At 44.0% G+C, this 72089-nt stretch overlaps 2 protein-coding genes across 2 annotated transcripts; one reads left to right on the top strand and one right to left on the bottom strand.

Annotated features, from left to right (window-relative positions):
* Positions 1–20037: 20037 nt before the first annotated feature.
* On the bottom strand, positions 20038–40925 carry EIF1AD (eukaryotic translation initiation factor 1A domain containing). The gene is made up of 6 exons (XM_088468311.1): positions 40750–40925; positions 38644–38804; positions 30090–30198; positions 29617–29725; positions 26688–26741; positions 20038–20574 (listed from the first exon to the last, which is right to left on the bottom strand). Exons 2-6 carry the CDS (start codon positions 38728–38730, stop codon positions 20397–20399), a joined length of 537 nt encoding a protein of 178 aa, XP_088324437.1. The 5' UTR covers positions 38731–38804; positions 40750–40925; the 3' UTR covers positions 20038–20396.
* An 80-nt stretch (positions 40926–41005) lies between these two features.
* On the top strand, positions 41006–65793 carry BANF1 (barrier to autointegration nuclear assembly factor 1). The gene is made up of 3 exons (XM_088468312.1): positions 41006–41119; positions 57519–57667; positions 64072–65793. The coding sequence occupies exons 2-3, from the start codon at positions 57542–57544 to the stop codon at positions 64216–64218; spliced, it is 273 nt and encodes a 90-aa protein (XP_088324438.1). The 5' UTR covers positions 41006–41119; positions 57519–57541; the 3' UTR covers positions 64219–65793.
* Positions 65794–72089: the final 6296 nt, after the last annotated feature.

Here is a 72089-nt window from a genome sequence, read left to right as displayed (position 1 = left end):
GCTATTCTGTTGTCCACCGACGCTGAGAAGGCATTCGATCGCGTTGACTGGGACTTTATGACGGGAGTTTTGAGGCAATTGGGATTGGGTCCTGTTTGTCTTCAACGTATCCTTGCCTTATATAGGTCTCCATCTGCGAGAATCAGAATTAACGGCTCACTTTCAAATTCTTTCCCCATAGCAATGGAACTAGACAGGGCTGCCCATTATCTCCTATGATTTTCGTCCTTTGTATGGAGGCCCTGGCACGATCCATACGCCTAAACTCTGATATATCGGGTTTCAGGGTGGGCAGGGAGGAATATAAATTAGCTTTATTTGCCGACGACTTATTGGCCACAATCACGAACTCTATAGTTTCACTTCCAAATTTATTAGAAGAGTTTAAGACCTTTGGGGACCTTTCTAACTTTAAAATTAACTACTCGAAATCTGTTGCTCTAAACATTACTGCCCCCTCCCAGATGGTAGCTGGTCTCATATTATCATTCCCCTTTGCTTGGCATACAACCCATTTAAAATATCTCGGGGTTACTTTAACTAGAAACCTTACACACTTATTTGAATCTAATTTTGTCCCCCTACTGGCCAAACTCTGCTCGGATTTGCAGTTATGAAAAACCAAATCTTTTTCGTGGTTTGTAAGACTGGGCGTGTTGAAGATGAACTTCTTACCTAGGATCCTATACCTCCTACAAACTCTCCCAATCAAATTATCACCTAAGTGGATACTAGATGTCCAAACTCTAATTAGAGACTTCATCTGGAAGGGAAATAGACCCCATTTGAGGTTGGATCTTATGTTCCGTCACAAAGATAGAAGCGGCATTTCTCTTCCAAATATTAAATGATACCATCAAGCATGCCTCCTACACAGCATTTTAGAATGGATTAGATCTGACTCCCCTTAAAAATGGATATGTATAGAACAACAAGCACTTGAGATCCCCCTGTCGATAGCTCTGTGGCTTCTTGTCCTCCCCAATCTCACGCACCCCACTATTGGTCCTACGCTCTCTTGCTGGAGGTCCATGAGGAGATCCCCATCGATATTCACTCCTAATTCCCCTCTAACACCGTTTCTTTATATTGATAGTTTCCCTCCAGGGATGGACCATATTACCTTCCATTCTTGGTTGAGGGCAGGCCTTTCATGGTTGGACAGTTGGTTAGCAATGGTAGCATATTATCTTTTGCAGAAGTATGTGAGATGGAAGCTGCAGGCTGATGAATATTGGGGCTATTTCCAGGTGCGTCATTTCTTACACTCCTTGGGAACACCCCAGACCTTAAGTAGGGTTTATACTCCTTTTGAGCAGCTGTGCGCAAGTCCCACTCCCCCCACCCATACTATTTCATTACTCTACATCTCTCTCTCCTCAGATGCAGGCGCCACCCTCCCAAGCTTCACTGAGCGTTGGAACCGTGACCTCGGTTCCAGTGTCGATGAAACTCAATGGAGAAAAATATTTGCACTAGCACACGCCTGCTCCAAGAGTACCACTGTTGTTGAGACTCAGAACAAGCTCATCTCGAGATGGTACAGATGCCCAGATACTCTTTCTAAAATGGGGATTGGGATGCCCAATATATGTTGGCGCTGCTCGAATGCTCCGGGTAATCCTTTTCAAATCTGGTGGCAATGCCCACTTCTCCGACCTTATTGGTCAGAAGTGATTCGCCTCTCCGTTATAATTCTTGGTGAACCAGTTCCCACAGACCCCCTGTTCTGGTTGTTCCATTTGTCGTCCGGGCCCCTCTAGAGGTAAAAAAGGTCTTTATTATGTTATTTGAATAAATATCCCAGAGAGATGGCGCTCCTCTTCTCCTCCCACGGTGACTGACTGGTTCACGAGAATAGATTTATATATGGAGATGGACGATTTGGTAACTTCCGCTGATGGCGACTACGAATTCTTTAGGGATACCTGGTCTCGCTGGATGGATTTTAAGGACTCTGTGTCTTATAAAACCATTCTCTCTAGCCGACCTACACCTGTGTAAGTTATATATATTTCCCTGCCTGGGCCCTATGTGACCTAGTGGAGCCGATATACATTATTATTAAACTTGGTGTGGCTTTGTTTTTGATCTATACTCCAATTATGCAGCAACTCTCTCTTTCCTCTCCCCCTTTTTTTTTTCTTTCCTAATTGTATTGTCTCTCCCCTAAATGTTATAGTATCTAATTAATGTTTTAATATGCAATAATTTTTTTTATTTTTGATTATAGAGGTTTTTTATATTCTGATCAGGAAATTCTATATTTTTAGGATCTGATTGAAACCTCATTTTGCAGGTTTATTTTGTACTACCAATTTTGAAATGGTTATTTTTTGTAATGATTTGCTATTATCTAATAAAAACAATTTGCTATAGATAGCTGTTTGCAACAGTTATTACACAATCCATTCTGGTTAACATTCTGGTCAGACAGGCCTGCAGAACAGGATTTACAAGATATAAGCACTGGAGGGCTCTCATCCTCACCTTTACCTTCAGACATGACAATGTATAAATGGCAGGGCCGGTTCTATGGTTATGCGTGGTACACGGCCGCGTAAGGCGCCACATAGTGAAGGGCGCCGCGGCCGCGACCATGCAGATTTATCAGAGGCTTACCGCGGTGCAGACTGTGTCTCTGTGACACAGCTACACCGCGCGTGTAGCGCTGATCGGACGGAGTTCGGTCAGCGCTACACAGTGCCAAACACACAGCCGCCGGTGCCGGCAGCTGTGTGTTTGTTTCAGCAGCTGATGAGAGTCTGTCAGACTCTCATCGGCTGCTGTTGCTCCCACTGCGGGAGCCATCTTCTGGCTCCCGCAGTGGGTAATGGGAGAGACTTCATGACGTCATGAAGTCTCTCCCATTATGCAAAGCGGCCCTGGAGAATGGTCGGGAGTAGCTGATAGCGGCGGCGGGAGCAGGAGCGGGGGGTCCAGGTGTTTATTTTTTTAATTACGTGTCTCTCTACTGGGGGGGGGGCTACAAGGGGGGGATTACTACTGGGGGCACTTGAAGGGGGAATTACTACTGGGGGCACTTGAAGGGGGGATTACTACTGGGGGTACTTGAAGGGGGGATTACTACTGGGGGCACTAGAAGGGAGGATTACTACTGGGGGCACTAGAAGGGGGGATTTCTACAGGGGGCACTAGAAGGGAGGATTACTACTGGGGCACTAGAAGGGGGGATTACTACTGGGGGCACTAGAAGGGAGGATTACTACTGGGGGCACTAGAAGGGGGGATTACTACAGGGGGCACTAGAAGGGGGGATTACTACAGGGGGCACTAGAAGGGAGGATTACTACTGGGGCACTTGAAGGGGGGATTACTAATGGGGGCACTAGAAGGGAGGATTACTACTGGGGGCACTTGAAGGGGGGATTACTACTGTTGGCACTAGAAGGGAGGATTACTACTGGGGGCACTAGAAGGGGGGACTACTACTGGGGGCACTTGAAGGGGGGATTATTATTGGGGGCACTAGAAGGGGGACTACTACTGGGGGCACTATATAAGCTTACTAATGGGGGCACAAGGGGCACTGCACAGAGCCATCTTCTGGCTCCCGCAGTGGGTAATGGGAGAGACTTCATGACGTCATGAAGTCTCTCCCATTATGCAAAGCGGCCCTGGAGAATGGTCGGGAGTAGCTGATAGCGGCGGCGGGAGCAGGAGCGGGGGGTCCAGGTGTTTTTTTTTTTAATTACGTGTCTCTCTACTGGGGGGGGGCTACAAGGGGCGGATTACTACTGGGGGCACTTGAAGGGGGAATTACTACTGGGGGCACTTGAAGGGGGGATTACTACTGGGGGTACTTGAAGGGGGGATTACTACTGGGGGCACTAGAAGGGAGGATTCTGAATGTCAACTACTTGACCGGATCCCAGAATCAGGCCCTATATGTGCTATTTACAGCTATTATATTAATTACTAACCTTTTCCTTTGTTTAACGTCTATTGGGCATAGCACCAAGCCATCTATTGTATGCATTAACATCTCATGCTGACAAATCCTTGCATGTTACATGGATTAAAGTATTCAACACTCTTCTGAGGCAATCATATGGATCTAAATGACACAGTCATTCAGCAATCAGAAATCCACAATTGTACAATTTGAATAATTTATTGCCCTATTTTAGGATTTCCCAATCTAGCAATCTGCAACCATACATTACAGATCATTTTCATCAAATACAGATTTACCAATCTTGAAAAGCCCATCCTTTTACTAATAACGATCTGCAAATCTGCTGATTGTTACCATACACTAGCAAACTACAGCCCCAATTCATCTGTGAAATCCAACATATTGGACAACCTGATTTATCAGATACAATCACTTTTTGGGTGAAAGCTGCGATCTGTGAGCCCCATACATTACAGATTTTTTTTTACAGAATCATCTGCAACATGCAGAGTTGCAACAATCGATTGCTGATGTATGGAGGCCTTTAGACTCTGCTGATAAGGCATGATTAACCCATTGAGTTACAAATGTGGAAAGAAATAAAGTACCAACCAATCAGCGTCTGACATTTTTTTTCAAACACAGCCTGTAAAGTGACAGGAACTGATTAGTTGCTACTTTTTTTTCCTCCCCCTCTCTCTCCAAGGCTTAGTACATAGACCCCTAAATGTGATTCTTATTTAGGAGTTTTTAATGTTTTGTTTTTGTATTGGCCGATTGTGTATTATACTGCATATATTAAAAACCAAATTGTGAGTCTGACTGACCATGCTCGTTTGTTTTTGTTGTTTTTAGAAAATTTTGCTCCATGAGACAGAAATGTAATGTGAGGGCACAGAAATTCATACTTATACATTATCCTACCTATGTCCAGCAAGGTGCACTATTATTTATTCTATCAATTGGAGAACACACTGTCAATTGAATTCATATAAACTACTTTATTATAATATCAACCACCGGCAAAGATGTGATTGTGAATATTTATTACACTCAAAATGTATCTAAATATGTGTTTCACATAGTGCTTTGTTTCTTGGGTTCCAACTTGGAATATATGAAGGGAGATCTTTGGCCCTAACCACACCAAAGTATTATATTAAGGATTCCAGGGGGGTGTCAACCACTTTTTAGAGTCTTATGACTTTCTAAAGGAGATTTCTTGAATACAGTAGCTCCTCTTTTACCTGACTGTCATTTAGATCCTCTACAACTATTATAGATGCTGAGAGTCCAAAATAAAAACTTATGAATTCAGATCAAATTTATTTGACAAGTCCTAAGTTAACTCAAATCAAACTCACTCAAAATCTACTTGATATGAATTGACTTGCGTCATCTCAGCACTACAAATATAAATTGGCTCTACTTAACTCAACTCTCTTTGATTTAACTCTAATTGAAGCAACTCGACTTACCTTTATTTGTAAATCAAATGAAAGAGAATGCAGGTACACACTAAGAACACTGATAATCAAAACAATTTAAAAAGTATAATACATTAACATGATGTATAAATAAAGTGTTTAGCACATGTTTGGCCAAAAATATATGCCCACCTACCATGTCAATGTGAACCTCATCAGGTGGGTCCCTAATATGGACACATGTACATATTAAGGGCAAGTGGGAGGGGTGCTAGTCCAGGCAGTTGTCTCACCTTCAAGTGTACATTATATACAGACATACAGAGGAGAAAAAAGGGGGAGAGGGATTGCAAACAGCATGGCAGCACGTCTTGCTAATAATTAGGTTGTGCACTCCACCCCAACAACTTTTTTTTCTCTTTGTATGTGTGTACTTCAATAAAGTCAACTCAACTAACTAAATCCATTCAACTCTACTTAAAACAATGACTTAGCTCAACTAAATTTCGATTAACCCAACTCTATTCAACTCAGCTAATATCAATAGACTCTACTTAACTGAATTTGACAACTAATCTCAACTAGCCTAAATTGACTACTTACATACACTTTAATCTTCTTATTTCAAATCAGCTGGATTGGACTCCATAAGACGTGGCACAACTCGGTGTACATAATTCAAATCATTTGGCTTAACTTTACCTGACTGAACTCAACTTGTGTTTATTCACAACAACACTTCACTCACTATACTCAAATTAAACTTGCCGCAACTCCATTTGACCTGACTAAACTTGATTTGCCAAGATCAACGTAACTCTTCTCAACTCATATTGACAGAATTCAACTCTACTTTCTCAAATCATATAAACCATCTTAAACTCAAACTGACATGAACATGACACAACTCAATTAACATATCAATTCAAATCAACTTGACTTAACACAAGACTCAAATCAACAACTTCCATGAACTCAACAAGGCTTATGTAACTCAACTTAATGAAATTTAATCAAATCAACAAAAACTTGACAAACTCAGACTTGACTCAAACTCAAATTAACTGAACTCAAATCAGCTTAATTTAATATGACGTCACTCTATTTTACTCAACTGAGCACAAATAATCTAAACTCAAATCAACTCAATTGAATTGATTCAGCACGATTCAACTAACTCAAAAGTACTCAATATTACGTCACAACACAGCTTGTCCTGGTTAACTTAAATCCACTTGGCTATATAGTTAATTCACTGAACTATTCAAAGCAACTTGAATAAAATCCACTTGATTGGACTCAACACAAGACGACTCAGATTGACTCACATGACTCAAATTAACTTGACTTCCCACAACACAACTAGACTTGACTAACAAACTGAATCAACTTGTCTAGGCTCTACCCAACTCAACTTGATGCAATTAACTTAAATTGACTGAACTGAATTCAAATCAACTTAGCAAAGCTCAACTTGACGATTACTCAACTGAACATGACTTGATTTGCCAAATTCAAATTGACTGCACACAGCTCAACTCAACTCAATTTAGAAAATATATTTTTTCCCATTGCTATAATATGCAAGTTTAGTAAAAAGGATAGTTTAGCCTGTGGTTGCCTGGTTTCTAAGGAGATATAGCTTACCAAAAATGGAGAAAATGTAGACTACACTTTTAAATAATTTTATATTTTAGATGGACTTTAAAATGGTCTCAAATGGGAGGAGTCCATAATACAGACTACAGAAATTCTGGTGCTCAGAATGTCAGCACCTGAATCCTGACATGTTAGAATCCTGGCGCCAGCATCCTGCATGAAAGTTGTAGGGTTAGGCACTAAGGGGGAAGATTAGGTTTAGGGAATGGGGAGTGGGGAGGTCAAGTTTAGGCACCGGGAAGGGAGGGGTTAGGATACCGTCCAACAGGTGTCGATATCCTAACCCCTGTCGGATTCCGGCGTCGGGATTCTGTCTGCCATCGTCCCGTACCCAACCTCTCTCAAATATTTAGTCTGTTTTTAAGTCCTTAAGTGTGACCACTACTGTAATAGGAAGAGTAGAAGCCTTTAAGATGCGCAAATACCAGTAAATAATTTGAAAAATAAAATGAAGGGTTGAAATAGGAGCTATATACACATGAACCTTTTAATTGGCCAGCTCCTGCATCCTCAACACAGCACCCATTGTAGCAGAGTCCACAGATTAGATGAAAGAGAAATAAAAATGAACAAAACTAATGTTTCCATGTAATAACTTTTATACAAAGCATCTGGTTTGGTATGATTACACTTGAAGCAGAGTCCTACAAAACGTATGTTCCTTAAGTGTTTCAATATAATGAGGACAACTTTAGAGTATACAAAAGAACACTCTCACAGTACATTTGCTGTGTTGTGAAGCCATGCTCCTATGTAATAAATACAATTGGACCGGTCACGATAAAAGCATCAGCAGGGTGTGCAATATTAAGCATCTTCTGTGGTGAGAAACATGGGGGAGTGTAGAGTCCTTCGCAAAGTGTGAACTGGGCGTATTTAGTGGTCTTGAATTTCATCTACATGCAAAAATGAGATCTGCATTTACCAGGTGTTTCTGGTTAGCTGGTAGCTGCGGAGTCTCTTGCTACCTACATTGTTTTCCTTTTTATATCTCAGAAAGTGATCAGAACTAGAAGATCACCTGTGTGCTCAGTGGGATTGGTCTTATACCATGCACATGCATTCTTGAACGAGCCTTGTTCCAGTTTAAACTTCCCCTCCTTCATCACAGCACTACCTGTAGTCTTCCAGCAGGATACCAGTCCCTTTCTGTTCATGTCTTGTATAGATAGAGAACATTTGTCAAAATATAAGGCACTATGGAGTTTGCAAAAACTTCTTCTAAATGTAACTTCCCAACGTCACATTCTCTGGTCTTAGCCTTTTCCAAACTGGAAGAATTATACTCAGGCCTCTCCTCCTGACACACAACCGTATGCACACAAAGCAATCTTTGCTCAGACAGAACCCCAAGCTCAGACAGAACCCCAAGCCTAATTGTAAGGTCTTATTATACATTTGTCACAGCTCAATAGTAGCACATGGATGAATGCAGATCAGCCTAAAAGAGCTGTATGTTATTTGTAAATGGACCTAGCATATGCTGGGCCACCTCAGCCTGACATATGTAAACCATAAAGTAAATAAGTATATACAGCCCTTTGTCAATAAATAAGTCTCTACTAGCTTTGTACATGGGGATCGAGCATGCTCAAGCTGGCTTAGGTTAGTTGCGAGTAGCAGCAATGACCAGTTAGAGGTCACAACACAGATTTTAAATGGGGTTAAAGTGGCAGAATCTGACCACTCAAGTACATACACTTTTTTTTTAATTATAAAACACCCCAGTGATGTTCCTGCAGTGTGCTCTGCGCCATCCTTCTGCTGAGATAAACCTGCGGGTCTGTGTCCAGAGATCATAAAACCCGTGTTGAAAGGTTTTATAGTATCTATTGTGCTTAGACATTGTCTTTATAGATCAGTGGCAAAACCTTTCAATACTTTTTCAAGGCATTTTATATAAACAGGGCAGGGGTGGGTAGTCATAATCCCGGCGTTTGGAATGCCAGCTCCGTAAACCCGACATCAGTCAGAAAACCGGCACCGGCGCCCCGATGGTAAGTACTGGGGTAAATGGGGGAGGGTTAGGCACTATATATAAACACCCTAAAAAACTGATTTCTCACACACACACAATAGGACAAAGTGTGTGTACATAGGGCTTCAGGCAGACTCCTCCAATGAGATTCTTACGGATACAGTTTCACTCCAATTGAACAATAAGTAAAAGGACTTAAGTAGCTCAATGCATCAGAAGTGAAATTAAAAGGCCAAGTTTTCTTTTTATTGTGTACTGGTGATGCAGTCAGAAGTGCCCGGTTACATTGTAATCTATCATAAAGTAGATATCGCTCAGTTTTTTATTCTTCTATAAACCGCAAGTTAAAGTACCCTTGAAGCATGCATCATTTTATTAGCCCTCTTCCTACAAATCATTATCTCCCTAATCTCTCCAGTGAAAATAAGAATGGCTGCTGGATTCAGACACTGGCTCACACAACTCTTAGCATGCCATGTGGTGGCAGGGATTAATATAGAGGGTGAGGATGTTACAGTACAGACAGACTGGCATTGCAATGCCTCCATGCACACTACATCATGTACCATGTGATTGTTATTTGCTTTTCATGGGAGTGCAGCAACGTCACAGATCTGAACACGTGAATCCTTCGGTCTCCCAATCCACACATTACTTTTTTAAACTACAAAAAGTGCTTCTTTTGCCTCATGTTCACAGACAATTGTGTTATTGTATTTCAATTTCTCTACAGCAAATACACGAAGAAAAGGACATGACAAATTGTTATCCTGTAAATACAACCATGAGTATAGACTGTAGCCCTTGCATTTGCCGAATGTCCATATCAATCTAAAAAACACCAGGACAATATTTGGCCATTATTTATATGTGGAGAATACAGAAACAATCTATTCTCACTAAAGGGGGAGATTAGTCACAGGGTTTACCCTGCAGCGGAAAACAGTTGGGAAGCCGGCGGAAGCAATGCCGACCGCCGGCTTCCCGACTGCTAAATCCCGGCAAGGGTTAAATGACAGGTGTCAAAATCTCGACGCCTGTCATTTTACCTACGTCGGGAGACCGGCGCCCAGCATCCCGATGGAAGGGATGCCGGGCGCGGACAGCCGCGTGGGGGGAGGGGGAAGGGTTAGGTTTAGGGATCCTGGGGGGAACTTAGGGTTAGGCACCCACTCGGGAGGTTAGGGCCAGGCTAGGGGAAGGGGGGAGGTTAGGGTCAGGCTAGGGGAAGGGGGGAGGTTAGGGTCAGGCACCACCCGGGAGGAGGATAGGGTCAGGCACCCCCCAGGGGGAGGTTAGGGTCAGGCACCCCCCGGAGGACTTAAGTTTAGGTGGCGGGGAAGGGGAGGGTTAGGTTTAGGCACTTGGGGGGGAGGTTAGGGTCAGGCACCCCTAAGGGAGAAGCAAGGAGAGAAAAAGTAGGCTCTCTTTGTGGGGCACTCTTATGTTATCTTAACAGATTAAAATATAACTTTTATTGTAGTTATTAAAATTATTCCAAAATATACGTTTTCAACAAACAACATATATCCAATCAAGAAATCTTGATGAAATGGCTACAATATTCCATATGCATAATCTTAAAGAACTGGTTCAAGTTCTAAAATGTATCCAATGGTATAGCGACTGGATATGTTTTCCAGGGATCTAATATATCTCAAGAACCCTGAGTCCCAGTCTTATCACTCAAAACAAATTGATACCATATGGATGTGCTTATAACACAATATGGAAAAAGGGGGCGAAAATATTAAAAGTGATGATGACACTCAGGTATCAAACCCTATATTGGGTATATTGGGTGAATGTTTAGTTCCGTTTCAATACAATAGATACTGGTAATGTTGCATATGACATAATACAATTGTAAGGTGTATACCTCACGTGTACAGTTATCCATATATCAGATTTAGTACGTGAATATACATTAATATATTGGAATTAGTAGTGCTACTCACATGTGGTATATAAATAATTAAATGTCCATTATTTATTCTAGTAACTGGATATAATATCCATGAGTGCACCCACCATATCCATTACCACAGCCAAAATCTCAAAATGTGTGTTTCCACCTGTGTATGTATGTATGTATATTATATATATATATATATACATACACACACACAATTATCCGCTTGTAATCAGCGGTGTATAACTAATATGAAAGAACAATCATTAGGCTATCTCATAGTCATATGGAAACACAGAGTGCTGTATAGATTATACGGGCAATATAATAGACGCAGAGGTCTGACTGGTAAGATACAGTGTTACCCTTTAGAAGAAATGAGCAGATATGGTCGGCCTGTGCACCAGCCTGACCCTCATCCTTGAACGCGCGTTTCACCCGTGGTGGGCTTGTTCACCATCGTATAAGGAACAGACCAGCTGTTCTCACCTTATGTGCATACAGCCGAGAAGGCGTTGTGATCACGGAGAGTCCCCATTCATTGGTCCGCTCACACACGTGATCTCCTGTCCTAGGTCCCGTGTGTCGGGCCAGCCATAGATCATTAGGCATTCCCTGTCAGTGATAATACTACGTATTGGGCTGGAAGGAATCCCTGTTCTTCGTTCAATTAACCCCCTCGTTGCTGGTATTTTAATCAGCAGTATAGGAAGCAGGTTGTGCAGATAATTGACTCCCTTGTTGCTGATATATTTAGACCAGCGCTATGGGAGGAAGGTTAGACAGGTAGCATATATATATATATATATATCTCCTACACCTGTCACCAGCCTTAAAGTTAAACATAGATCAGAGAATAGGTAAAATTATATGACATAAGAGCGATTATTCTATTTATAAAATTTCCTAATTAGGGGGAAGGATGGACATTGTTATAGATATCTCAATAACAAGATTAAAATTAGTTGCTCTTATATGTAAATATAGTATGTGAGGGATAAACTTTAGTCCAATAAATTGAACTCCGGTGATCTGACAGGATATACCGTAAATGAAATAAGATAAGCTTGGCCCACTAAATCACAGATTCATGGTAATTCATCATCATATGGTGTATACATTTATTTCAATATTTTATATTCTTTATAATTATTTATCAACATATGCAATCATTCCAATAGGTATAAATACTTTAGATCGATTATTAAGATTTATATCTTCAAACATAGTTATTCAGATGGTATCACACCTACAACAATAGATGTTTGATCTTTACAGTCACATAATATCTGTAAAAGAAATTATATATAGATGATCTACAATCACAAAATAAATGATATTATATGTAGGTAGTAACCTTTGAAGAGTATAAGGTTATTCCATATATGATGATAAGTACTCCATCTGATCAATGTGTGTACTCCAGGATTATCCATCTGGGGTGGTATGTAAATTGATTTTAAAGAGATTATCCATGGAGTTTTAGGTCCAGAAGGTGATATCCTGCTATATGTAGTCATAAATGCAGGAGAATGTTGGAGAGTTAGTAGAAAGATAGGAGAGAAGGTGGAGGAGAGGAGAAAGATAGAATTGAATAGAAATCAGGAAAGAGAAAGTAAATATACACCCCAAATATAAAACATACACGACAGCTGCTGCATGTCATTATATCCTGTATTGAATGACATGTGAGCGTGTCATGAAATGTAATTTGAGGGTGTGAATAAGTATACTGGGTATCTGCTGTTACATTGTATCAGCAGAGGGACACCTGATAATAACATTGCAGGAGTCCTCCCTGAATGTCTATAATGAGAGTACCCATAAGGATGTACAGATTATAGATAGGCTTTGCCTCTTGTCAATTCATAAGATACTGAAGTTAAAGTCTCACTATAGAGGCACTTTTCCAGGACATCCATCATATATCCAAAGCATTGATGATAAATGAGCATTGAAATCATGCATAACGTGAGATGAAAAAAGAAAGACAAATGCAATAGCAGTATGTGGCAGTACTAGCTGGTTTCCAGCTCTGTTGCATAGCATTGCAGAGGCAGGAATTCCTGTTTTCCTGTCACTGCTGCATACATAGACAAAAATTACAAAAAAGGCTAAGATAGTGAAAAACGTGTTATATGTCCCATTGGTAAATCCAAGGATAAATTCTATTCTAATAATGATAAACAGATAGTGGCAGTAGGTGTAAGAATCTCTGTATCTTGCCCAAATTATATGTGAAAGTAATAAATTACAATGTGTATGTGATTTGTGAGGACTTACTGTCAATGAAAAGGGGAATAAATGTGAAGAAAAAGGGGAAATAAAAAATAAACAGGTAAGTATAAAAGTGTAGTGTAAAAGTCCCTGAGGAACAAAGGATGTGATAACATAATATCGTGATGTGATATGTGTCGTCTATGTTCTAGATCACTGGTTACATATTAATGATTTTTTTTAAAGTATCACAATAATGGATTATAATGACTATGCTTGATGTTTATTATTCAATAAAGACACTGTAGTTAATAAATTCATTTAGGCCTACTGGACTTAATGTTCTTAATTTATATGTCCAGGCACTTTCTCTCTTAAGTAGTTTGCGTACCATATCTCCTCCACGTATGCCCAGGCTAATTTTTTCCAAGCCAAAGATTTTAAAATCTAGATTCGATCCTTGATAGTATTTCAGGAAATGTTGGGCTACAGATGTCAATTTCCTGTTTTTCTCTAAATCGGAGGATGCGTTCCTGATAGATCCAATGTGTTCCAAGATTCTATGTTTAAATGCCTGAGAAGTCATGCCCACATACTTTTTATTACAACTGCAAATTATGCAATAGATTACCCTATCGCATTGCAGTTCATAAAGTTCTTAATATGTAATACTTGACCAAATTTGTCCTCTATTTTGTTGGTCTTCAGTATGTATTGGCACGCCTTGCAGGAACCACACGGGAAGGTACCTGTGAGTTTCGTTTGCCTTGGTGGGTTTTTGACAAAGTGACTTTTCACTAGCCCGTCATGTAGATTTTTTGATCGTCTCCAGCTCATGGAGACTGTCTTCTAGAATCTCTGCCAGGTCCCTGTCTAAATGGAGAGTGTGCCAATGTTTCTGAATAATTCTCTGTATTTCCCTCCATTCTTGGCAGAAATCCCCAACAAAGCGGAGCTTATCTTGGGCCTTGTTCACCTTTTGATCTTTATTTGGGAAAATAAGTAATTCTCTGGGTAAGTCGGACGTGTTCCTCTTAGCTCTTTTAATGGATCAACCATATTTTTGTGTACCTTGGGGAGAAGGTAGAATGTGGGTGTTTTAGAATGTAGTGTTTTGAGATATTCATGTTCACATTTAAGTATTGTACCATTATGAAGAGCTTTATCCAGTATTCTATTCAGGATGATATTAGAGTTATCCGTTAGATTAAAGAGAATTTTCTTATAGCATTTTTCATCCTCCAATTGGCGTAGGGCCTCTTTGATATACATGTCCGTGGGCCAGATCACAATATTACCCCCCTTCTCTGAGGGTTTTATAACTACGTCATGCCAATCATTCATCTTGTTCAATGTTTGCATTTCTTTATTATTCAAATTGCCATGGATTCTTTTATTTTTTATGTTATGGTTATGTAGAATATCCAGGTGGATATGGTTGAACCACCCGGAAGACCTATTGTATCTACATCTCAGACATCATGTCCTGGGTTTACCCTCTTATCTCCAGGATACAGCAGATGTGCTGCGAAAATTAAATGATGTCAAATTAGAAGAACATCATCTCTTGGTAACGTTGGATGTTGAATCACTGTATACCAGCATAGCACATGAACTGGGACTAAAAGCTGTGAAATACTTCCTAATGATGGAAGGATACAGTGATTTCCACCAATTCCTTTTGGAATTATTGGAATGTGTTAACCAGAAATAGCATTACTTTTGGAGACCACCATTATCTTCAAATTAGGGGGACAGCAATGGGGGCATCCTGTGCCCCGACATATGCTAACCTCTTTCTAGGGTGGTGGGAAAAAGAGATTGTTTTTTGTGATGAAAACGATAATCTTACGAAGTATATAACCTCGTGGTGGAGATACATAGATGATATCATCATGATATGGGAAGGTGATGAGGACTCTTTGATGCCATTTATTAGAACTCTGAATACCAACAACATCAACCTCAAACTGACACATCTCATTAGTAGACGATCAGTCCCCTTCCTGGACCTCAAAATCTATAAAGACTCCACCGGCATGATTCAGACAGAACTTTTTCGTAAAGAAACTGCCACAAACAATTTATTGCACCAAACCAGTGCCCACTTTCCCCCAACTATAGAGAATCTACCCAAGGGCGAATTTCTAAGATTGAGACGCAATTGTTCCGATAAACAGAATTTTGAAGAGAAGTGTGTGGAAATCACCGAAAGACTTTTGGAGAGAGGCTATAGCAAGAGATCCATTAAAAGAGCTAAGAGGAACACGTCCGACTTACCCAGAGAATTACTTATTTTCCCAAATAAAGATCAAAAGGTGAACAAGGCCCAAGATAAGCTCCGCTTTGAGAATTATTCAGAAACATTGGCACACTCTCCATTTAGACAGGGACCTGGCAGAGATTCTAGAAGACAAAGTCTCCATGAGCTGGAGACGATCAAAAAATGTACATGACGGGCTAGTGAAAAGTCACTTTGTCAAAAACCCACCAAGGCAAACAAAACTCACAGGTACCTTCCCGTGTGGTTCCTGCAAGGTGTGCCAATACATACTGAAGACCAACAAAATAGAGGACAAATTTGGTCAAGTATTACATATTAAGAACTTTATGAACTGCAATGCGATAGGGGTAATCTATTGCATAATTTGCAGTTGTAATAAAAAGTATGTGGGCATGACTTCTCAGGCATTTAAGCATAGCATCTTGGAATACATTGGATCTATCAGGAACGCATCCTCCGATTTAGAGAAAAACAGGAAATTGACATCTGTAGACCAACATTTCCTGAAATACTATCAAGGATCGAATCTAGATTTTAAAATCTTTGGCTTGGAAAAAATTAGCCTGGGCATACGTGGAGGAGATATGGTACGCGAACTACTTAAGAGAGAAAGTGCCTGGACATATAAATTATGAACATTAAGTCCAGTAGGCCTAAATGAATTTATTAACTACAGTGTCTTTATTGAATAATAAACATCAAGCATAGTCATTATAATCCATTATTGTGATACTTTAAAAAAAATCATTAATATGTATCCAGTGATCTAGAACATAGACGACACATATCACATCACGATATTATGTTATCACATCCTTTGTTCCTCAGGGACTTTTACACTACACTTTTATACTTACCTGTTTATCTTTTATTTCCCCTTTTTCTTCACATTTATTCCCCTTTTCATTGACAGTAAGTCCTCACAAATCACATACACATTGTAATTTATTACTTTCACATATAATTTGGGCAAGATACAGAGATTCTTACACCTACTGCCACTATCGGTTTATCATTATTAGGATAGAATTTATCCTTGGATTTACCAATGGGACATATAACACGTTTTTCACTATCCCAGGTTTCTCACTATCTTAGCCTTTTTTGTAATTTTTGTCTATGTATGCAGCAGTGACAGGAAAACAGGAATTCCTGCCTCTGCAATGCTATGCAACAGAGCTGGAAACCAGCTAGTACTGCCACATACTGCTATTGCATTTGTCTTTCTTTTTTCATCTCACGTTATGCATGATTTCAATGCTCATTTATCATCAATGCTTTGGATATATGATGGATGTCCTGGAAAAGTGCCTCTATAGTGAGATTTTAACCTCAGTATCTTATGAATTGACAATAGGCAGAGCCTATCTATAATCTGTACATCCTTATGGGTACTCTCATTATAGACTTTCAGGGAGGACTCCTGCAATGTTATTATCAGGTGTCCCTCTGCTGATACAATGTAACAGCAGATACCCAGTATACTTATTCACACCCTCAAATTACATTTCATGACACGCTCACATGTCATTCAATACAGGATACAATGACATGCAGCAGCTGTCGTGTATTTTTTATATTTGGGGTGTATATTTACTTTCTCTTTCCAGATTTCTATTGAATTCTATCTTTCTCCTCTCCTCCACCTTCTCTCCTATCTTTCTACTAACTCTCCAACATTCTCCTGCATTTATGACTACATATAGCAGGACATCACCTTCTGGACCTAAAACTCCATGGATAATCTCTTTAAAATCACTTTACATACCACCCCAGATGGATAATCCTGGAGTACACACATTGATCAGATGGAGTACTTATCATCATATATGGAAGAACCTTATACTCTTCAAAGGTTACTACCTACATATAATATCATTTATTTTGTGATTGTAGATCATCTATATATAATTTCTTTTACAGATATTATGTGACTGTAAAGATCAAACATCTATTGTTGTAGGTGTGATACCATCTGAATAACTATGTTTGAAGATATAAATCTTAATAATCGATCTAAAGTATTTATACCTATTGGAATGATTGCATATGTTGATAAATAATTATAAAGAATATAAAATATTGAAATAAATGTATACACCATATGATGATGAATTACCATGAATCTGTGATTTAGTGGGCCAAGCTTATCTTATTTCATTTACGGTATATCCTGTCAGATCACCGGAGTTCAATTTATTGGACTAAAGTTTATCCCTCACATACTATATTTACATATAAGAGCAACTAATTTTAATCTTGTTATTGAGATATCTATAACAATGTCCATCCTTCCCCCTAATTAGGAAATTTTATAAATAGAATAATCGCTCTTATGTCATATAATTTTACCTATTCTCTGATCTATGTTTAACTTTAAGGCTGGTGACAGGTGTAGTGTATATATATATATATATATGCTATCTGTCTAACCTTCCTCCCATAGCACTGGTCTACATATATCATCAGCAACAAGGGAGTCCATTATCTGCACAACCTGCTTCCTATACTGCTGATTAAAATACCAGCAACGAAGGGGTTAATTTAACGAAGAACAGGGATTCCATCCAGCCCAATACATAGTATGATCACTGACAGGGAATGCCTAATGATCTATGGCTGGCCCGACACACGTGACCTAGGACAGGAGATCAAGTGTGTGAGCGGACCAATGAATGAGGACTCTCCGTGATCACGTGATCGGAACGCCTTCTTGACTGTATGCACATAAGGTGAGAACAGCTGGTCTGTTCCTTATACGATGGTGAACAAGCCCACCAACGCGCGTCCAAGGACTTGAAGGATGAGGGTCAGGCTGGTGCACAGGCCGACCATAACTGCTCATTTCTTCTAAAGGGTAACACTGTATCTTACCAGTCAGACCTCCGCGTCTGTTATATTGCCCGTATAATCTATACAGCACGCTGTTTCCATATGACTATGAGATAGCCTAATGATTGTTCTTTCATATTAGTTATACACCACTGATTACAAGCGGATAAGTGTGTGTGTGTGTGTGTGTGTGTGTGTGTGTGTGTGTGTGTATATATATGTGGAAACACACATTTTGAGATTTTGACTGTGGTAATGGATATGGTGGGTGCACTCATGGATATTATATCCAGTTACTAGAATAAATAATGGAAATTTAATTATTTATATACCACATGTGAGTAGCACTACTAGTTCCAATATATTAATGTATATTCACGTACTAAATCTGATATATGGATAACTGAACACGTGAGGTATACACCTTACAATTGTATTATGTCATATGCAACATTACCAGTATCTATTGTATTGAAACGGAACTAAACATTCACCCAATATACCCAATATAGGGTTTGATACCTGAGCGTCATCACCACTTTTAATATTTTCGCCCCCTTTTTCCATATTGTGTTATAAGCACATCCATATGGTATCAGTTTGTATTGAGTGATAAGACTGGGACTCAGGGTTCTTGAGATATATTAGATCCCTGGAAAACATATCCAGTCGCTATACCATTGGATACATTTTAGAACTTTAAACTTTAAAATTACGCATATGGAATATTGTAGCCATTTCATCAAGATTTCTTGATTGGATATATGTTGTTTGTTGAAAACGTATATTTGGGAATAATTTTAATAACTACAATAAAAGTTATATTTTAATCTGTTAAGAGAACATAAGAGTGCCCCACAAAGAGAGCCTACTTTTTCTCTCCTTGCTTTGATACAGTTGTACTTTGGCTCTGGGGAGCACCACCAATAAGAGCGATTTAGAGATCCAAATTCTTCTGGACATTATCTGTAAAAATATTGGTAACGAATACATAAATATATGAGAATATTGCATTTCTGTGCGGAGATCATTTCCTCTTTTTTCATATTGACCCCTAAGGGAGAGTTAGGGGGTATAACAGGTTAGTTTATACTTGCCTTCCGACATTCGGGTTTTTCACCTGTGTCAGGGTGCTGCTGCCGGTATTTGAACGGCCGGCGGTAAATCATACCGAACCCCCTGCAGCTAACTAATCATGCCGCACAGGGAAAAGCTATTCAATTAATTAGCCTTTGCCCAACATGGTGAACCAGGGGTTAACACGAGGAAACCCACCGATACCGCAAAAACGTCTAAATCCATGGGTTTCCTGAGCGTTAAAATGCAAGATCTGCATTTCATTGTGTATTTTCCCTTGCAGCTCCTGGCCCTGGTAATTATTACATGGGGTTACTGTAACAAATTGAATTGGTCAGTGTGATTAGTTAGCTGCCGGGTGAACCCTGCAGTTAATTGCATCCTCCCCTAATGGTCCATTTAGACTAGGAGTGGGCAATAAGCGGCTCCCCAGCTATTGTATAACTACACGCCTGGCCACAACTTTTGCTATTTGATCATGCTAAAACTGTTGCAAGGCATGCTGGGATGTGTTCAACAGCTGGAGGGCCACAGTTTGCCCACCCCTGATGTTAGACCCATGCTTTTGAAGTGGAGACATGTTAAGTCTGCAGTGTTTACTTCAGCCCCAAGATAAAATAGACCATGAGACCAGCACGGCCATCTTGGTTCTTGTAACCTGCAGTTACATGTACGCTCATAGGCACACAAGTACGGATTGCTTTACATTATTGTAATTAAATACTGCAGATCTTCCAAAAAATTAATTTTAATTATGCCTCTCTCAAGCTCAAATTCTTTGTTGTTATATTAATCATCAGAAACCTTAGTCTCCAGATGTAGTTCAAATGCATCACCTGCGCTCAAAAGAACGTCCAAGTGTCAAGTTCTTCAACAGTTTGGGAATGCATAAAGAATAAGTCCAAGACCTCAGGATAGAAAACGCATGATCAAATCCGGTCTCAGAGCAAGTCAATGAAAGGTCTGCTGGGACCACAGAAGATATTCCACCCTAGATATTGGTTCAGCACAAAACAAAAAACAGCTCAGTCTTGTCCTGTTTTAGGCATCAATATGTCAGATGTTGATCTCTAGAAAATGTTCCTCCATACTTATTCTAACACATCACTCTCTCCTTCCTCTTCCTCACTGTCCGATTCCTCTTCACTGTCCTCACAGTAGACACGGTTGGTGTTGACAAATAGGTCGCTATCATCTTCTGTGTCTGTATCATCATTATCTGCTCGAGACTTCTCACCAGTAGAACTTTGTGCATCTGCCCCTTTGATGCTGTATAAATAAAATAAGACGAATTCAAAATCACGGATACAATTGAAACTCCTCTGCCCACTACCACTAGAACTTTGTCATGAACAATATCTATTTTGGTCAGCTAATAGTAACAAATTAGCAATGTACAATACTTCTACATTACTTCTTTTTGCAAGTCAGCAGTTACAGAATACAGTACATACTCTGCTTATTATTACATGGAGATAATGGCCACTGTGAAAAAAAAAAAAAAGATGTAGCTATGCAAATCCAGAAAAGATAGCTTAATAAACGTCTCAGTAGTAAATAGCACTATTAATGTTTGGGCTATTGTCACTGTATGCCGGGATCTGATTAATTGGGCTGCACTAAAAGCAAATTGTAACTCACGTCATACTAAAATAAAGCTAATAGACCCATTATCGGAAACAAAATAAAAATAAAATAAAGTAATGGATTCCGATCGTATAAATTTAGGTGATAGATATTATTTGGGAAGGAGCACAACATTTGTGTGACCAGATACTAATGGGCCTCAACTGAAAGAAGACATTTTAAAAAGTTAGTGCACAGTCATCCACAGATTACATTATTGTATAGAGAAATTTTATCACACTAGCAATTTATTTCAAAAGGGGAAGGGGGGGGGCTGCATTTGTTAGACAATGTATACGTGAATAAAATAATAAAGGCATGAAAAGAATACAGTAGTATAACATTTCCTTTTACAATGTAGTCAATGTAAAATATTCCTATTTGACAAATTAAAGTGTATATACCAAACATGTACATCACATGGTACGAAAAGGAATGTTATGGAAGCATTTTGTTGTGTAATCTGGCATAAACTGAAGAACTGCTGCTGTAGGGGAGCAGTTATAGTCTCAGTAATGTGTGGTAGTGACGCTGTGTGGGAGCAGTTATAGTATCAGTAATATGTAGTAGTGACGCTGTGTGGGAGCAGTTATAGTCTCAGTAATATGTAGTAGTGACGCTGTATGGGAGCAGTTATAGTCTCAGTAATGTGTGGTAGTGACGCTGTGTGGGAGCAGTTATAGTCTCAGTAATGTGTGGTAGTGACGCTGTGTGGGAGCAGTTATAGTATCAGTAATATGTAGTAGTGACGCTGTGTGGGAGCAGTTATAGTCTCAGTAATATGTAGTAGTGACGCTGTATAGGAGCAGTTATAGTCTCAGTAATGTGTGGTAGTGACGCTGTGTGGGAGCAGTTATAGTCTCAGTAATGTGTGGTAGTGACGCTGTGTGGGAGCAGTTATAGTCTCAGTAATGTGTGGTAGTGACGCTGTGTGGGAGCAGTTATAGTATCAGTAATATGTAGTAGTGACGCTGTGTGGGAGCAGTTATAGTCTCAGTAATATGTAGTAGTGACGCTGTATAGGAGCAGTTATAGTCTCAGTAATGTGTGGTAGTGACGCTGTGTGGGAGCAGTTATAGTATCAGTAATATGTAGTAGTGACGCTGTGTGGGAGCAGTTATAGTCTCAGTAATGTGTGGTAGTGACGCTGTGTGGGAGCAGTTATAGTCTCAGTAATGTGTGGTAGTGACGCTGTGTGGGAGCAGTTATAGTATCAGTAATATGTAGTAGTGACGCTGTGTGGGAGCAGTTATAGTCTCAGTAATATGTAGTAGTGACGCTGTATAGGAGCAGTTATAGTCTCAGTAATGTGTGGTAGTGACGCTGTGTGGGAGCAGTTATAGTCTCAGTAATGTGTGGTAGTGACGCTGTGTGGGAGCAGTTATAGTATCAGTAATATGTAGTAGTGACGCTGTGTGGGAGCAGTTATAGTCTCAGTAATATGTAGTAGTGACGCTGTATAGGAGCAGTTATAGTCTCAGTAATGTGTGGTAGTGACGCTGTGTGGGAGCAGTTATAGTCTCAGTAATGTGTGGTAGTGACGCTGTGTGGGAGCAGTTATAGTATCAGTAATATGTAGTAGTGACGCTGTGTGGGAGCAGTTATAGTCTCAGTAATATGTAGTAGTGACGCTGTATAGGAGCAGTTATAGTCTCAGTAATGTGTGGTAGTGACGCTGTGTGGGAGCAGTTATAGTCTCAGTAATGTGTGGTAGTGACGCTGTGTGGGAGCAGTTATAGTCTCAGTAATGTGTGGTAGTGACGCTTTATAGGAGCAGTTATAGTCTCAGTAATGTGTGATAGTGACGCTGTATAGGAGCAGTTATAGTCTCAGTAATGTGTGGTAGTGACGCTTTATAGGAGCAGTTATAGTCTCAGTAATGTGTGATAGTGACGCTGTATAGGAGCAGTTGTAGTCTCAGTAATGTGTGGTAGTGACGCTTTATAGGAGCAGTTATAGTCTCAGTAATGTGTGGTAGTGACGCTGTGTGGGAGCAGTTATAGTCTCAGTAATGTGTGGTAGTGACGCTGTATAGGAGCAGTTATAGTCTCAGTAATGTGTGGTAGTGACGCTGTGTGGGAGCAGTTATAGTCTCAGTAATATGTAGTAGTGACACTTTATAGGAGCAGTTATAGTCTCAGTAATGTGTGATAGTGACGCTGTATAGGAGCAGTTATAGTCTCAGTAATGTGTGGTAGTGACGCTGTGGGAGCAGTTATAGTCTCAGTAATGTGTGGTAGTGACGCTGTGTAGGAGCAGTTATAGTCTCAGTAATGTGTGGTAGTGACGCTGTGTAGGAGCAGTTATAGTCTCAGTAATGTGTGGTAGTGACGCTGTGTAGGAGCAGTTATAGTCTCAGTAATGTGTGGTAGTGACGCTGTGTGGGAGCAGTTATAGTCTCAGTAATGTGTGGTAGTGACGCTGTATAGGAGCAGTTATAGTCTCAGTAATGTGTGGTAGTGACGCTGTGTGGGAGCAGTTATAGTCTCAGTAATATGTAGTAGTGACACTTTATAGGAGCAGTTATAGTCTCAGTAATGTGTGATAGTGACGCTGTATAGGAGCAGTTATAGTCTCAGTAATGTGTGGTAGTGACGCTGTGGGAGCAGTTATAGTCTCAGTAATGTGTGATAGTGACGCTGTGGGAGCAGTTATTAGTCTCAGTAATGTGTGGTAGTGACGCTGTGGGAGCAGTTATAGTCTCAGTAATGTGTGGTAGTGACACTGTGGGAGCAGTTATAGTCTCAGTAATGTGTGATAGTGACGCTGTATAGGAGCAGTTATAGTCTCAGTAATGTGTGGTAGTGACGCTGTAGGGGAGCAGTTGTAGTCTCAGCAATGTGTGGTAGTGACGCTGTAGGGGAGCAGTTGTCTCAGTAATGTGTGGTAGTGACGCTGTAGGGGAGCAGTTATAGTCTCAGTAATGTGTGGTAGTGACGCTTTATAGGAGCAGTTGTAGTATCAGTAATATGTAGTAGTGACGCTATATAGGAGCAGTTATAGTCTCAGTAATATGTAGTAGTGACGCTTTATAGGAGCAGTTATAGTCTCAGTAATGTGTGATAGTGACACTGTGTGGGAGCAGTTATAGTCTCAGTAATGTGTGATAGTGACGCTGTATAGGAGCAGTTATAGTCTCAGTAATGTGTGATAGTGACGCTGTATAGGAGCAGTTATAGTCTCAGTAATGTGTGGTAGTGACGCTTTATAGGAGCAGTTATAGTCTCAGTAATGTGTGATAGTGACGCTGTGTAGGAGCAGTTGTAGTCTCAGTAATGTGTGGTAGTGACGCTGTGTAGGAGCAGTTATAGTCTCAGTAATGTGTGGTAGTGACGCTGTGTGGGAGCAGTTATAGTCTCAGTAATGTGTGGTAGTGACGCTGTATAGGAGCAGTTATAGTCTCAGTAATGTGTGGTAGTGACGCTGTGTGGGAGCAGTTATAGTCTCAGTAATGTGTGGTAGTGACGCTGTGTGGGAGCAGTTATAGTCTCAGTAATGTGTGGTAGTGACGCTGTATGGGAGCAGTTACAGTATCAGTAATGTGTGGTAGTGACGCTGTGTGGGAGCAGTTATAGTCTCAGTAATATGTAGTAGTGACGCTTTATAGGAGCAGTTATAGTCTCAGTAATGTGTGATAGTGACGCTGTATAGGAGCAGTTACAGTCTCAGTAATGTGTGGTAGTGACGCTGTGTGGGAGCAGTTATAGTCTCAGTAATATGTAGTAGTGACGCTTTATAGGAGCAGTTATAGTCTCAGTAATGTGTGATAGTGACGCTGTATAGGAGCAGTTATAGTCTCAGTAATGTGTGGTAGTGACGCTGTATAGGAGCAGTTATAGTCTCAGTAATGTGTGATAGGGACGCTGTGTAGGAGCAGTTATAGTCTCAGTAATGTGTGGTAGTGACGCTGTGTGGGAGCAGTTATAGTCTCAGTAATGTGTGATAGTGACGCTGTGTAGGAGCAGTTGTAGTCTCAGTAATGTGTGGTAGTGACGCTGTGTGGGAGCAGTTATAGTCTCAGTAATGTGTGGTAGTGACGCTGTATAGGAGCAGTTATAGTCTCAGTAATGTGTGGTAGTGACGCTGTGTGGGAGCAGTTATAGTCTCAGTAATGTGTGGTAGTGACGCTGTGTGGGAGCAGTTATAGTCTCAGTAATGTGTGGTAGTGACGCTGTATGGGAGCAGTTACAGTATCAGTAATGTGTGGTAGTGACGCTGTGTGGGAGCAGTTATAGTCTCAGTAATATGTAGTAGTGACGCTTTATAGGAGCAGTTATAGTCTCAGTAATGTGTGATAGTGACGCTGTATAGGAGCAGTTACAGTCTCAGTAATGTGTGGTAGTGACGCTGTGTGGGAGCAGTTATAGTCTCAGTAATGTGTGATAGTGACGCTGTATAGGAGCAGTTATAGTCTCAGTAATGTGTGGTAGTGACGCTTTATAGGAGCAGTTATAGTCTCAGTAATGTGTGATAGGGACGCTGTGTAGGAGCAGTTATAGTCTCAGTAATGTGTGGTAGTGACGCTGTGTGGGAGCAGTTATAGTCTCAGTAATGTGTGATAGTGACGCTGTGTAGGAGCAGTTGTAGTCTCAGTAATGTGTGGTAGTGACGCTGTGTAGGAGCAGTTATAGTCTCAGTAATGTGTGGTAGTGACGCTGTGTGGGAGCAGTTATAGTCTCAGTAATGTGTGGTAGTGACGCTGTGTGGGAGCAGTTATAGTCTCAGTAATATGTAGTAGTGACGCTTTATAGGAGCAGTTATAGTCTCAGTAATGTGTGGTAGTGACGCTGTGGGAGCAGTTATAGTCTCAGTAATGTGTGATAGTGACGCTGTATGGGAGCAGTTATAGTATCAGTAATGTGTGGTAGTGACGCTGTGGGAGCAGTTATAGTCTCAGTAATGTGTGATAGTGACGCTGTATAGGAGCAGTTATAGTCTCAGTAATGTGTGGTAGTGACGCTTTATAGGAGCAGTTGTAGTCTCAGTAATATGTAGTAGTGACGCTATATAGGAGCAGTTATAGTCTCAGTAATATGTAGTAGTGACGCTGTATAGGAGCAGTTATAGTCTCAGTAATGTGTGGTAGTGACGCTGTGGGAGCAGTTATAGTCTCAGTAATATGTAGTAGTGACGCTGTATAGGAGCAGTTATAGTCTCAGTAATGTGTGATAGTGACGCTGTGTGGGAGCAGTTATAGTATCAGTAATGTGTGATAGTGACGCTGTGTGGGAGCAGTTATAGTCTCAGTAATGTGTGATAGTGACGCTGTATGGGAGCAGTTATAGTATCAGTAATGTGTGGTAGTGACGCTGTGGGAGCAGTTATAGTATCAGTAATGTGTGGTAGTGACGCTGTGGGAGCAGTTATAGTCTCAGTAATGTGTGATAGTGACGCTGTATGGGAGCAGTTATAGTATCAGTAATGTGTGGTAGTGACGCTGTATAGGAGCAGTTATAGTCTCAGTAATATGTGGTAGTGACACTGTGTGGGAGCAGTTGTAGTCTCAGTAATGTGTAGTAGTGACGCACATTTGCCTGCGCTCCTTTATGGGAGGGGTGGAGAATGTACATAGTGCTGACGTTCTGCCTGCTTCTCAGGCCCAATGCGCCCATTGCCGCTAATGGAATTTCCCCATACGACTTCACATTTCGTATGCACAAAGTTGAGCTGGATATCCCGAGAAACTAATCCCAGAAATCCAACTGGGATTAGTAGGAAGACTAATGACATGAAAGTATATAAACTACAGAACATACCTCCCTTTTTCCTTGGCAAGATTTTCTTCATCTGCTTTATTGAACCCTATTGGCCTGAAAATGATAAAGCTACATATAACATTAATCCATACATATTATTGTCATCAGAGCAACCAAGCATATACATCTTGTGGGACTGTATCCTTTGCATTAGTGTAGTGATATGCTGTGTGACATGTCACTTATCATCCAGTTATCTCAGAGAAATGCCTAGGAGTAGCATGGATAACAGGAAAGGACCACATCTTTATTGTACACTACATGAGAGACTGAGTTCATTACATTGCTTTCTTTATACTTATATTACTATTACATTATATATAATGCCTTATTCTGCAAGACTGCTCATCTGGTGCCCTCTAGATGTTACAGTGAGTATAGATAGGTCATAGAGCCCAGACATATATGCAAGCTGTCTAGCTGCACATCCTATGTATTTATATAGCGCACACATTACGCAGTTTTTTGCAGAGTTTAGTCATCAGATCCCAAATGGCACCACCACACAGTGTGGATAGTAGGTTCTGTTTGAGAGCAAACAGCCAGATGGTCAAACAAGCAAAGCACATTGAATAACAATAAAGATTAATCGTGGGTTTGGTTGACATATTTCTGGAACAACTTGCAATTCGAAACTGGGCTGTTCGCGATCCAATCAAAACCTACTATAGTTTCCTATTATCTTTATTACCCAATATCCATTCATGAAAGTTTTCATATTTTTGGATTTTTTTTTTTACTTACAATAGGTCTCCCCATTATAACTGTACTACAGCTTGCTAGTCATGAATTATATGCAATTAGTCAGTCTACTTTAGTAAGTGGAGTTTATCTGCAAAATAGCAGTTGGACATATGAAGAACAGCAGAGCCATAACTATACTTTTTGGTGCTCTGTGGCCCCCCCCATCAACTAGAATCCCATATCCTCCTTCTGTGATGTACCCCTGCAAAAATGTGTGTTTTAACTTTAAATCACCTGAGACAGTTTATTTCAGCATGCTTATGGACAAAGGGCCATAAAACCTAATTAGCAATGACACAGCAGAAGCATGGCTATGTGACAGCCCAAGTAGGCATTCCACGTAGAACTCTGAAACTTTGTACAATGCTTGGGAGTCAATCTGACATTGGAAATTGTTCTATCTTGTGTCTCCCTGCAAACAGTTCCATGTAAGTGTGAGTTCTGTTAATTTCTTTCTTTGGTTTCTAAGAATTTTTTGCCCATGACTATCTTTACATGTCATTCTTATTAATTGTTTTTGTATATACTTTAAGCATTGTGAGCGGTCACTCTCATATTAAACTTAATTTAATAAGATTGTCTCTGATTCTTATCAGATCCATTTCGCCTGTGGATTTGGCAAATCCATGTTACATATTTGGAGTGTATTGCTCCTGAACTAACTTATTTTATAGAATTTTATTTATTATATTTGAATACATGCATTAAACTTGTGTTTGAAAAATCAGGCCGTACATTTTTCTAGTTAGCTTTTTTGCACTTTAGCGCAGTTTGTTTTCATCTTTTATTCAATACATTGTAGGACTTCAAAACCTAAATTCAAGTCACCTATTTGGTGTACATTACTACAGTACATCACCTACTTTTTATCCTTTTTACATTTATTTTTGGATATTTGTGTATACAAATAGGCGAACCTCACCTTTATGCACATATTTCTTGGTTATGTGAAAATACAAGGCCACGCATAAATATTTATAGTGCAGAAATTACAAAATGATAATCTAATAACCTCTCAATTAAACATATACAGCATGTTCCTAAACACTATTATAAAAACCCTTTTAAATAGGCCTATAATATTATTGTTTAAAGAAATCTGAAGAAAACCTGCTAGTTATGCCTTATATTGCTAAGCGTAATATTTTGATTGTGTCCTCATTACAACGTCCTTCTTTGAAAATATATAATATTCTTCCTTAAAATGAAAAAAAACAGTAGTGCAAATCTGGAAAAAATAAAAATAAATAGAATAATACTATCCAGAATATTGGATAAAATGAAAATAGGTTGATATAATCTTACCTTATAATGGGGATAGCCAGGTAACTGGATAATAGTTTTGGTATTGATTCCACTTCATAACCCCTTATCTGGCACGGTCTCATGGGATGTGATCGCAATCAGCCGAGCTTTAGCCAACACGGTCACATCCCACGTTACTGTGCTGTCAATGTCTGTCCCCTGGCTGTAAGAGGGATTTCCTCCTGTCGCTCCGGCCCCCTGGCAGTGATATAGCAGTCTGACCGCCGACATCACTGCACAAATTGCGCCCCCGGGGGTTAGTTACAAAGTGAGTACATATGGACACTGGTGGGGGAAGGGGCACGGTGGGGGTCCGATCGTCCACAACTCAGGATCTATTACTACTAGGGGTGTTGGGAAGTTACTTCTTATGTTGCATTTATCAGAAAGTCCTCAGGTAAGACTGATTCACCGACTAAAAAATAGAAAACCGTATAGTGCAATATTGCTGTAAGAATCTTTGTATAATTAGCAATGAGGCGCTCACCTAGCAGTAACTCTGACATGACAAGTAATTAATTCTCCTTCCGCATTACATTACCAAAGAGAAATCAAGCTCAGCACCACAAGGACTTCTAAGCAAAACAAATATAATTCAAATATAGCACTATATTATCTTCTATTATTCATACTATGAATTTAATCTGACTGAGGCCTTTCTTATGCAACAAAACATGTGACTCAAGAAGAGGACTCAGCATGAACCGAATGAGCTTGAACCTAACTGCGCCATTACAAGGTGCACCATTTTATTTCTCCTTCTGGTTTCGTGCTGCAGGAATCCCCTTTTTCCCCGGATGTCAGGGATCCTGACCATTCTCTCTTGGCTGCACAATAGAATAAAAGCATGTGGGATCTAAACTCAAAATAAGACTCTTACCAGAGACCCTCTTTCTGCAGAAGACGTTGGTGATCTTTATATATGATAAAAGATATCTCTGCTTTCACCTTCTCTCCTTCAGCAATGGGATCAACAATAAGAAAATCTCCTATTTGGAGGTAAAATTAATGAGATGTTAATCATCGTGAGCAGGAGAAATAAACCAAAGAAACAAAAGTAGCAACATTAAGCCACACACATCTCTATCCATATAGTCAAACGTCTCCAGCAGCTGAGAAGAAAGGAAAATGACGTGACCTTGGCCGCAATTAGCAAAAGAGAAACAATTGGAAACGAAACAACACATGGCTTACTTTTGGCTCTTCAATCTAATTTACGACATGATTACACAAACATTTAAAATTATTCATTTGATACTGCAAAACATGAATAAAGCGCAAATTATTAATTCCTGCATGCATTGCACATGGTCCCAAACACCTAGATATCCGGCATTAGTTGAGTTACATTACCTCTTTTGATCCAAATGTTCTTCCTGAATTTTGTGGGCATGCTGGCTAGAAATCTCTCCCCCTCTGCAGTCTCAATCTCATGAAGATTATTTCCAGGGCTTCCTAAAACCTAATATAGGAGAACATAGCAAGTTAGGCATTCGCAACGACAGAGTGAAGTAGCCCAGGGGTATATGTAACTTTAAGTGTAGTAAATAGTATTTAAAGTAGGGATGTGCAGGCTCGGTTCTACTCGGTTCCGTTCGGGTTTTTTTACCGAATCTTATTGGGTATCAGCTGTCACGAGTTTTGGATAGCCAATAAGATTCGGTAAAAAAAAACGAACGGAACAGAGTAGAACCGAGCCTGCACATCCCTAATTTAAAGTGATATAGTGTGAATATAATGGGCTTGTTTTGCCGCTGCGCTGAGAATACGCAAAGGCTCGTTTCAGCCTTCCCCTTGTGTACTAGGGTTTGCGCTAGAATGTGCCAGCCCTGACTCGCCCACATTCAGTGCCCGTGCAGGTTGCAGCTGGACAATCCACCACTGGCGAACCATGGACACTTGCAGCAGTCCTATGGCAGGTGCAGTGTCTCAGGCTGAACATGGACTCTGTGGCTGTGGCACTGCGTATGACAGCGCAGTAACTGTCACACCTATGACACTCCAATAACACGCCCAGGAGACAAGATTATTTTTATTTTTTTGCGTTGTCTTCAGGACACCTCCCAGTCACCACCCATGACCTCGTCAGCTCTGATACCAGTAGTCCCGTAAGCTACAGCGCATTTTGTCATCCACTCAGGGTAATGTATGAACAGCAAATAATCCCTCACCTACGTAAACATCAGCCTAGCATGCATTAAATCTGCACCTCGAAGTCAGGCCCAATGTGTCCAATGGGGGAGATTCAATTGTTTTGGGCACCGGTAGCTCCTGTCTAAGCTGACCGGGCGCTATTCAATTGTTTTGGGCTCCTAGCCCTGAGGCTGCACTAATCGGATTTCTGCTGGCACCCTCCTTAGGTGCGAGCAGAAATCAGTCTAAAGTAGGGCTTTGGCGCTGGGTGCAAGTGTCCTGCACGTAACATGGGAAAAGCCGTTTTACACTACCAATCCCGTGCATTTGGCTAGAAGAATTAAGTAATTGTGACCAGCGCAGGGCTGGCCACACAATCAAATACTGTAGCTCCCTTCACTTTAGACAGGAGCTAAGGGTGCCCAAAACAATTAAATTACCCCCACTATGTACTTTATAGACTGCTACTCATGTCTGACACCGAGGAAGAATTGCAGTTATAAATGCACCTTGGCAGAGCCGGCCCTAAAGCAATTTGATGCCCTAGGCAAGATTATTGTCAGTGCCCCCTGTCTGATAATCCCACCACCAAATTTAGTGTTTATACACAGACTCCAAAAACAACATTGGTTTATGGCTTATTTTTTATTGTTAAAAGAAACAATGTGCCAAACGCACAAATATACCACTATCCTTTGTTACGGCCCGTGGCACAGAGGAGAACGGCATAAACCGAGTCAGTCAGACTCATACTAAAAATACAGTGATTACTGTGCCTGGTATTGAATAATATTTGATGACCAATATATGGAAAATATATGAAGCTGTTTGCTCTCTATTAATAAACAGGAGGATTGAATAAATTATACTATTACAGTTTTATTATTAAAAGAAAAACATGAACATTAAAAACACAGTATATAAAACAATTACTACACACATGGAGAAGCACCTAACAATTACATATGAATAAATGTCTCAACCCTAGCAGCTTCAAAATGGATATAAAATATCTATTTTCTATTTCTCAACTTGGATTCCAAGCTACATAAAATAGTTACTTTGTTCCTATGCAGAGTTCCACAGGTATGATGTGAGGTAGCCATTTAATAAAACAAAAAAGTAAAATTGCTGGTCAGTACACAATCCGCACTTTATAGTACAGGCATGCCGGTTATTTCATTTACAGCCGTTAATTGCAATTTGTGAACACTGGCATCCCAGTGTTACGCAGTTACTGTCCAATATGAACTCCTGATATCAAAATTACCTCAATCTTTGTAAGCTGGTATCCTTGTTATATCCAAAGGGGTGAGCAATGAACGGATCGCTGGAATGGTGTGGCCACGCTAAGGTCCGTTTTCTACTGGTGCTCCTTTCCCAATAGCTTGCAGCGGCTGTCAGAGGTCTCTTTCCTGGCTGCTCAGCACATAGGTCTGGATATCTCACAGCATATACCGCAGCAGTGGCAGGAACAAAGGATGCCTGGAGAGTGCATCACTCTCCATGCATCCTTGGTTCCTGCCACTGCCTCGGAGGGCTCGTACGGCTGGACCGGAACAACCACCAGTTATGGGTAACACCTCCTCCACGTATGGAGAGGTATTTTCCCCCCTCTAATGCACGGTAAATCCCAGCGCCATAAAAAAAGAAAGGCGCCGATCCAAGATGGCGGCCGCGGCTCCCATGACCGCACCCTCAGCTGCTTCTCCACAGCACCAACTTTCTCCTGAGACCTCCTCTGCTCCTTCTTCACCCTCTGGAGCCCCTCCTGAAGATATCAAACCAGGATTCCTGGTTTCCTATGCAAACATTGTAAAAGCTATAAAGGGGACTACGGCTCCCATGATGCAAGAGCAGGTAGACTTTTAAGCAGACTTTAAAGGAGGCGAAGTTCTAACATTATTCAGCTCACACAGAGGGTTACGGTTACTGAGAACAGGCTGGGCAAGACTTTTCATGAGGTTTCTAATTTAAAGCAACAGTATGATATGCTTTATAAACAACATATGCAGGTTTTGAACAAAATGGATGACCTTTGGAACCGGCCACGAAGTAATAACTTACGAATTGTGGGCCTCCCAGAATCCGTGAAGGGAGAAGCACTGATCTGTTTTGTCACCATTTCATTACCAGAATTGTTAAAAGGTACAAGACTCCTGCGATGATGATATAGTGGAAAGAGCGCATCGGATTGGTCCCTCCTGCTCTAATGTTGATGCTCGCCGCAGAGTCACCATTTTTCGTTGTCTTCATTTCCTTCACAGTGAGGCTATTTGGCAGGCGTCCAGACGTAATCGTTCCATTATTTGGGATGGACAGAAACGGTTTATTTTCCAGGATTACTCTGCAGAGGTGACCAGAGCCAGATGTGCTTTCACTGTGGTGTGTGCGGGACTGGTTAAAGATAATAGTCGTTTTGCCTTACGGTTTCCTGCCCGTCTTCGCATATTCAATCGGATTCTTTTATGGACTTTCCTACACCGGAAGATGCTGACGCGTATCTCCGAGAAGAGGCCCTGGCCAAGTTAATCCCTGTTTCTCCTTCTCATATGGACTCTCGGGACTGATTGCCGTAAAGCATATGTTGCGTCTCATCCTGAGTTCCTTGGGGGCATAATGCTCCCTTCCCTTGGGAGGTGGTATTGTATATTTTAATACTGTGCTATAGTATTATGTATACTGTTTTATTTGCATTGTTTTTTTAATTGCAAGTATTTCTGTCACACCAATGGTGGTGGTGTAGGTTCGGTTACTTTAAATATCCTACCCACCTCACTCCTTTACATTTCATATGCCATATAACCGGTTATATTGTTTTGTTGTGCGAGATGGTCATTGTATGCTGCGGTTATCTGGAGCCAGTCTCTCCATTGTGTTTTGGGTGTGATGTTACACCGGCTGTGCACTCACCTAATTTTCTGTATCTATGTATGCCTGGAAGGTTACTTTATTATTTTCATTCTGCATATATTTTTTTTTTATCATTGTGTTTTGTTTTTTCTTTATTTAATGCTAGATTGCACTGGGATATCTTTCTACAACTGGTTTGGAGTATGCTTAACCGGTCTATATTCAATGGCTTTATGCCTAGTAGTGCTTGTTTGAGCTGGTTATAGGTTTACTCTAGGTTTTGGAAAAAATTATGTGTTTTCAAATATTTTATTAGTTCTACAATGACATGGCTCCGTTAAAAACTTGCTCATGGAATGTGGGTGGGATGAATTCCCCTGTAAAAAGAAAACATTTTTACCTACAGATGTAAACTTGGGGTAGATGTGTTGATGCTGCAGGAAACTCATTTGTTGCAAGCAAAAGTTTTAAAGCTAAATATTATGGGTTACTCTCGATTGTCTTATACAAACTACTAGTCTAAGAAGCGTGGGGTGGTCACGTTAGTCAGAAAACAATTAGCACCCCAATTACATGCATCTCTGGTTGACCCACTTGGAAGATACGTTATTTCTGAAATCACTATTTTGGGTGATAGATTCACATTCTGCAATTTATGTGCACTTAACGTGTACTCCAGATGTTTGATATTGGCCAAGCTTAGCCCTTTTATAGAGTCATCTTTAATTGTGGGAGGCGACTTTAATATTTTAGCTTCTGCCTTTATGGACAGACAATGCCCCCCTCCTATTGGTATACCCCAACTGAACACTGAGCTCCAATTGGTAGATGTTTGGAGAACTTTCCACCCGATTGATAGAGAGTTTACCTGCTTGTCTGCAGCTCATGCTACTTTTTCTCGCATTGACTACATTTTGATGACAGAGAGATTGCAATCTAGGATTGATGAGTCTAACATTGAGTAGATCAAACCATGCCCCGATTTGGATTTCCCTTGTCCCGGTGACTAATAGTGGTTCTTACAGGCCCTGTAGATTCCCATCTTATTTGATGAACTCTATTAAATGTAGAAATATACTGGAGGGAAAGTGGCGTTTGTCCATGACAATGCAGTACATGTGACCTCTCCCTCGTTATTCTGGCAGATGGCTAAATCTGTCCTTAGGGGAGAAATCATTGTGTATGTCGCCAAACATAAGAAAGACTGTGCTCAACTATATGTACAAGCTCAAACAGATATCACAACTTCCTTCCAAGATTTTAAATCCCACCCTTCCTCTTGTACTCGTGAGAGGTATCACAAAGCCAAAGTTCACTTTGAAGGTGTATTGGATAAGCTTGTTTCTCGTAACACTTTTCGTAAACAAGGTCAATTTGTCCAATTTATTACGGAGTCATACTGCTCCCTCTTCCATTTCAGCTCTTCACTCCCCTGATGGTTGTAAGGTCCATAAGGGTCAGGACATTGTCAATTTATTAAGGACATTTTATGCTGACATACTCTCCCCCCTTTATAGATATAGGTCAGAAGAAGACTTTTTGGGATTCAATTGCCTTACCCATGCTGTCCTCGGAAAATGCTGGCTCTTTGACGACACCTATGTAGCCGGAGGAGGTTGCTAATGCTGTTAAAAAATTTAAACCTTTGAAAGCTCTGGGGCCCAGATGGATTTTCTGGGGAATTTTTCATAATTCTTAGTAAAACTGTCTGCCCCCCATTAACATCTTACTTTAATTCTATTTGATCTGATTATATTGTCCCTCAATACTTTAATTCTACTGTGATTACCAAAACCGGATTGTGACCCAGAATTAACAGCCTCATATCGTCCTATTTCTTAGGATGTGGATTACAAATTATTTATGAAAATTAATTCAGAATTTGCCTTCCATTATAGCACCAGATCAAACTTGTTTTATTTGGGGTAGATATTCCACTGTTAATATAAGAAAGGTGATCTTGGTGATGCAGTAGTCTGCCTTATCTTCTGTCCCTTCTCCACAGGTTATTTCCATGGATGCTGAGAAGGTTTTCGACCTGGTCACCTGGGATCACCTATATACGACCCTGCTCAAATTTGGTTTTCCTCTCTGTTTCATCTCCCTCCTTCAGGAGTTATATTCCTCTCCGTCCACCCAGGTTTCCAGCAATGGCTACTTATCCTCTCCATTTCAGGTTTATCGAGGTACACATCAGGGGTGTCTTATGTCTCCTCTATTGTTTGCAGTGGCGCTAGAACCGCTAGCTGTGCCCCACGCTCATCGGTTGAATATGCAGGCGTTTTTATTGGGCAGTCAGAGCTCAAACTCTCGCTCTTCGCAGACGACATGTTACTTTTTGTCTCCAACAGAGGCCCTGATTCAGAGCCGGACGCTCTGGCAGAGCGCTCGCTCTGAATCAGGGCCGTCCCTCTTACTTTTTGGAGCGGCCTCTTGGCCGCTCGCATAGCTGTGGGTGACCACCCACAGCTATAGAGCGGCCAAAATGATGGTCGCGATGGTCAAGACCATCGGGCTTGCGACGAGACCCTTGTGGTAGGGTCTCGTCTTCCGCAAGCCCTGGAGTGCTTTTGGCTCTATCAGAGCCGCATCCGTCGTGCGCATGCGCACTTGGGCAACATCGACCGGCTGGCGAGCGCTCAGCGCTCACGAGCGGGTCTGAATCAGGCCCAGAGTCAGCTCTATACCTGCGATCACAGCATTATTGTCAACATTTGGAGCCTTTTTGGGTTATAGAATTAATTTACATAAGCCTGAGTTGCTTCCTTTAGGTGGCATCAACAATGAGGATTTGAAAGATTCTGCCTATAGTCATTTCTGTATTACCACATTAAATTTTAAGTATCTTGGCATTAGTATCCCGTAGTGCGGTCTTCACTTTATAGCCTGAACTTCACTCCAGTATTGACGCAGGTGGCTAAGTTGCTGGAGGCTGGGAAATTATTACCCCTGTCTCTTCTGGGTCGTCCAGCCTTAATTAAAAAAGTGTGGCTTTTCCTAAAATTTCCTATCCCATCCAAATGCTTCCTATTTCCCTATCACTCTTGGATATAACATTTTGTACCAAAATGTTTACAGCGCTTCTGTGGAAAGGTAAACGCTCAAGGATAACTGTCCCCAAATTACATTTGCCAAGAGAAAAGCGTGGGTTGGGTTTGCCGAATATTAGTTGGTTTACTAAAGCTGTATTTTTTTTATGTACATTAGTGATTGGCTTTTGACCAGAGAAGTTTATATTTATTTTTCTTCTGAATCAGCTTTATTTGTCCCTTATTTAGCAGCTGCCTTGCTTCATATGCCCAAGAGGCTTAACCCTCTTCATATTTATAGTAATGTTCTTTTTTAAGACACGTATTTGGCATGGAAAGATATGTGTTCTAAACAGTCTAGGCCTTATACAGCTTAAAAATGTATATCTTTTTGGGGTAACCCCCTTTTCCCCCCAGGGCTTGATAATCAATGTTTTCTGCAATGGAGGGATAAAGGTATCTCCAAAATTAAAGATGTGTTTGACCCTGGTGGTGGTGCTCTATCATTTTCTGCATTACGTGATAATTATCAAATCCCAAACAGACAGTTTTTTTATGTATCTGCAAGCTACTCATTATGCTAGATCCGTACTACAACAGTTACCGGAGCCGGCTTCTCCAGATTCTGCTCACTCGCTGTTATTTTCTTGTGTTACATCCATAGAAGACTAAATATCTTTGCTCGGCATTGGTGAAGCTTCTAGGGTATGAAAACTAACTGTGGCAGCGTAGAAAAGTGATATACCCTCCATCGACTCTTCTGAGTCCCTCCTGCATCACTATGATTCTGTGTTGAAATATCTCCGCTGCTCTAGGCTACAGAAGGTTCACATTCAAACTATAAATCGTGTTTACATTTCCCAGGCTTGCTGACGACATATGGTTTTGGAGGAGTCGGGTGATTGCTTGAAATGTAAGAGCCCTAATGCGACTTTTTATCATAATTTTTGGCAATGTCCTAAGATTCAAAAGTTTTGGGGCAGTCATGAACTATATTAATTCAATTTTTCATTGTCATTTCCTAATGGATTCAGCTGTTTTGCTTTGCGCTGACTTTTCTAAATGGCAATTGGGGACACGTGAAAAATCGTTTATACCTTTGCTAACTATTATCACAATAGCCAAAAAAGTTATTTTGTGTAATTGGATGAATTCCGCTCCTCCTTTCCTGCGAACAGTTAAGTCATTGCTACTTAAGACACTTTATTATGATAGGCAAACCCCGTTTCCGGCATTGGAGGTGGGAGTAACCTTTTTATAAGAAATGGGGTCCTTATATCGACTCCTCCACTATATTGAAAGTATTTGAAACAACCTTCTGGCTCCTATGTCGCAATTTGTCTTAGCTAATTTTGTTATTGTTTGATTGACCACTGCTCAACGGATAAAATATTATGTACACGGGTTTATCTGTCTCTGCTTGAAATTCTCTTTTTATCAGTGTACTCTTTTCCCCAGTCCCTCCCCCTTTTTCTTTTTTTTTCCCTTTGATATTTTTAGTTTTTCTTTGATATTGCTGGGTTGTGTATATTGACACTGATATTTCCATCTCTATTTTGTGTATTGTGTTTTAATATATTTTAAATGGAAATGCACTGTTCTGGAATTTTGTTTTGCTGAATCACTGTACAACGCATCTCAAGGTTATTGTATTTCATATTGTTATTATTATTTTTGGAAATAATAAACAGATTTAAAAAAAAAAAAATCTTTTCCCACTTTACATCTGTATTAATACATAAATTAATAAATGCTACTATATATTTAGATCATAAACCAGTATTATAGCTGCAGTTATTTAACCATTATAAATAAATTAGTTTAATAACCAAATATCTATGGGAATAGCAGCATCAGAAAAGTAAAAAAGTAAACATGTAAGCTACACTTACCCTCACAATGCGCTGATTTTCAGTTGGCTGGACATAATCTAAAAGAACTTCTTTCACCACATGCTTTCTTTTGGTTGCTTTCGACATTGTACATTGGAAACAAACTAATTTTCCCTAGAATCTAATAACATTGCAGTCTTTGACACATCCATGTATTTACACTGAAATAAAAAACAGCAAAATGACTTGAGAGATACTTTAATAAATGTATCCCCAAAACTTCCCAATCAGACATGAGACAATTAGGTGAATAGACTTGTACATTGTAAGCCCTCACAGGCAGGACTCTCTTCCACACTATTCACCACTGCACCAGGTCTCCATTGTCCCCACCAGCGACTCAGATTTTGTCTATTTGGCCACTCAGTAGCTAAACACATATTGAGTTTTGTTTTGTATCCAGGGGCTTGATAATGTGATTTGAAGCAAATCATGCTTATGGTGCATTGCACTGTCCCCCATTGTGCTGTTTAGCCCCACACCCTCCCTGATCGGCTCACCACAATCACTTGTCCCACAGCAGGGATGCCATCAATAGTTCAATAAGCTCTCATGAGCAGGGCCTTCTTCCCTCGTGTGCTTCTCCTTCCCTAATGGTGCTTACACACAGTATGATAAAAATGCCCGATATGAACGATAACGTTCATCGTTTTATTGTTCAGACGATTAATTTTGAAGTACCAACCAACTTACCCACGACCAGCGATGCGCATTCCCGCATGGATGATAACTATATCGTCCATCAACCATGCATGCAGGCCAACCTGGACGATATCGTTATCTCTCCATAGGAGTCCGTGATTGTTGGTTTTTTGGTGTGTGGATGAACAATACAGTTTATCCAGCACGCCGGGATTTTTAAAGGGAGATCGTTCAGCGATATTTTTATTGTACGCACCATTACTCATACGATCATCTACTCCAAACTCCCCACAAGGACACCTAACAATTGGTTGCTGTTGCCCATTGAGTGTTATGACTGCTAATGCAGCAATGTTTATAAACCATGTACTTGTCCTGTATTGCTTTGTATTGTAAGTCACAGCTTTCTTGATTTATTCATTTGTTTATGTCAGGGCTCGACAAACCCCAGGGGCCAGGTCACCATGGCGACCAGATTTTGCAGGGAGGGCAGAAGCAGTTCCTTGTCAGCTCCAGCAGCGATTTGTGGGCCTGCCAGCCTGTTGTATAGCGACGGCCATTTCATGCACAGAAGTGCGTGTGCTGAGTGTCCCCTGTCCTGACTCATCTGCCTTTCCATCTCTGTGCGCTGACCCCTACAGTCCATCCCTGCTGTCTCATAACTCCGGCTGCATAGAGCTCCCGTAAGAGAATCTATGCATGGCTGGTAGGGGCTTTCTTGACCCTGGGCTTTTTTACTGCGGAGGGGTAGTTTGCCTAGGGGTAGCCCCATAGTTGTGTTGGGGTTGGTTGCCCGTGGAGGGAGGTCAACTACTCTTAACGTGGCCATGGGGGGGGGGGGGGGGGGGTTGACTGCCCTGGTGGTAGCCACAGAACAGTGTGACTGTGGACTGGTGGTTTGCCTGGGTATAACCAGTTAGTGGTGTGGCTGTCGGGGTTGATTGTCCCAGGGCCAGGTGCTCAGTAATGCTGCCCTGAGGAAAGGGGGTATGCTGGCTCCTACACTTTCATCCCGGCTCCTAAATTTTAGAAACACTTGTCAAGCCCTGGTTTATGTACTTTGAGAGGCACTGCGGAACCCTTGTGGCACCATATAAATAAAGGATAATAATAATCACCAGTCTCTATTAATAGTTTCATGCCATTGATGGAAAGCATCAACGGTGAACTCTTCAATGACCATCCATAAGAAGCACAGCTGCATTGGGAGGGGGTAAGAAGGCAGAATGACACTATGATACGTTTGTATGAAAAGACCGGTAATTACTGAACCCTTATAGGGTTGGACGTTAGATAACAATAGAGCGGACTTCTCAGACATAAAGCAGCCGCAGAAAAGCCCTGTATAAGGTATAATGAGCGCGCCTAGAACTAAATAAACTAGCACTAACTATGTTATTACACAGACATACTCCGGAGCTGATGACAGTGACTGATTATCCAGCATGGCCCCCTCTACCTTACCTGCTGACACTTCCTGGTTATAGAACGGACACACAGCACACACATGGACACTGGCAGATGACGTCATCGTACATCTACGATGGGGATTTATCTCTTCCCGCACACACAGACCTGGTGGCGGCGCTATAGTATGACGTCAATTTCCTGCAGCGCCAGAGAGCGGTGTGTGCGGCACTGAGGGGCGTCTTCCGGTGACGTCAGCTGTGGACTACAAACATGGCGGCCGCACCTTTTATCATACATAGGGTGGGCTTCCGGGTCCTCTGAGTCACAGGAACTAATGAGGGCGTTCCGGAATGTTCAGCGGAAGTGCCCGTGAATATACCGCCGAGCAGTCAGTTGGCGGGAAGGGAGATACGCCGGTGGCCAGGTCAGTCAATGGCGGTGCTTATAGTGTGTGCGATGTGCAGCAGACCATTTACTACACGCTGCCCAGGGAATCCCCGGGGTCGCCCGCTCCTCTCCGTGGGGGAGATGTACCAAACTTTGGGGTGAGAAAAACTGGGGAGAAAGTACCAACCAATCAGCTCCTAGCTGCCAAGTTACATGCTGTTTGAATAATAACAGGAGCTGATTCGTTGGTACTTTTTCACCACTTTATCTCCCTCCAAGCTGATATATCTTCCCCCATGTCTCATACATGTGTATGCATTCATGTACCTGTCAGCGAGACTCCCAGCTGGTACTAATGCCCTATTATGTATCACTATAAGCAATAGGTGTCTCCTATCAGGCCCTGCACTGGCGCCTACTGATTTGCAACTTACAGTATAACCATACTTACCAACTCTCCCTGATTGCACCTTGCCCTAGGGATGGCCATTGGTGGTTTGACCATTGACGGTTACAAACTATTGACAGGATGACCCCATAAACTGTATCACCAACTGATGGTCATCCCTGTCTTTTGACTGACTGGCCCGTAGGCCAACATGGGGGTCTGGGGGGCAAATATGCTCAGTGTCCTGGTACTTGGTAAAAAAAAAAAAAAAAAGGTACTTCCGTATCTTTGAGGTCCCTCCTGGGTACGCTACTTGCGTATCTTCACTGATTAGTGAAGCTATGTCATATGTGGGGGCGAGTGTGTTCAGCGGCTAAAGAAATACGGCGAGTGTTCGGCGGGTAAAGAAAGGTAAGTCTGAGTTGTATTATTGTTATTGCTTTATTTTTAATGTGATGACTTTTAAGCGAGCGGCGGCGGCCAGATGTCAGTGATGGCTTGTAATATGGCATCAAAGGGGTTTTCAGCCCCCAAAGTCTTCCGCCACATGAATTCAGTTAGTTAGGACTGAAGGTGGTGGAGAGCAGTGCCTCTTTGTTTTTTATTTCTCCATTTAGCAGAGCCCCACATTCTTTCCACATTTTGTGTATGTGCGCCCGTTGTGGGATCTATGAAATGATATTTGTGGTTCACAGTTGCATGGCTGTATCCTGCTTTTTCAAGGTCCTCTGTTTTATAGGCACGCCAGCAGTCGGAATAAATGTTAGATCCCTCTTCAATGTGTTCCACAATATTTACCATCAGTGTGCCAGCTTCTCTATTGCGGACCTGAACCTGAAAGCACTCTCCATTTTCCCTGCATACCCCTCGGAAGATCCATTGCTGTGGCAAAACTGTCAGTGTTGCTTCTCCTTCTTACAAATACTCTCATCTGTTTCCACAATTTTGCCTGGGCCGCCCATTAGTTTTTTCAGTTGACGCATGAGATGTAATGAGCAGACCTCTCATGAAATTATTCCAGTTGATTTTGTTGTTTTCGCTCATGTTTAACTGTTTCTCAGTAAAAAATGGTACCCTGGATCCATTAAACCAGTTGTCAGACCTGACACTGGTTTTCTTCTTACAACTTTTGACGTTACACCGCCAAACATTTTCCCTCGCATACAATTTCATTTCGTGGCCATTTGCACATTTTTTGTTACGAGGTAAAATGCCTCTTTCTACTTCAGGGTCCATAGGGTATCCACAGGATACCTTGGGGTATAGGTGTGACGTCAGTCGCAGGGCACCAAAGAGTTAAGCTTTCAGCCTCCCAGGATGCATTAGGTCCCCCTCCTATACCCCGCCCCCGGGCCAAGGCACCTCAGTTTAGTTTGGTGCCCGGCCGGCGTCGGGTGCACCTGTAGGAGTGGGGGCTAGAAGAGCCCCTGAAGCTTTCTTCAGTGCAGCTGTGGCTGCACATCTGGATGTACAGCATGGACAGTCAGTCCTGACGTCCATGCTGTCTTCCCTACACCCCCGCCGGTACCAGAACGCCGGTACCGATCCGGGGATGCTGGTGAGCATCTGGGGTCACAGCTAGCGGTGACCACAGATGTTCCGGACCATGGCCGGATCCAAGGGGGACAAAGGTAAGCAGCGGGGTCCCGCGGTGGGTCCCCGCTGGTCACATGGTCCTAAGTCCCCAGGCAGGGGGCTCCCTGGGGACTGGCTGCAGCGTGGAGCCAGGTACTGAACCTGCGCTTTCCACTACCCCCTGGGACAGCGGACCGCAGCAGAGCGGTAGCGCTGCGGCGTCCCAGGGGTTAAATGCATGCCAGGGGAGCGCGCCTTCCCTGTCTCACAGCCGGCGCCTCCCCCGCTGCACACAGCCCTCTCTGCACTGTGCTGACTGGTCCTGTGTCAGCGCTCCTCCCCCAGGCCAGCTTCTCTCTGCTCCTCGGCGGCCATCTTCTCTGCAACGCATGGTGAACGCTGCTGGAAGCCTGGAAGGAAGCATCGTGGTCTGGGTCCCCCCGCATACCTCTCCTCCGCTGTGGCTCAGGTCTGTGTATGCAGCGCTGTGTCCTACCAGGCCCTGTGTCTGTGTAGTTGAGTGATCAGCGCTGTTAGTGCAGGAATTGTTATTTCTCTGCATTGTATGTGACTGTGCTAGCGCTGCTGCCTGTAACTTTATCTTCTCAAAACTGTCAGCTTTATTACTGTCCCTGTTCTTTCTGCTAAAGCCCTTGCGGTGCGGTGCTGCAGGGTGGTCTCTCGCCTATTTAATACTTAATTGGTGAGAGAGGTCACATACGTGGTGCCATCATGTCTGAAAGTGATTTTCCCCTCCGGCTACAGTGTACCACGTGCAAAGTACCGTTAGCGGAGGGGGAGGGTAGCGCGGAGGGCCTTTGCCGGCAGTGTTTGTCCATGGCGCGGCCTATTACGGTTACAGCACCGGTACAGGAGCCGCCCTGGGCTTGTTTCGCTCAGGCGTTAACAGCTTTAGTGGGCCAGTTAGCTCCGCAGCCCGCGTTTACTCCGATGGGTTTGTCCCAGCAGTCTGTGGTGTCGTCACCCATGCAGGGGTTCCCACGACAATTGGTGGTACCCCACAGTCTCCCTATTTCCCCGCTCCCGGGTTCTCAGGAGCCAGCGTGGGTTAACTCCCTGACGAGTTCTGTACAGCACTTGTCGGATGTGTTGCAAGGGGAGTCTGTGATGCGGCCTCATAAAAGGCCGGTGGCGTCTCTGTCCGCTCCTTATGAGGATGACGAAGGGACGTCTGATGATGGGGAGATTCTGGATCCTTACGATCAGGAACCTCTCCATACTAAGGACGCTGATGCTAAGTCCAAAGTATATATTCCTGGACTTATTCGGGCGGTCCGCACAGCCTTGGTGATTGAGGACGAAGTTCCCCCAGCGGCTAAATCTAAGTATGCCTTTTTCAAAGATGTGAAGGGCGATGCCACAGTCTTTCCTCTTTCGGGTCAGTTGGTGGACAATTTAGAGGAGGCGTGGAAACAACCTGGCAAAAGATACCAGCCGCAGAGACGCCTGGCGGTGGCTTATCCGTTCGCGGATAATTATTTTGCTAAGTGGGAATCCCCTCCACAGGTGGATTCTCACGTGACCCGTCTTGTCCGTAGTGCCACATTGCCGATGCCATCCATGTCCTCCCTTAAGGATGCTATGGACCGCAAGGTAGAAATCTGCCTGAAGTCCGCTTATTCCCTTGCAGGGGGGGCAGCACGGCCGGCTATGGCCATTTGCTGGGTTGCCAGAGCGATGGAGCGCTGGGCGGATTCATTAGAGGCTTCTTTTGAATCCGACTGTCCGGCCGAATAGGCGGAGTTGCTTGGCAATCTCCGTGATTCGGCCACCTACATCAACGAGGCAGCTCTAGACATTAGTACTCTGGTGTCTAGAATTTCTTCAGCAGCGGTAGCTGCTCGTCGCACCTTGTGGCTGCGATCCTGGAAGGCGGACGCAGATTCCAAGAAAGGTCTGGAAGCGTTGCCGTTTACCGGAGAAGTTCTCTTCGGTCCGGATCTGGATAAGATTGTGGCCACGCTGGCGGCAGCCAAATCTGTTTGTCTCCCGTCGGCCGCTGCTCTTTCTGGTTCTGGACCATCGTCCTTTCGGTCATCTAGGGCCCAGGGCAGGCCCAAACCACAGTCGTTTCCTCGACAGGCTGGCCCTAAGAAATCGGTCAAGCCCCGGAAACAGGCATGGAGTACCAGACGTCCGGCCCCCAAGCCAGATGACAAGCCTGCGGCCTGACGGTCCGGACCTCCCTTTGGGGGATCCCAGGGTGGGAGGCCGCCTGCTGCAGTTCTCCCGGTGTTGGTCGTTCACTTCGACAGACACTTGGGTTCTGGAGGTGGTCTCCCACGGGTACGCCCTCTCCTTCCGGCACAGACCCCCGGCTCGATTCTTCACCACGGGTCTACCATCAGACCGGAACAAGGCTACGGAGCTGCGGAAGGTATTGCACACTATGCTCCAGGCTGGAGTTATAGTGCCTGTTCCATTCTCCCAGAGGGGCCAGGGTTTCTATTCAAATCTATTTTTGGTACAGAAACCCAATGGGTCATATCGTCCGATTCTCAACCTCAAAGCACTCAACAAGTCTTTGCGGGTCCCGAAGTTTCGGATGGAGACCCTACGGTCCATCATTCTGGCGCTGGAACCTGGGGACTACATGGTGTCATTGGACATACAGGACGCTTACCTGCATGTCCCTATTCTTTTGCGCCATCAAGAGTTCCTTCGGTTTGCAATCCGCAGCGACCACTTCCAGTTTCGGGCGTTACCTTTTGGCCTGGCAACAGCACCACGTGTTTTCACCAAGGTGATGGCGGTCATGGCGGCTTCTCTGCGGCTGAAAGGAGTCCGCATGTTGCCGTACTTGGACGACCTGTTATTGGTGGCAGGATCTCCAGAGCTCCTGTTACACCACTTGGACCTGACCATTGCACTGCTGCAACGGCACGGCTGGCTAATCAACTGGCAGAAGTCCACTCTAATCCCGTCTCGGAGGATTCTGCATCTTGGAGCCTTATTGGACTCGGGACAGCAAAGGATCTTCGTGACGGAGGACAAGATCTCTGCTTTACAGTCAAGGGTGCGCAGTTGTCTGCACAGCCGCCGGGTGTCCTTACACTCGGCGATGAGGTTACTGGGCTCCATGATGTCGGTGTTCGACATGGTGGAATACGCCCAGTTTCACTCCAGACCTCTGCAGCACCTGATCCTGTCCAAGTGGAACGGGCTGCCTCAGTCTCTGAAGTTCCAGACGATTGTGCTCACCCCGGAGGTTCGCCTGTCCCTTGCGTGGTGGTTAAAGACGACCCACCTCAACAAGGGACGTCCGTTCTGGGTTCCAAATTGGGTCCTGTTGACAACGGACGCCAGTCTTCGGGGCTGGGGAGCAGTTTCGGGTCCACACTTGTTCCAGGGCAGGTGGACGCCGACAGAAGCGGAGCTTCCAATAAATATCTTGGAACTCCGTGCGGTCTTCAATGCTCTCCTGCAGGCACAGCGGTTTCTCCAGGGTCACCCGGTGCAGGTCCAGTCCGACAACGCTACCACCGTGGCCTACATAAACAGGCAAGGAGGAACTCGCAGTCGGGCGGCTCTCGTAGACGTCTCTCGGATCCTGGTTTGGGCGGAGCACAATCTTCCGGCCATATCAGCGGTCTTCATCCCGGGAGTGCTAAATTGGGAGGAGGACTTTCTAAGTCGCCAGGACGTTCATCCAGGGGAATAGTCCCTGCACCTGGACGTTTTTCAACTACTGGTGGACAGGTGGGGTCTTCCAGAAATCGACCTCATGGCGTCCCGGCACAACAACAAGTTGCCGGTGTACGGATCTCGCACAAGAGACGAAGGGGCGTCTCTGGTGGATGCTCTGTCCGTCCGGTGGACGTTCCGGTTCGCATACCTGTTCCCTCCGGTCTCCCTTCCACGGGTAATCCGGAAATTCAAACAGGAAGGAGGGACGCTCCTGTTGATAGCTCCCGCGTGGCCCAGACGGCACTGGTTCTCAGACCTTCAGGGTCTGTCCGTGGACAGTCCTCTGCGGTTGCCGCTACGACCGGACCTTCTGTCTCAGGGTCCTTGCCTTCACCCGGACCTGACTCGGCTGTCTTTGACGGCGTGGCTGTTGAGACGGCCATGCTGAGGTCCCGGGGGTTTTCCAGCTCTGTGGTGCGTACCATGTTACGAGCTCGGAAACCGTCTTCCGCGAGGATATACCATCGCGTGTGGCATACGTTCTTCCAGTGGTGTCGACCGAGAGGTTATGCACCGCGGGAGTTTCGTCTGTCTCGGATTCTCGCCTTCCTGCAAGCGGGACTAGATCATGGGCTTCGCCTTGCTTCTTTGAAGGTACAGGTTTCGGCCCTATCTGTCTGGTTTCACCGTAGGATTGCTACAATCCCGGATGTGCGCACCTTTATGCAGGGTGTTCTCCGTATTCAGCCGCCCTTTGTTCCACCTGTGGCGCCTTGGGATTTGGCTGTGGTCCTGAGGGCTCTCTAAGGACCGCCGTTTGAACCACTGGGCTCAGTGGATATTAAATGGCTAACAGCTAAGACTGTTTTCCTTCTGGCCATTGCTTCGGCCAGACGTGTTTCTGAGTTAGGGGCTCTTTCTTGTAGACTCCCTTTCTTGGTTTTTCATGGGTACAGGGCAGTTCCGGCCTTTAACTCACCGGGTCTTTCCGTGGGTGAGGCCTCTTTGGATGTTGTGCGGGCCTTAAGGACTTATGTTGACCGCACTTCTTCGTTTAGGAAGTCGGACGCTTTGTTTGTCCTCTATGGCTTCCGTAAAAAGGGTTGGCCTGCTTCAAAGCAAACTTTGGCAGCCTGGATCCGTATGGCTATTTCTGAAGCTTATCTTCATGAAGGCCTACCGGTCCCTCCTTCTCTGAAGGCTCATTCCACTAGGTCTGTGGGTCCTTCGTGGGCAGCTCGACGTGGTGCCTCGGCAGTTCAGATCTGCAAGGCTGCTACGTGGTCTTCTGTCCATACCTTCGTGCAGTATTACAGGTTTGACACCTTCGCCTCTCAGGATGCTTCCTTCGGGCGGCGGATTCTCCTTTCTGCACAGGAGCGTCCCCACCCTTTAAAGGATACTGCTTTGGGACATCCCCAAGGTATCCTGTGGATACCCTATGGACCCTGAAGTAGAAAATATGAGATATGGTAAGAACTTACCCTTGTTATCTCTATTTCTACGAAGTCCATAGGGTTCCACAGGACTCCCGCCCTGTCGCACCTGTGCTGCAGATGGGCTATGCTCTGGTCACCGGTTTTCCGTCTCCCTCTGGTGAGAATGTGATTCTTGTATGTGTCCAGATCTTTGTTCTCTCTCTTCCTTCTCCTCCTCCGGCCTATGGCTTGGTAACTAACTGAGGTGCCTTGGCCCGGGGGCGGGGTATAGGAGGGGGACCTAATGCATCCTGGGAGGCTGAAAGCTTAACTCTTTGGTGCCCTGCGACTGACGTCACACCTATACCCCAAGGTATCCTGTGGAACCCTATGGACTTCGTAGAAATAGAGATAACAAGGGTAAGTTCTTACCATATCTCATATTTTTTTGAAAGAAAGTAACCATCTTCCTCAGTATGTGGCAAATTAAATATTGTCCATCATTTTGGGTAATTGTTTTACCACAAAACGTGGGGGGGGGGCACGAAATTGGGACAGAACAGTGGGGGATAAAACAGATATATCGCACGTCGTCGGCGTCGAAATACAGTAGGGCGTGGCATCGAAATACATTAGCTAGAGTCAGTAGTGTAAGTAGTACAGTACCTTATGTAGTGGCTAAGTAAGTTACGTAGCGGGGGCCGCAAAGATATGGAAGTACCAAAAAAAATATTCAGTTATACTTTTACATTGAGAAAAATCATCTAGTTCTTCCCCATCAATGTCAAAAACATTTGACATTGGCCATAAACCATCGATAATTTTGAATCATCAATGGGCGATTGCCATCCCTACCTTACCCCCATTATGTAGATGTTATATACTTGAGAAAAAATCGGAGATATATACATTCAAATAGGAATAATCAGTGCCATTTCCATGCATTGGCCATAAGGCACAATGGGAGTGATTCAATTCAGTGCAATGCTGAATAGCACAGGGAGGGAGCTCCTGGGGCTATTCAATTCACTGTGCTGTTAGTTTGACTAAAAGGATTTCTTCTCACACTCCCCTGAGGGTGCGAGGAGAATCAGACTAAAGTGCCGGCCGCGCAGCTGATTTTTAGTGTGGTGATGACGGCATTCTCCGGCTTAACCAATTCCCAACAAGGCAAACAGCGAAGTGAATTGAACAGCTCCAGGAGCTCCCTCCCGGGGCTATTCAGAGTTGCGCTGACTTGAATCGCCCTGACTGATCTATCAGTGTTTTCATCAGCAAGTAGATCTTACTGAGCAACAACTTCTGCTTTGGGGCTCATTTACATTTGGATGTAAGTCAACTTTGACACGCCTCTCAGATGTAAGCACTACTTGTCCATTTTACCGCTGTGCTCACTGGTGTTGCTTTCACAATTTCCCTGAAATGCTTTTTCAAAAATAGGCAAGTACAACTATAACAATGTATGTAACACAATATCATAGTCAGTGCAGCATATCGTGGGATCAGGACGAAAAATCATTTTCAGCTGTTAATTATGATTGGCTATGTTGCCTGCTTCACTGTTGGAGTGACATGGCTCAAATTAATTTGAATAAAATTAACTTAATCTTATTTATTTCAACCCATGATATTGCAATGGAATTGTAAGTGGCAAAAAGCATCAGTGCATTATAGTTACACTAAAATGGCTCAGACTGGCTGCTATGTGTTCTGCATGTATTAGGGATGGGCATCAACCATGCAATGTTTAGCAAACCTTGAGGAAATTTAATGGTTACACGCTGCCACACATCCTATCTGAAGAGACCGGGATCTATTTAAAATTGTTGGTGCCAATTATTTTTATTTACACCCTCCGGAGGTGGTGAGCAGAAATCTGCCCAAAGTTGGACTTTTGGCTGCCCAACCTGCTGTTTTTGCAGCGTGCCCAGTGGTTCTCCACGGGTTTAGCTGCTTTAAGTGGCAAATCACTGTGCATTTTGGTGCGACAACCGCAATACGTATGGGTGCCTACGGCACAAACAATTGTCACAATTGAACAACCCCCCCCCCACCCCCCAAGAAAATACTACCACAGCAGTTTACATGTAGCAACTACCTGTCTCGTATGTACATTTGCAGTACTTGTCAAACAGGTAATAGCTGACTTGTACCCTCTGGCATCCAGTGCTACTTGCTTCCCAAACTTAGTTTCATAGCTTGATAAAAAGTACAATCTTCATGTCCCCCATGCATTTTATGCGACTGTGGTGTGCTACAATACTACTGACAATAACTCAGGAGATGCTAGGGTGAGGAGGATATAACTATTTTTGGGGCACTCTTATATACAGATATAGTTTAAAATATAACTTTCATTCTGATTAGTAGATAAAAAAAAAGTGGTAAAATAGAAACTAAAAAAAACATACAAAAAATACTAATATATAGTGTTCACTCTAGGACCTAGAGAAAGGGCAAATCTGTGTGCACCTGAAAAGGGGACGTACTCAAGGAATTGGGGGCGTGTCCAGGCCTGTTGAGAGCCGCAGCGGGCTCGGGTAATAGGGGGCATGGCCTAATCATGGGAGGCGTGGCCACGCCCCCTTCCTATAATAAAGATTTGCAGCGAAGCGGAGGGGGGTGCTCTGGGCCCCCTCAGCCCTGCTCAAAGCCAGGGCGGGGTGCCATCAGTGTGATTGCTCCCCCCCCACAGGCATAGGAGACTGCTGTGGCTGCTGCTCAGCAGCCACGAGCAGTCTGCACTGCAGCTCAGCACACGCTGTGTGCTGGGCTGCTGTGAGGGAGGGGGAGCGGCGCCGGACCCGGGCCCCTCAGGAAGCCCGGGCACCGGTAATCTGTACATGCTCCCGCCCCCCCCCCCCTCTCGGCACCCCTGGGTGTGTTTTTAAGATGCATCCCCTTTTTGTCACACTTCGGGGTACTTGCGGACATTCTGGCCTGCCCCCAAGCGTTGTTGTCAGTGTGAATGGATGCCGGGCATGGCTGCTACACCGCAGGTTTCCCCACCCGTGGGACACTGTGACCCGTGGGTGGGGACGGCACCCACATGCTGTTTCAGTGGGGTGCCGCGCCAGAGGGTTGGGTGCTTTTTGCCCTTAACAAATAGGGCAGGGTGAACAACAGCCTAACGGGAATGCTAATATGATAGAGAGGTAGGGGTTGGAAAGTGCGCTCTTCCTGTGAGTGCAGTGGTGGTGTGGGTGTCTGGGAATATTGTGTAGTAGCTAGTGTGCTGGGTGTGGTTGAGGGGCGGTGGATGTGAAATAAATGACAGGCAGACACAGATGAGGAGGCCAAATGTTTTATTGGAGTAGTCGCAATGCTTCTATGTGGTCTCGGGCAGAGGAAGGTGTGGTGGTGGGTGGGGGAGAGAGACTGGGGAGGTGGGTCGACCCTTTCAGGGGACTCCTTGCCGTGCGGTTCAATAGACCGGCACGTTACCCCTGCTGGACCTTTGGTCAACAGTCTTGTGGAGTCTCAGGTGGTGGGAGGGTGGAGAAAGGGGGAGGTGGCAGCAGGTGTGTGGAGGTGTAAGCACCCTTGCGGCGTCCTGCGGGTTTGTCAGAGTCTCGAAGTCTGATACCTACCAGTAGGATTTGGCCTGAGTTGGATGCAGCCGTGGAGGTTAACGTTGCTGCAGATCTGTGGTGTATGGATGGACTGCTGCTGTTGCAGAGTTGGGTTGCTGCTGTTCAGGGGAGGAAATCACCTTGTTTGTGGAGGTCAGCGACCGGGTGGTGTTGGTGGATGGTTAATGCGGCTGTAGATTCTGCTGCTGCCGGGCCACTGAAGCGGGGTTTGGGTGCCACTGTGGGAGCCGGAGGTGGGTGAGGAGAGTGGCTGAGTGATGACCACCTCTGTGGTGGGGGCGGTCTGCCTGGACGGGCTGGATGAGGTAGCCCTTGGGTGTGCTGAGCTAGATAAGGAGCTAGTCAGAAAGTTGAGGCGGCGCTCGCACCAGCAAGTGCAGGGAAGATGGAACGGCCTGGACCACCGGTGGTCCCCATGGGGATGAGGAGCTTCGGTGGGGGTAGGCCATGGTTCTGGAGTGTGGGGGTGTAGAGGGGTCTCCAACACGTTTCGGCAGCGGTTCTGCCTTCAAGGAGGTAAGGAGAATGGCAGTGTAGGAGTGGGGTTTATGTACTGTGCTTCCTGGTTGTCATGTGATGTGGGCAGCCAATAGGTGGGCGGGGAGGGTGAGTGTGTGTGTTGATTGGTGACTAATGCTGCTGAGTCATGGGGTTGGGTGGGGCTAGTGTGTGTCCGGTCACGTGCTACAGTTTGTCTGAAACTACATAGGAGGGCGGGGCTGGTGACGTCAGTGTTGGTCCCGTGGTGTGGTTGCTGTGTGCGGAGAGGCGCCGCAGCAGAGTATGGTGGCTGTGTTGGTGACGGGGTTGTCACGTGGTGCGGGCGGCCAATGAGGGGTCGGGTTGTGTGAGTGTATGTCAGGTGAAGACGCGAGCAGTGAAAATGGGTCAGGTGGCTGGGTTGGTGACAGGTAGGTCACGTGGTGCGGGTAGCCAGGGAGGAGTCAGGCTTTGTGGGTGTGTGTCAAGGGGATCTGAGGACTGGTGCTGGGCGCGGTTGATGTAAGCGTAGTAAACGGTGGGGCGTATTGTGGTCTTGTGGGATGGACGCTGGTTGTCATGGTAACTGTGCGGGGCTGTGGGGTGACATTTCAGGGGGGGCGGAGGTGTGGGCCGGGCCTCGCGGTGTATAGTACGGAAGTGCAGAGGTAGGGTTGGTGCTTACCTGGTGTCGTTGCGATCACGTGTGTGGGGGAAGAGTGGGTGTCATGGTTAGTATTGCTGAACGGTTATGTTGAAAGGCAGTGGGTGTGTGCTGCGGGGGTTAAAAAGTGTTGAGGTGGGGATGGTGTAGTGGGTAGCTGGTAGGAGTGTCCAGCTATATGTGGTGAGGAGGAGTGTGTTGGTGTATACTGGGGGTTAGTGGGGTGTTGGTATCCAATGGTTGTGTGCAAGTGGGGATGGGTTTGGGGATGAAGTAGGGTGCGGGGGGGGGGGGAGAGGGGGGGGTTGGTGTAGTTTGTTCATGGGGTGATGTGCTGTGCGGGGAGAGGGGGGCTTGGGATGGGGGGCAAGGGAGGGTAGATGCAGGTGACCAAGGTGTAATCTAAGATGTACATGTGGGCTGTGTGTGGTGGTGGAATGGGGGCTTGAACAGGGGCTGTGGTGCCTGGTGTGGTTAGGGGTGATTGTGCGTTGGGAGGTTCTGTAAGGTAACGGGTTCCTGATGTGGAGTCAGTCCAGATAGGATGAGGTGGTGTGGTGTGGGACGGGGGTGGGGTTGTTGTTTGACGGGCCTGATGATGGGGTGGAGGTCTGGGCTGGTTTTGCGTCTGGGCTGCTAATATAGTCAGCTTAAAAGGAGCAAATAGTAAGACCTGTAATAGGATTAAGGCAAATGCATATCAATGTGTTTTTTAAAAAATACCATTAGCCTTTTTTGCAAATTGTAACACAAAATGTACCCACAATGGCTGAAAAAATTATTTATGTAATTTAAAAAAAAAACTTATAATTGAAATTTTAAGAAAGGGAACCAAAAGCAAATGTGATCATTTTTTTTTCACTTTTTAAAACGCCACAAAAAATTATTTGTGGTTTTTGTTTCGCCAATAATCCACCTTGCAAAAAAAGCGGGTTTCTACTGTATGAGATATATTTACTACAGCAGTGTTGTGTTTCTGGGGCTAAATCACACATTTACTAATACTTCAAACACCAAATTAAAAATTGCCTTTTAGTAAATGTGTGGTTTAGCCCCAGAAACACAACATTGATGTTGATCAATTTTTATCGATCGTAAATCGATTAAAATCCACCTTTAGTAACTATACCCATTTCTTTAGATTTTGACAACAATAAAATCATTTGAAAAGAAAATATAATTTTTTTTTTTTTGTTTAAAATTTTGGTTTTCTCAATTTGAACACTTACTATGTGTTGGAAGAATATGGTAGCCCAACAAGGCCTACCATTTTAAAAACTAGACAACTTACCGCATTAAAAGGGGACGATTCAAAGTTTTGAGTGGTGCTATTTGTTGCTCATTTCACATTTGTGCTTGCCCCATCCTGAGGAGGCGAGCAGAAATGTTTAAGTATTTTGTGATTTGAGCCTTAACCTTGATTTTAGACAATTTTAGCAGTTTTACAAGACTAAATGCGGTCTAATTGGGAGTGACAAGTGCGATAATTAATGGACGCCCACAAACAATTGAATTGCAACATTGGGCGCCCATTAATTACCGCGATTTAAAAAACCATTGAATCGCCCCCAATGAGGGACTATTTTTTTTTTTTTCTTATTTGACGCAAGATGGGGGAGATATGAGCTTAATTTACCTCGCATCTGTAGACCTCTTCTTTTTTTTTTTTTTTTTTTTTTTTTTTCTGGTACCTTTTCAGTTACTGTCTGGTGATCTAAAGGGGCACCTTTGTTTAAAAAGGAGACTCTCCTCTTTCAAATAATTGCACCCCCGTGTGTGTGTGATCCTATATGAGGGACATAAGATACTTTTGGGGCGATTCACTTGTCAGTGCTGGCAGCTGTCAGTGCTGCGCGCCGGATGGAGCAGTTCAGTTGTTGATCCATTCGGATGCGAACAGACGCCGACAATACTGCTTGCTCCCTCCTGCAGAGGCGAGCAGAAATGTGCGAAAAGTTGGTGGTTTAGATGCCCTAACCAGGACTTTTGACGGATTTAGCCATTTTAAGCCCTAAACTCTGTCTAATTGGGTATGACAAGCACAATAAATAATGGGCGCCCAAAAACAATTAAATTGCAACATGAAGGAGATGAAACCATGAGGTGTGTCTGTGTATTGTCTCTTGTCTCTGTGTAATGTGTTGGAATTGTTTACCCTTTAAGATTAAGAATGTTAGTTGTGGTTTTCTCTTGTCCTAAGTGATTGTTAGGGGAGGAGTATGTGGAGTCTTAGCTGATGCTAGGCAGATTTAGTGCCTTTCTAAATTGGTCACCCTCCCTATTTCTCTGTTGTGTGTGAATTTACTGTATTGGTTCAGCTCAATCAAATGTAGACCACAACAAGAATGTGGAACAATACCAAGGGGGATTCCTTTATTACAGGCTTTTTGAAGAAGTTACGGCGCCGTTCCTGTAGTTACAGCATAATAAAACAATTTGGTTTAAACCAGCAAACCCTGGTTTATTTACTGAAAGGCGTTTTTTCAAAGCTACCCAATTATCTGCGTTTTTACCTTCAGAATTTAAACTATAATTAATAAGAAGTACAAAGCACACCTGGATTTGCACGTAATATCATTGCTATTTTACATTCTGCGGGCAAAGACGCCAATAATTGGGGGCTTTGAAAAGCATCGGTAAAGTAAGAAAACCCCCTAGGTTTTATGTATACTGCAGTGGTTCCCAAACTTTCTAATGCTGGCCATACACGCTGCAATTATCGGGACGATCCGCCCGATATCGGCGGATCGCCGTGATAATTGTAGCGTGGGTGGGGGGGGCGACCGATGGTTAAATATTGGTCTGGCATGCTGGATTGTCCAGCATGCCCGTCCGATGCAATATTTACCCGGTAACTGTCGGCCGCATCGGGCAGTGTATGCCCAGCGGGGCCGACAGGCAGACAATTCCTGTGTTCCTTCCTACGGTAGGAACAGGGAAATGTCTCCTCCCCCGGGGGCTGAGCGCAGATGTCGGGCTATACACTGAGATTTCTCTCACAGTGTATGCCGCAGACATCTGCGGCTGGCAGCCGGCCAGATAAAATGTCTGTCGGTCTGACAGACATTTTATCTTGCCGTGTATGCCAAGCATTAGTTAATGCACCCTTATTGACTTATTATTATTATTATTATTATTATTATCATCGTTTATATGGTGCCACAAGTGTTCCACACCGCCTTACAAACTAATAATATTTTCACGTTACCCCTAGGCCAGTGGGTAGAGAAGAGATCTAAAATGTCTAGCAACAGAATGTTTGCTTTGTTCCAAAGCAATTGGCAAATTGATAAGTGATCTATAATGTAGCCTGACAGGTACCTGACAACTTTCCTAGAATGTAAAAAACCCAGATCCAGGCCCGATAGGTGGGTAATGAAACTTAGCCCTCTTGATGCGATCCATAGTGTGCCACTTACTACCAAGCTGTTCTGTAGCAGCACATGATTTCTGGCAGCAGCAGTGGGAAGTGTGATGGTCCTAGGGAGCCGGCACATAGCAGTGTTGGGGCAGAGACGCCTCTCTCTCCCAGATGTGAGCACATCCCTGTGTGTGACTACAGCGGTGGGAAGTTGCTGTACTACTTTGCAACGCTCTGAGACTGACAGGGAGCTGTGTTATGGGGTGGTGTTACGGGGGTGATCGCCCTGAGCCGCCCCCCCCTTCCCTGTGTATAGAGGTTATGGGCACAAGTGGGCCACACAGTGCCAGTGTACACATTACCTGCTGCGACCCCTAGTAGCAGGCTGCCTGTACAAACTCTGGAGCATGCAGAGCAGGGCAGCCTGACAGCCAGTGCTGGGAGAGGGGAGTACTGATGTTCTGCTGAGATTTCATTACTCAGTAAGGGAAGACCACGGCAGGGGCACAGGAGGAGAGGGGAGGTCTTCAGTCTGGAATCTGGTAAGCCTCAGCCTTGCAGGGAGGAGGAGAAGCATGCAGCCCTGAGTCTCTGTGCAAATGACTGCATACTGAAGCTGCTATGGATATGCAGCGTGCGGCCAGTCTAATAACTTACCAGCCCACCTAATTTAGGACTGGACCACCAGGCTGCGGCACCCCAGGGTACAGCGGTGCACCGTTTGGGAACCACTGGTATACTGGTCTAACTTGATACATCTCCTAGCAGGAAGTACTTGTGTGTCAAAACTTGGAACCCCACTAAAAGTGTTTGTTTTTTAACTAAAAACATTAATAAACCATTGTATTATGCTGTATCTTTAGTTTTTATCAATGCACTTTCTGTTTTTCCATTAGTGTCTTCAGCAGAAATCAAAACTTGAATCAGCAACAACATTTTTGTTTAGTGTGATCTAGTTATTGTTTACGGTCATAGATGTCCACCTGCACTACACGTTCCTGAACAGCTGAGCAGTGGGAATCCTATTCTGTCTTTCCTGATAATTTGGCCTTTGCAAAAAAATTAACTATATAAGGAAGAGTACATCTTTGTGATTCCTACAGTATGCAAGTGTAAGCTGTTGTCCTCAAAAACTGTTTCACTTCTTCTAACAGGATTTTGATAACTTGTACCCAGCGGCACAAACAATTGAATAGCACTCGTTACTTTAGATGGGAGCTGCGGGTGTGGTTGAATTGAAACCCCCCCCCCCCCACAGGGTATCTTATGTACAACTGACTTTTAAAGTTTTATTCACTTTTATATGTAGGCTCTCTTGAACAAACAGCAAACATGTCGTCCACATCACAGAAGCATCGGGATTTCGTGGCTGAACCCATGGGAGAGAAGCCTGTTCAAAGTGTTGCTGGTATTGGCGATGTACTGGGGCAAAGACTTGCTGACAGAGGCTTTGACAAGGTGATGAAATGATAAGCGGTATATAGTTAGTGCCACTTTCCCACCGCTCAAACCTATTGAATGTTTGATGCATTGTTTAACGTTTTGATATAATTACCATCATCTGATGAAAAGTAATTAAAATGTGGATGGTACATTTGTGTTCCTATAACACAAACAAATGGAAGAAAAATCAGATGATTACTTAGGGTTGTCACATGTTTAGATTTTGTATAATAAAGTCCTAAAATAAATAGCTGATCTTTATTAAGGCTCAGTGTTTCTTCTTGTTGTATATTATAGAATGACATTTACTAGGAGCTTTCTATAAAATCGCTGCATCTATAATGGACAAGAAGCAGGGAATTCAGCCCCTACTTACTATAGCATACCCAAATTACTTTTATATAACCCCCTTGGGCACACTGGAGTAATGCAGAACCAATTTTACATTATTGTAAGCTGGGTAGTTGAGGTTCTCTCATGTAAGCTTTATGCTAAAATAATGCCTGGAAAGAGTTCTGCAGTTATCATGCATATTCATGAGTGCATCGCATAGAAACTTAATAAATAAATAATAAATAGATATCTAGTGTTCACGCTAGGCTGTTTTAGCAGGGCCCTGCTAAAACAGCTGCCGTTCTTCTGCCACGTGAATAGATCTGTTCTCATTAAGGAACAGCTTTGGGGAAACCCAGCACCTCCGTAGGTGCTGGGCACTCCCCTATTAATGACACTGCCGGCTTGTCACGCCCCCAAAAGTGATGTTGAGGGGGCTGCTCTGCCCCCAACAGTGACGCCGGCTGGTCCGCCTTCGCCGGCCCCATGCGCGCTCTAGAGCCCCCGGTCATCGGCACTCTGCCCACAACTGATCGTAACGTGAAACTAGATATTACATAGATCACTTTTTAGCAAGATACCAAAGCCTGAAAAAGCTGAAGACCAACATCTAAATATTGAATAGATAGGGCATCCAATTTACAAAGTTATTTGGTGTAAATTTGTCCATGTTGCTGCACTGAATATCCCTTCTATGGAGGTTGCTGATCTCTTGCCCCAGGATGTTCAAAGAGACTTTAGAACCATATGAAGCATTTTAACAAGTGCTGTGAAACTGGTAATCGTATAGAAAAAAATCAATGAACAGCGCTGCGGATAAGAAATACTAAAAAGCTGCAATATTGCCCACTAAAATACACAATTTATTTCACATGCAAACCTACATATTTAGACAGATGCATCTGGGACACAATTTTAAATGTTATATAGATAATTTCATAAGTATCCACAGTTGCATTCAATATAATGATACACTCGCTGAGAACTTCACTGGAGAAAACATGTAAGAATCGCACACCCCTCTGAGGAAATCCCCAATGGGAAGAAACAAGTTAGGTTATTGATGATTTGATTTATCCCTGAGCACGAGTTTCAGCTCAGCCTGGACAACTTTACAAAGAACTAACCCCGCTATTCAAATTACATCTCGATAGGCGTCTGCCACCCACAGCCGCTGCCTGCGGTCTCCGTGTTATCCGCTGTGAGAAGAAAGTCCAGAGCTCCTGGTGGACAGTGAGACCCGGTAATAATCCTATCCCGATACATACATTGGTGACGAAACGGACCCTTCGTTCAGCAGTGGGCGACAGCCTCTGATCAAAGCCGCCGTTAAATAGGAGGGGCGGCACTCGATTACGTACGCTGACAGCTGACTGCGGTTTGTGGCTACCCCAAATTAGCAAGCAACCGTGGAAGGGTTGACAAATTATAAGCGGAGGTTTGCATTCGGTACACTTGTACTATAGCTGAGTTTTGAGCATAATATTATGACTTATGCATATGGATCTCTTATTTTGAGCTAGTATTTTAACTTAATATTGGATTACAATTTAAGTATTTAAATGTACGGCTGGACGCGGCTGTTAGGTTCTCTACGGAGCTCATAATTTTTGGCATTTGGTCACCTTATGAAGTCCTATTTGTGCTTGGGATATACAAGTTCTTACATGTTTTCTCCAGTAAAATTCTCAGCGAGTGTATCATTATATTGAATGCAACTGTAGATACTTTTTAAATGTTTTATTGATGCATTTCATATTATTGTGTCCCAGATGCATCTGTCTTCTTATATTCAAATGAAATATGTAGGTTTGCATGTGAAATAAATTGTGCATTTTATTGAACACTATTGCAGCTTAGTATTTCTTATCCGCAGCGCTGTTCATTGATTTTTTTTATTTTTTTTTTACTTTTTTTTTTGTGTGTGTTGGCAATCAATTGTAACAGCTGCGTGGAGTTAGAAATATTTCTATATAATCTATAGGATTGTCTCCATTAAGTGCCTTTTGCTACTTATTTCCATTTTCTTTCTGGTAATCTTATATGGCTAGCGTACCCGCTAGGCTGTTTTAGCGGGGCACCGCGCCCTGCCCTATTTCTAAAGGGCAACAAGCACCCTGCCCTCCGGCGCCCTGCTGAAACAGCCTTCCCGGGCACGCCCCCAAGAATTACGAAAAGGGGACGCGTCTTAAATACACTCCTCCTTTTCCTTGGCTACGCCCCCTTTTCGGACGTGCGCACAGATGTGCCCTTTCTTTAGGTCCGGCACCGGACCAAGAGTGAATACTATATGGCTTACCGTATATACTCGAGTATAAGCCGAGTTTTTCAGCACAAAAAATGTGCTGAAAAAGTACCCCCTCGGCTTATACTCGAGTCAAGTGTAGCGCTGACCGGACGGAGTTCGGTCAGCGCTACACACTGCCAAACACACAGCCGCCGGAGCCGGCAGCTGCGTGTTTGGTGTAATCAGCAGCCGCTGAGAGTCTGTCAGACTCTCAGCGGCTGCTGCTGCTCCCACTGCGGGAGCCATCTTCCAGCTCCCGCAGTGGGTGATGGGAGACACGTCGTCATGACGACATCTCTCCCATGCAAAGCGGCCGGAGGAGCGGACAGCGGCGGGACCAGGAACGGGAGTTACAGGTAAGAGATTTTTTTTTTTTTAGTCACGTCTCTCTACTGGGGGGTGGGGACTACAGGGGGCGATTACTGCAGGGGGCACTAAAAGGGGTATTACCACTGGGGGAACTACCAGGGGGGGATTACTACAGGGGGCACTACCAGGGGGGAATTGCTACAGGGGGCACTAAAAGGGGGGATTACCACCGGGGGAACTACCAGGGGGGGATTACTACAGGGGGCACTACCAGTGGGGGATTACTACAGGGGACACTACCAGTAGGGGATTACCACTGGGGGTACTACCAGGGGGGGATTACTACTGGAGGCACTGAAAGGGGGGATTACCACTGGGGGCACTACCAGGAGGGATTACTACTGGGGACACAACCAGGGGGAATTACTACTGGGGGCACTACCAGCTCCTGCCATTTCCCACACTAGGCTTATACTCGAGTCAATAAGTTTTCCCAGTTTTTTGGGGTAAAAGTAGGTACCTCGGCTTATATTCGGGTCGGCTTATACTCTAGTATATACGGTATGTTCTATCCCTTCATTGAATGAGAAGCTTGTCATATTTTCAGATGTTTTTAAAAAAACGCTTATGGGAGGGGCCAGGGGTATTTTTGGATATCGGAATATTCTGTATTTTGGAATATTTGCATACCATAATGAAATATTTTGGGAATAGGACCCAAATTTAAACACACAATGCATTTGTCTTATATACACAGCCTGCAGGTAATATACAATATTTTCAATAATTTTGTGGCTTAAACAAAGTTTGTGTACATACATGAAATTCATTTATGTATCATATAGACCTTATATACAGAGCCTGAAAGTAATTTTGTACAATATTTTTAATAAACTTTGTTTAAAGGTACAAATGTATGTACAGTGAACCATAAAAAAAAATCAAAGGTTTTATTATCTCAGTCATGCTAAAAAAAAATTGTGTTTTGGAATATTCCGTATTTCTGAATATTTGGATATGGAAGACTCGAACCTATTTATACATTTTTTTAAATAATGCTGTCACCCGGAACGGTGTGACGGCTCCCCATGGGAAAATAATTGCCCTTCTCGGGTCTTTTGGTAATGATTGGCCTGTAAGTAGCTTAAATAAAATGTCTTCCAAATTTTAAGTTGCATTGGGGGAAGTGGCTGTGAAATCTTGGAACCAGATGCTTAAAAATATATATTTTTTGGAGACAGAAATGGTCAAAAGGCTTATAAATCATTAAAGGCACTAAGGAGCTGTTATTTAGACCTTTAGTTTACTGGTCTTAAGATTCCTATCCAACCATGTCTGCAGGAACTGCAAATTTACTCAGAGAAAAAAAAATGTATGCAAGTTTACAAGTACAGAATTCAGGGTTTTTACTTTATCTGCTATCAATACAAAAATATTTTCTATGTGGTTTAATAAAAATTTGATTTCTCCTTCTATGTTCCCTGTAATGTCATCCGCTCTAGCTGCGCTCGCTAATCATGCCTGCTCATATGTGGTAATTATCACTGGGCTTTCTGTGTTGTGGTGGTCATGGATTGTTCTGGAGTCATTGCATCTCTTTCAGAGACCTTCTTGTACAGACATTTCCTCTTGTATCTTGAATGAGGATTTCTTCGCAAAAGACATTTGACTTTGTACTTGGTTGTATCTAAGCAGTAAAAGACAAGGTTGCACATTTTGAGACACGCAATAGGTCGACAGGTTCAAATGGTCGGCATATATATATATATTTTTTTTTTTCAACATTTTTCAGGTTATGCACATGGTGGAGGGTTATGTGTAGGCTCCCGGATGGGGACAGTTAAATTAGGTTTAGGCACCAGGGGTAGGCTTAGGCACAAAGGATTAGGGTTACATTTTTTTTTTTGGTCAACATTTCTTTGTTGACTATTTGACCCTGTTGACCTTCTGTGTCTATTGACTGTGGTCCTTTTTACTATCTATCTTTTATGCCACGCCCTAAATTAATACCCATCTGAAGGTTATGGCACTCCTTTTGACTTTTTGACCATTGGTTCTGTCAGGATCACCATAACATTGAAAGATGGGAAGGATTTTTCTTTTTACATAACCTTAGTAATGGTAAAATCAATTATAGGGAAGTAGTCCCAGATCCTTTCATCATTCACATTATACAGAATCTTCAAAACAGAGGTTAGAGTAAAAAGACCGTGTCTTACGCATTCTTCCTTTCAAATTAGATTCATTATTATAATGGCTTCTGTGTACCAAAACAGCCTCCTTCTCCTTGGTCCAAAACCTTTTGATCATGAACAGATCAGACTTGAAATTTCTGTCATTTTAATGTACAGCATATATTAGAGACTTTAACATTGTCTGGATCTTCTGTCTTTCATCTGTTGTATCAAAGGTAGGCAAGTTACCTCTGTGGACCATTGTTCACTCCTGTTATCTATTTTTATTTATTTAAAATTATACTAGCAACAAATTGCCACCATTATAATTCACAATTTGGGTGTTTTTTTATACAATGTTTAATGATCATCTATCAATTCAGAGTTTAAGCCTCATTCCATTTCAGATATCCATTTAGGAGTTACATTTAAATGTGATTGTGACTTCTCAGGAGAAAGAACCTTTATCACTGACTGTGGCAACACCTAATGATCTTCTAGTTTGAGGAATCTGGTGATCTCTTTGACAAGAAATAATATGCAAAGAGATAACAACTCCTTATATCCCTGATACAATACAGTGGTCATACATGTGCTTGAATTGTGTTTTCACTTCATTAGAGAAGTGTAGAAAGAGCTTTTAAACTGATTCCTGTCCTATGCTTGGGAGGACTTTACGGATCATACTACTGGCTACACCAGTAGAGGTTGAGTCTCCCAAATCCAAATATTCCAAAATATGGAATTTTGTGAGCATGACTGAGAGTGACGCCTTTGATTTCTCATAGTTCATTATACACAAACTTTGTTTACTGCACAAAATTATTACAAATATTGAACAAGATTATCATCAGGTTGTGGGTGTATATGCAATATAAATGAATTTCGTGTATGTACACAAACTTTGTTTGATGCACAAAATTATTTAAAAATATTGTATAAAATTACCTTCAGGCTGTGTGTTTAAGGTGTATATGAAAAAAGTGCATATTTAGACTTGAGTCCCATCACCTAGGAATCTCATTATGGTAGGCAAATATTCCAAATACGGAAAAATCCGACATCCAAAATACTTTTGGTCCCAGGCATTTTGGATATGGGAGACTCAACATGTGTTAAAGATTCCCTTGGATGAACTTTTTCTGTGCACTTACAAGTAATAGGCAAAAAACATTCAAATTGAATTGCGATACTGACTTAAGAACTATTATATAGTGAAAGTGATGTGTAAGTTATTCAGTTCATGGTTTGAGGTTGAATGCTACACATCCCTCTTTTTTCCTAATTCTGTACTTAATAATTTTTTTTTTTTACAGGCCTTCATTCTCTTAGGTCAGTTCCTTGTGCTGAGGAAGGACGACGAGCTTTTTAAGGATTGGTTGAAGGACACCTGTGGGGCCAATGCAAAACAAGCACGCGATTGTTCCGGCTGTCTGAAAGAATGGTGTGATGCTTTCATGTAACACTGCCACTCCAACTCTCTGTGCCTTCCCAAACCAAACCTAAGTCCATCGGCCAACCACATACTAGGTCCTACATAGGGTATCTAATTCTAAGCTTTTGGTTGGGACATTTGGATACATTGGATTACTACTTGAAAAAGACAGTTTTATCTATCCAGTTGCCCCACATCTTACGCAATCGCTCTACGTTTCCATGAACATGCCTATCATCTTTCAAGACAGCATTTTCCCCTGCATATCATGCACTAAATAATTTAATGCATGGTATTTTTTATTTTAAGAATATTGTTGACAAAATGTTAAACTTACCAATGTTTATAGAAAATAGAACACTGCTGTTGAATTTTATCTTTTAAAGAAAAGTTGTTTTCATACTGTTAGAGTCTGTGCATCTATAAGTAGTGACAAAACTTAACAATACAACTGACAGATGGCTTTGAGTCTCCTATGTGCTTGTATGGTGTTCTGCAGCTCTCCGCTCTGCTTCTACATCATATGCTGTGCCATACACATTAAAATAACATTTCTTCAGAAACTGTGCACCTAGCGCAAGAAGAGCTATTTGCATTTATGTTTAGTCCTAAATAGTTAGAAGAAAAAGTGCAATGCAGCTCCGTTATTAAGTGTAAAAAATATAATTAGTTTTATGGGTCCTATATTTGCTGGTGTGATATTAAAGCTGTAGATTCTTGTTTAACAAATATTTTTAGCAACTGCTTTATGACATGACAGGCACCATTCTATGATTTCCAGCTACATGTATATTCTCCTCTATAGTATTTGCCCTTTATAATTGAAGTATCAGAAAACAACTACTAAAGTATGAACACACCTGAGTTTCTGTGCTGTATGAAATATCTGAATACTTGATCAGCACACTACTGTATTCCAGGCATCATTTTTTTTGTATTTTACAGAATTGTGCCCCATTTTAATTGCCTGTGATACATATAAATTTTTAATGTTTAGTAGGCAAGTTAATGCCAAAGAACTCTTTTTAAAAGATTTAAAATGGCACAAAGCAGCATCCCCGGCACTTCATTATACACTTTGGTGAAATTTCTTCTACTTAATGTTTTGAGGGGTTTTTTTTTTTCCTTTTAAAGCTTGGTCTTTCTATTAAGTTTTAGATGCAGTTTGGACTTTAAGTTAGGTCTTTGGTATAAGGGAAGTCAGAATGCTAATCACCATTCAAGAAAGATTTTACAGCAAGCTCTTGATCTTCAGACTCTTATGATTGTGGAGATCTAGACTACCTCTGTATTTAAGATTTTACATTTGATTTAAGAGCATGTTTTCATTTGTTGTTTCATTTGGATGAATACATGAAAAATGTTTGAAAAATTGCGTTGACCCAATGCATATACACCAAACAGCCCATTTCCATAGAATGCATGTCAAAGAGACTTTCTTTTTATTGTTATGGTCACCAAGCAGTTTTTTATGTAGTCACCTGCTTGAAACCACAAAGTGGAATCACGCTCTTAAGATGTATTTGTCTGATATTCAAGATTGAGTGCAATCGCCTCAAACTATTACCTCTATTATGTTTGGTTTTAAAATTAAAGAATTTAAAAAAAAGTGTCTTTTTGCTTTATTTTCCATTGTAAACCTGCTTTTGGGAACAGTCTTTTAGATTATAATTCGAATACATATTGACATACCCTGCCCTCATTTTATGGCATTTTCCAGCCACACACTTTACTTATTTACTTATCCTCCCTATATACCCAGCCACAGACATTCAGTTTTTTTGTTTGGTGCACATTTCCAGAGACACTGGTTAGGCAGTCCCAGGCTCTTCTTTCTACTTCAGGGTCCATAGGGTATCCACAGGATACCTTGGGGTATAGGTGTGACGTCAGTCGCAGGGCACCAAAGAGTTAAGCTTTCAGCCTCCCAGGATGCACTAGGTCCCCCTCCTATACCCCGCCCCCGAGCCAAGGCACCTCAGTTTAGTTTGGTGCCCGGCCGGAGTCGGGTGCACCTGTTGGAGTGGGGGCTAGAAGAGCCCCTGAAGCTTATTCTTCATGCAGCTGTGGCTGCACAACTGGATGAACAGCATGGACAGTCAGTCCTGACGTCCATGCTGTCTTCCCTACACCCCGCCGGTACCAGAACGCCGGTACTGATCCGGGGATGCTGGTGGGCGTCTGGGGTCACGGCTAGCGGTGACCCCAGATGCTCCGGACCATGGCCGGATTCAAGGGGGACAGAGGTAAGCAGCGGGGTCCCGCTGATCACATGGTCCTAAGTCCCCAGGCAGGGGGCTCCCTGGGGACTGGCTGCAGCGTGGAGCCAGGCGACCAACCTGCGCTTCCACTACCCCCTGGGACAGCGGACCGCAGCAGAGCGGTAGCGCTGCGGCGTCCCAGGGGTTAAATGCATGCCAGGGGAGCGCGCCTTCCCTGTCTCACAGCCGGCGCCTCCCCCGCTGCACACAGCTCTCTCTGCATGCTGCCGACTGGTCCTGTGGCAGCGCTCCTCCCCCAGGCCAGCCTCCTCTCTGCTCCTCGGCGGCCATCTTCTCCAGAACGCATGGTGAACGCTGCTGGAAGCGCTGGAAGGAAGCATCGTGGTCTGGGTCCCCCCGCATACCTCTCCTCCGCTGTGGTCAGGTCTGTGTATGCAGCGCTGTGTCCTACCAGGCCCTGTGTCTGTGTAGTTGAGTGATCAGCGCTGTTAGTGCAGGAATTGTTATTTTTCTGCATTGTATGTGACTGTGCTAGCGCTGCTGCCTGTAATCTTTTCTTCTCTAAACTGTCAGCTTTATTACTGTCCCTGTTCTTTCTGCTAAAGCCCTTGCGGTGCGGTGCTGCAGGGTGGTCTCTCGCCTATTTAATACTTAATTGGTGAGAGAGGTCACATACGTGGTGCCATCATGTCTGAAAGTGATTTTCCCCTCCGGCTACAGTGTACCACGTGCAAAGTACCGTTAGCGGAGGGGGAGGGTAGCGCGGAGGGCCTTTGCCGGCAGTGTTTGTCCATGGCGCAGCCTATTACGGTTACAGCACCGGTACAGGAGCCGCCCTGGGCTTGTTTCGCTCAGGCGTTAACAGCTTTAGTGGGCCAGTTAGCTCCGCAGCCCGCGTTTACTCCGATGGGTTTGTCCCAGCAGTCTGTGGTGTCGTCACCCATGCAGGGGTTCCCACGACAATTGGTGGTACCCCACAGTCTCCCTATTTCCCCGCTCCCGGGTTCTCAGGAGCCAGCGTGGGTTAACTCCCTGACGAGTTCTGTACAGCACTTGTCGGATGTGTTGCAAGGGGAGTCTGATGCGGTCTCATAAAAGGCCGGTGGCGTCTCTGTCCGCTCCTTATGAGGATGACGAAGGGACGTCTGATGATGGGGAGATTCTAGATCCTTACGATCAGGAACCTCTCCATACTAAGGACGCTGATGCTAAGTCCAAAGTATATATTCCTGGACTTATTCGGGCGGTCCGCACAGCCTTGGTGATTGAGGACGAAGTTCCCCCAGCGGCTAAATCTAAGTATGCCTTTTTCAAAGATGTGAAGGGCGATGCCACAGTCTTTCCTCTTTTGGGTCAGTTGGTGGACCATTTAGAGGAGGCGTGGAAACAACCTGGCAAAAGATACCAGCCGCAGAGACGCCTGGCGGTGGCTTATCCGTTCGCGGATAATTATTTTGCGAAGTGGGAATCCCCTCCACAGGCGGATTCTCACGTGACCCGTCTTGTCCGTAGTGCCACATTGCCGATGCCATCCATGTCCTCCCTTAAGGATGCTACGGACCGCAAGGTAGAAATCTGCCTGAAGTCCGCTTATTCCCTTGCAGGGGGGGCAGCACGGCCGGCTATGGCCATTTGCTGGGTTGCCAGAGCGATGGAGCGCTGGGCGGATTCATTAGAGGCTTCTTTTGAATCCGACTGTCCGGCCGATCAGGCGGAGTTGATTGGCAATCTCCGTGATTCGGCCACCTACATCAACGAGGCGGCTCTAGACATTAGTACTCTGGTGTCTAGAATTTCTTCAGCAGCAGTAGCTGCTCGTCGCACCTTGTGGCTGCGATCCTGGAAGGCGGACGCAGATTCCAAGAAAGGTCTGGAAGCGTTGCCGTTTACCGGAGAAGTTCTCTTCGGTCCGGATCTGGATAAGGTTGTGGCCACGCTGGCGGCAGCCAAATCTGCCTGTCTCCCGTCGGCCGCTGCTCCTTCTGGTTCGGGACCATCGTCCTTTCGGTCATCTAGGGCCCAGGGCAGGCCCAAACCACAGTCGTTTCCTCGACAGGCTGGCCCTAAGAAATCGGTCAAGCCCCGGAAGCAGGCATGGAGTACCAGACGTCCGGCCCCCAAGCCAGATGACAAGCCTGCGGCCTGACGGTCCGGGCCTCCCTTTGGGGGATCCCAGGGTGGGAGGCCGCCTGATACAGTTCGCCCAGTGTTGGTCGACCACTACGACAGACACTTGGGTGCTGGAGGTGGTTTCCCACGGATACGCCCTCTCCTTCCGGCACAGACCCCCGGCTCGCTTCTTCACCACGGGTCTCTTATCAGACCGGAACAAGGCTACGGAGCTGCGGAAGGTATTGCACACTATGCTCCAGGCTGGAGTTATAGTGGCGGTTCCATTCTCCCAGAGGGGCCAGGGTTTCTATTCAAATCTATTTTTGGTACAGAAACCCAATGGGTCATATCGTCCGATTCTCAACCTCAAAGCACTCAACAAGTCTTTGCGGGTCCCGAAGTTTCGGATGGAGACCCTACGGTCCATCATTCTGGCGCTGGAACCTGGGGACTACTTGGTGTCATTGGACATACAGGACGCTTACCTGCATGTCCCTATTCTTTGGCGCCATCAAGAGTTCCTTCGGTTTGCAATCCGCAGCGACCACTTCCAGTTTCGGGCGTTACCTTTTGGCCTGGCAACAGCACCACGTGTTTTCACCAAGGTGATGGCGGTCATGGCGGCTTCTCTGCGGCTGCAGGGAGTCCGCATGTTGCCGTATTTGGACGACCTGTTATTGGTGGCAGGATCTCCAGAGCTCCTGTTACGCCACTTGGACCTGACCATTGCACTGCTGCAATGGCACGGCTGGCTAATCAACTGGCAGAAGTCCACTCTAATCCCGTCTCGGAGGATTCTGCATCTTGGAGCCTTATTGGACTCGGGACAGCAAAGGATCTTCGTGACGGAGGACAAGATCTCTGCTTTACAGTCAAGGGTGCGCAGTTGTCTGCACAGCCGCCGGGTGTCCTTACACTCGGCGATGAGGTTACTGGGCTCCATGGTGTCTGTGTTCGACATGGTGGAATACGCCCAGTTTCACTCCAGACCTCTGCAGCACCTGATCCTGTCCAAGTGGAACGGGCTGACTCAGTCTCTGAAGTCCCAGACGATTGTGCTCACCCAGGAGGTTCGCCTGTCCCTTACGTGGTGGTTACAGACGACCCACCTCAACAAGGGACGTCCGTTCTGGGTTCCAAATTGGGTCCTGTTGACAACGGACGCCAGTCTTCGGGGCTGGGGAGCAGTTTCGGGTCCACACTTGTTCCAGGGCAGGTGGACGCCGACAGAAGCGGAGCTTCCAATAAATATCTTGGAACTCCGTGCGGTCTTCAATGCTCTCCAGCAGGCACAGCGGTTTCTCCAGGGTCGCCCGGTGCAGGTCCAGTCGGACAACGCTACCACCGTGGCCTACATAAACAGGCAAGGAGGAACTCGCAGTCGGGCGGCTCTCGTAGAGGTCTCTCGGATCCTGGTTTGGGCGGAGCGCAATCTTCCGGCCATATCAGCGGTCTTCATCCCGGGAGTGCTCAATTGGGAGGCGGACTTTCTAAGTCGCCAGGACGTTCATCCGGGGGAATGGTCCCTGCACCCGGACGTTTTTCAACTACTGGTGGACAGGTGGGGTCTTCCAGAAATCGACCTCATGGCGTCCCGGCACAACAACAAGTTGCCGGTGTACGGGTCTCGCACAAGAGACGAAGGGGCGTCTCTGGTGGATGCTCTGTCCGTCCGGTGGACGTTCCGGTTCGTATACCTGTTCCCTCCGGTCTCCCTTCTTCCATGGGTAATCCGGAAATTCAAACAGGAAGGAGGGACGCTCCTGTTGATATCTCCCGCGTGGCCCAGACGGCACTGGTTCTCAGACCTTCAGGGTCTGTCCGTGGACATTCCTCTGCGGTTGCCGCTACGACCGGACCTTCTGTCTCAGGGTCCTTGCCTTCACCCGGACCTGACTCGGCTGTCTTTGACGGCGTGGCTGTTGAGACGGCCATGCTGAGGTCCCGGGGGTTTTCCAGCTCTGTGGTGCGGACCATGTTACGAGCTCGGAAACCGTCTTCTGCGAGGATATACCATCGCGTGTGGCATACGTTCTTCCAGTGGTGTCGACCGAGAGGTTATGCACCGCGGGAGTTTCGTCTGTCTCGGATTCTCGCCTTCCTGCAAGCGGGACTAGATCATGGGCTTCGCCTTGCTTCTTTGAAGGTACAGGTTTCGGCCCTATCTGTCTGGTTTCACCGTAGGATTGCTACAATCCCGGATGTGCGCACCTTTATGCAGGGTGTTCTCCGCATTCAGCCGCCCTTTGTTCCACCTGTGGCGCCTTGGGATTTGGCTGTGGTCCTGAGGGCTCTCCAAGGACCGCCGTTTGAACCACTGGGCTCAGTGGATCTTAAATGGCTAACAGCTAAGACTGTTTTCCTTCTGGCCATTGCTTCGGCCAGACGTGTTTCTGAGTTAGGGGCTCTTTCTTGTAGACCCCCTTTCTTGGTTTTTTATGGGAACAGGGCAGTGCTCCGCACTCGGCCCGAGTTTCTTCCCAAAGTTGTTTCCCAGTTTCATATTAACGAGGAAATAGTTGTTCCGGCCTTTAACTCACCGGGTCTTTCCGTGGGTGAGGCCTCTTTGGATGTTGTGCGGGCCTTAAGGACTTATGTTGACCGCACTTCTTCGTTTAGGAAGTCGGACGCTTTGTTTGTCCTCTTTGGCTTCCGTAAAAAGGGTTGGCCTGCTTCAAAGCAAACTTTGGCAGCCTGGATCCGTATGGCTATTTCTGAAGCTTATCTTCATGAAGGCCTACCGGTCCCTCCTTCTCTGAAGGCTCATTCCACTAGGTCTGTGGGTCCTTCGTGGGCAGCTCGACGTGGTGCCTCGGCAGTTCAGATCTGCAAGGCTGCTACGTGGTCTTCTGTCCATACCTTCGTGAGGTATTACAGGTTTGACACCTTCGCCTCTCAGGATGCTTCCTTCGGGCGGCGGATTCTCCTTTCTGCACAGGAGCGTCCCCACCCTTAAAGGATACTGCTTTGGGACATCCCCAAGGTATCCTGTGGATACCCTATGGACCCTGAAGTAGAAAATATGAGATATGGTAAGAACTTACCCTTGTTATCTCTATTTCTACGAAGTCCATAGGGTTCCACAGGACTCCCGCCCTGTCGCACCTGTGCTGCAGATGGGCTTTGCTCTGGTCACCGGTTTTCCGTCTCCCTCTGGTGAGAATGTGATTCTTGTATGTGTCCAGATCTTTGTTCTCTCTCTTCCTTCTCCTCCTCCGGCCTATGGCTTGGTAACTAACTGAGGTGCCTTGGCTCGGGGGCGGGGTATAGGAGGGGGACCTAGTGCATCCTGGGAGGCTGAAAGCTTAACTCTTTGGTGCCCTGCGACTGACGTCACACCTATACCCCAAGGTATCCTGTGGAACCCTATGGACTTCGTAGAAATAGAGATAACAAGGGTAAGTTCTTACCATATCTCATATTTTTTGTGATTTACCTTAGTTTTAGAAACTACTGTGTTTAGCGGTACTAGGTGCCAAATATGACGCATGTACTGCAACTCTTACCAATGCCGAAACGCCAGTATCTCTTTATGCCCTGGGGATTTCGTCGGACCACAGCGTAG

Source organism: Taudactylus pleione, unplaced genomic scaffold, assembly GCF_031769625.1.
Source record: "Taudactylus pleione unplaced genomic scaffold, aTauple2 ptg000085l, whole genome shotgun sequence".
NCBI classification, from domain to species: Eukaryota; Metazoa; Chordata; class Amphibia; order Anura; family Myobatrachidae; genus Taudactylus; species Taudactylus pleione.
This window is presented reverse-complemented; position numbering and strand designations above follow the sequence as displayed.

Bases quoted from the DNA above. Each gene is read 5' to 3' on its own strand.
- BANF1 (XM_088468312.1), top strand. From the start codon at position 57,542: ATGTCGTCCACATCACAGAAGCATCGGGATTTCGTGGCTGAACCCATG. The intron at 57,668-64,071 runs GTGATGAAATGA...TTTTTTTTACAG, and splicing joins CTGACAGAGGCTTTGACAAG to GCCTTCATTCTCTTAGGTCA.
- EIF1AD (XM_088468311.1), bottom strand. From the start codon at position 38,730: ATGTCGAAAGCAACCAAAAGAAAGCATGTGGTGAAAGAAGTTCTTTTA. The intron at 29,726-30,089 runs GTAATGTAACTC...ACCTCCAAATAG, and splicing joins GAACATTTGGATCAAAAGAG to GAGATTTTCTTATTGTTGAT. The intron at 20,575-26,687 runs GTATGTTCTGTA...TTATTTATACAG, and splicing joins CTTGCCAAGGAAAAAGGGAG to CATCAAAGGGGCAGATGCAC.